This window comes from Myotis nattereri (assembly GCF_964212035.1).
Source record: "Myotis nattereri genome assembly, chromosome: 15".
Lineage (NCBI taxonomy): Eukaryota > Metazoa > Chordata > Mammalia > Chiroptera > Vespertilionidae > Myotis > Myotis nattereri.
This window is the reverse complement of record NC_138090.1, coordinates 44,153,418-44,225,506: the sequence shown is the minus strand read 5'-3', so window position 1 is coordinate 44,225,506 and position 72,089 is coordinate 44,153,418. Positions and strand designations below refer to the sequence as shown.

General features: G+C 42.8%; 1 protein-coding gene across 1 annotated transcript; it reads left to right on the top strand.

Annotated features, from left to right (window-relative positions):
• Window positions 1–13,143: 13,143 nt before the first annotated feature.
• LOC308530613 (cell adhesion molecule CEACAM10-like) lies at window positions 13,144–63,442 on the top strand (the record flags this gene model as incomplete). Its single annotated transcript, XM_081107322.1, has 5 exons — window positions 13,144–13,228; window positions 14,106–14,459; window positions 34,993–35,166; window positions 59,912–60,265; window positions 63,399–63,442. The coding sequence occupies 5 exons, from the start codon at window positions 13,144–13,146 to the stop codon at window positions 63,440–63,442; spliced, it is 1,011 nt and encodes a 336-aa protein (XP_080963448.1).
• Between the last annotated feature and the right edge of the window lie 8,647 nt (window positions 63,443–72,089).

The window sequence follows — 72,089 nt, the reverse complement described above, 5'->3', positions numbered from 1 at the left end:
ATATTTAACCCTTTCAACCATGATCACATGTGTAACTTCTTTACTCATTTATCAAAGAAGACCAACCTACTGCTCACCATCTGCTGACACTGATCTAAGTACTGGGCGTGCAAGTGTGAGACAGAACAGACAAAACCCCAGTCCTCATGGACATGGCATGCTAGGGGGGTAGTCGCCCAGTAACCCACACAGCAACAACAGTAATAATGTGATAGTACGTTAGAATGAAATAAGGGATGAGTGGGGTGTTTTTGATTCTTTCCATTTAAAAATGTTGGAGCAGACCCAGGCATCAGGTACAAACCCAGGAACACTGCATCTCAAGCAGAGCGAATAAGTGGACTCAGACTAGCCCTGCTCCTCCTCTCAGAAAGGTCAGATTTCACCTAAATAAAGGTGCGCTTTGTAATTCAGGTTTGAGAGAGGAATATGCGGGGAAATCTGCACCCCCAAAGTCTGAGGCCGTTGAGGCCAGCTTGATCCACAAGTTTTCAAGGGACCCCACAGGGCTGCTGGCAGAAGGGAACTCTAAAAATCAGCCCAGAGCTGTACTGGGTGTAAAAAGGCAGCCTCATATTTTGCCAGTGTGCCGGCTGCTTAGTGCTAGGGAAGAGAGGACGTGTGGAAGAGACTTTGGGAGAATTTCGCACAGAGCTGGATGGTGGAGGGTTGCGAGCTCACGCACCTACTCTGGCTCTTTTTTCTTTCTTTTCTCCTTAAATCTTTGCTTTTGATTATTAAACCCAATACATAAGATCGTCCAATTTGGGTCATTCACAGAGACTGCAGGGGAAAGTTGTTTTTGTGGAACCTGGGAATCAGAGCAGGAGTAACGATCAAGGAACCAGCTCTGGGGGAGTCAACTCTCCCAAACCAATATTAAGTATGATAGGGAAAACAAAACCTATATACTGGCTAGAGAGGAATTATAGCCTCAGAGGTCAATCCAGAAACACTGGCACCTAGGGATGAACCAGGAACTGACTCTTCTGTAAATACAAATAAAGGCAGTCTGGGAAACAAAGAAATACTGCCTGTTTTAAAATCAGGACTGTGGTTTACAACACGGAGGAACAGTGTATCGCAGGGTACTTCAACACTCTCCTGAATACCTGACAGGACTGATGTGTGCCAAACAGAAGAGTATCGCAAGTGAAGGACCTTCACTACTGCACATTTTTATTTTTTTCACCTTTTACTTAAGAAACTAAATTTTTTTTCATCACCTGATTTGACCTTTTTTAATTTCTACATTTTTATTTTTAACCAGCATTATTACTACTACCATTTTACCTTTTTTAAAAAAGTGTCATTTTATTTTCTCTTTATTTCATTTTGGGATTAGTGTTCTACATTCTATTTTCGTCTTTTCTTTAGCATCATTTTACTCTATCTCAACTTTACCATTATGTCAAAACTCTCTTCCTCACTACCCCCCTTTTAAAAATATATTTTATTGATGATTTTCAGGGAGGAAGGGAGAGGGATAGAGAGCTAGAAACATTGATGAGAGAGAAACATTGATCAGCTGCCTCCTGCACACACCCTAATGGGGATGCACCCGCAACCAAGGTACATGCCCTTGACCGGAATCAAACCTGGGACCCTTCAGTCTACAGGCTGAGCTGTATCCATGAGCCAAACTGGTTAGGGAACTTTTCCCCTTTTGTTGTCCTGTTTCTCCTACCGTATTCTGCTTTAGATTTTTCCTATTCCTTCTTTTTACCCCCTGTTATAATTTCACCCTACTTATATATCTAATTTTCAATCCCCTGCTCAAAGTCCTTATATACATCTCTCTTCTCTTTCTTCACTACCCATTTTTTTTCTCTCTGTCATTTTGTTGTTTGCTTGATTATTGATTGTATTGGGATTTTTCCTGCTTGTTTGTGAGATTGTTTCACTTTTTCTTTTTCTCTTTTTGTTGTTTTGGGTTTTTTTGGTTATTTTTTGCTTCTGTTTTCCCTCGCTTTGCTTGATATTAGGTTTTTTTGTAGCTTGCATTCATCTCTAGGCATCTGTTGCTGGAAGGGAAACTGAGTGTTTACCTGTGATGTGCCTTTTAGGGTATTGATTTTGATATCCTCATTGGGAAAAAAATGGTTTAAGAAACAAGCCTTGGACCTTAACACTAAACTGCCTACAATGTGTGTAGATGGAGGACTAGCTCCAGGAGGAACATTCCCATTTGCTTTGGCATCTCTATGCCAGTGTTCGTTCCTTTTGAAGCCTAAAACCACAACCCTCTTTCCCCCTTAGCTGCAGAATGACATAAGCTGCCACCACCCAATGCTTCCTTTGGTCTCCATTCTTTTTTTTTTTTTTTTTTAATATATTTTATTGATTTTTCACAGAGAGGAAGGGAGAGAGATAGAAAGTTAGAAACATCGATGAGAGAGAAACATTGATCAGCTGCCTCCTGCACATCTCCCACTGGGGATGTGCCCGCAACCCAGGTACATGCCCTTGACCGGAATCGAACCTGGGACCTTTCAGTCCGCAGGCCGACGCTCTATCCACTGAGCCAAACCGGTTTCGGCATGGTCTCCATTCTTATAGCTCCAGAATATATGTTCATACATCAGACTTTGTATATTTTCTCCTGTTTAATCAGTCTGTTAATTTGATTTTTACCACAGAAGAATTTAAAAGATGAGAGGAAGATTAACTTTTGTTCCCATAGCTGGATGTTATGATTTCTAGTTAAAGAATAAATAGAAAATAGAACCTGGCAGGTGTGATAGGAAAGAATGCAGATGCGGCCTGGAGCCAGGAAACTAGTCAGTGAAACAGGTTGCAGGAGTTATTGTGCTCAAGTTAAGAGAAAGATGTTGTCTGCTAAGCACAAGATGGATAGATGTTTTCTGCACTAAATGTAACATAACCAACCCAACCTCAAAACGAGTTGCAGAACTTTGGGTTTCTGCACAAAGGAAGACCTTTAGGCCCCAACGACCAAAAACCCCAGCTGGGATGACGCGAGGGAAAAAAAGTCACATTATGAGTACTTGTAACTGACCAATCCTCAAAACCCATGACTCTGAACCCCGTGTCAAGACATTTGCCCCTTAAATGGCCCTAAATATAAACCACTGTGAGTTCTGATCTTTGAGCACCAGCTGTCCCATTCCCCTTCATTGGGACCTTTGTAATATATACTTTCTTTCCTTTCACTACAACCTGCTGTCAGTTTACTGGCTGTCTAGGTATTAGGAGAACAGATCCCACCTCAGGGTGGACAACAATATGAATAGACTTACAGGCCTGTACCTCCACTGCTCCTGGGTTCAGAACCACTGCCTCAAGCCTTGTTCTGTGAGAACAAAGAGGAGGAAAAGGGGTGAAGGTGGACTCTGAAGGTGAGAGAGGGCTTAGTGAGAGAGGGGAGTGAAAGTCAAGTCTTCTCAAACTCCCTGAGCACCTAATAAAGGCAAATCACTGACAATATCATAATCACTTCTAGCATTACCCTGCCGAGTTGATTTATATGAGCTGAAGGTTTTGTTTCTGTTTTTTCCTATCAACAATCAATTCTCCAATGGGGTGTGCTACAATTTATTTCAGTTCTGATACTAACTATCTGAAGTGGGTGCAGACCAAATAGGTACAATGCTCAGTAACATAACTTTAGACACCATCACAAATGGGGTGCCCAGGTAACTCACATTTTGTCCTGGTTAACTTTAGATTTGGTGGTTCCCATGAACCCTCAGGCTTTATAATTACCTAAAAACCCCCAGACAGTACTCAGGAAACGACTTTACTTACTATTACTGGTTTATTGTAAGTATACAGTTCAGGAATACCTAAATGGAAGATACTGGCAGAGCAAGGCATGGGGAAAGGTGTGAAACTTCCATTTTTTCCCTGAGCGCTCAGCCTTCCAGCATCAATGCAAAGTTTTCTGAACCCCTTGTTTAGCATTTTTATTGGAAGTAATTGGTCATTGGTAATTATTTCTAGCTCTTCTCTCCACCCAATAGGATAAGGAGTTGGGCTGTGTGAATGAAAAAGGGACCACATACTCAACCTCATAAGCTCAGGAAAGGACTCTGTGGGGGCCTTAAAAACTCAGAAATCTGAAGTAACCCCACAGGATGGTCTGAAAATAAAACCTTCTAACTTAAAGTGAGTCATGGTAGGTAGTCCTGTGCTAGGCTCATATCTTTCCTGGCGAAGGTCAGTCTTAACCTTAACTGAGCCCATTCATTGATTTTTTGCTTCTACAATAACATACCTTTGGAATGTCAGGGTGATTTTCTTTTTTCCAAACCCCTCACAACTCCAGAGGAGAGAGCACAAGACCCCTCCATGTTATTGTTATCATGCTAATTGTTTTCTGCTAACTATCTCATACCAACCAATATAAAAGAAGTATGTGATGTTTGGCTTTACTTTTTATGTAATTCCAGAGATTGTCTCTATGCTTTGCTATTTTTTCTTCTACCTCTCTAATCTTTAACCACTGGATTTCATGTCACTCCTTTTCCTTCTATAGATTGCAAAATGTATAGCAGATGTTCTACTGTCTAAATATAACCCTGGAAAATCATTCCATGAACCCCAAGGTCATTTCCTACTTCCTGTAGATCCCTTTTAAAGATTGTAATTGAATTTTACGCAAGAGACACCATCTCAAGAATAGGAATATGTGTTAGTTATGATTTGTATGTTATTCACACTAGGTTGAGGCATTCACTTGAAGGACAGCAACAGTTAAAAATGATAAATTATGATTTGGGAAAATTAACTCCTATTGGGGAATTCCCGATGAGTTAAAGTGACTGAGGGACACATTTCTCTGTTCAAAAAATACAATTCATTTCTCATATTTGGCCTATTCTACTAGTCTTTTATTGTCCCTATAACTCCAGTTTTCTGGATTGGTGTAATATACAAATGACATAATTAAAACAACTAGGTAAATTTTCAGAAGCTTTAAATCTCCCTTGGCCTAAAGCCCTCCTTATGGTTCTTCTCAACCTGCAATCTCCTTTTTGGTAAACACATAGCTTTTTTCTTCATTAAGTGAACACCAGTAACCCCATGTACCTAGATGAAGAGATATATGAATCAACCTTATGAAAAAGGAGACATTCTGCATTATTATGAAGAAGTTATTAACCAGCTTATAGGGACAGATAAATTAGTGGCATGTATTTACAGGACTGCTCTCAGGGCATGAAGACTTCAAAGACCGTGACTTATTTTGTCAATTGGAAAAGACATCAATGAAAGACTCCTCAACATTGCTTGAAGGGACTTTATCAGGTGCCCAACCACAAATGGACATCTGACCTGTCTCTGACACTTGCCTCCACCTATAGTGAAAAAAGACTTTTGAGAATGAGAGGTCACTGAAATTAGAGATCGACAGCTATCCCAAGACACCAACAAGGCCTGTATAACTACAAATTGATTATCTTTACCTGTCTGTGAATACTAGTGATAATAATAATTATACTTGTTCTTTGGACTTTTCTCAAACATTGTCTATATAGCCTGATTTTTAATAATGACTAAAGGTGTATATGATAACTTCTGTATTATTAATAATACTTTTTTATGTTTTCTTTTTTTGAGACAGGATAGTGAGAAGCTAGGAAAATTCCTTGGCAAGTGGAATTAGGCAACTGAGACAGACAGCTGAACAACCTGGCCAAGCAATTTACAGCCAGATGCAGAAGGCCATCAGGGTGGAGAGCCCTGGGTACCTAGTAATGGGCAAAACTGCCCCCAGGGGGGACTTCCCATCCCTGTAATATTGCTGATAATGTGGTTTAGACTGCTTTCCCTGGCACTGATCCATTATTAAGGAACATGACCCTTAAAAGGGACATCTAGGAAAGCTGATGAAAATACTGTTGAGATCTTCCCCTGAGACCTCTGTTAAAGCCGCACCTTCAGAAAGTAAACAAAATTGCTCAAGACAAAGAAGCCAGTGTGTGCCATCCTTGTGGCACCCACACCCACCAAATCTCCTTTTTGAGTGAATTTTCTTTCTTTTAATCTCTATGAGGTACCCATGAATCTTTCAACAAGGGGAGCAATGGGCAGCAGCTGCTTGTCCGGGACTAATTCCATTGACTTGTACCCCAAACTCTTTTACCTGTGAGCTGACAGCAGCCCCACCTAGACTCACTTCATTCCCATGTTGCTAGAGAGCCCAAAAAGTCTTGCCTAGTCTCCCTCCTACTGACTCTATCCTAAGCCTTTCCTTGTTTCACTGTTCCAAGCTTTAAAAAACATACATTCAAAATCACCTGAACTCATGTTGTAAAATCTTTCTTGCACCAAATCAAGAATCCACACACTGCAGGCCGGCCTTAAGCAAATCAGTTCAGGACCTGGCTCCGTTTCTGGTAACATTTTGAAATTTAGAAGGAATGCTATTGCAAAGGAAAAGAATGGGTTGTGTGTGTGTGTGTGTGTGTGTGTGTGTGTTTTAAGAGAAGTTAAAAGTAAGTAGTTTTTCCTAATCAGTAAGTTTTTTGAATACTATTTTTATTGATTTCAGAGAGAGGAAGGGAGAGGGAGATAGAAAGAGAAGCATCAGTGATGAGAGAGAATCATACATAGATTGGCTGCCTTGTGCAAGTCCCCTGCGGGGGAAGGAGCCCAAAGAATAGGCATGTGCCCTGACTGGTAATTGAACTGTGACCTCCTGGTTCATGGGTTGGTGCTCAACCACTCATCCACACTGGCTGGGCAAGTTGGTTATTTTTTTTAAGATTAAAAGCACTTTTATGCTTTTAAAGAAGTTTAAATTTTTTATTGTTTAAGGTATTACATGAGTTTCCTTTTACTCCCATTGACCTCAACCCGCCCACTTCCAACCAGCAGCACATGCCCTCACCACCGCTACTATCAGTGTCCATTGGTTATGCTCATATGCATACATACAAGTCCTTTGGTTGATCTCTTACCCTCTCATCCACCGTCTTCCCTCATCGGTTGGACAGTCTGTTCAATTCTTCTATGTCTCTGGTTCTATTTTTTTCATTAGTTTGTTGTTCTTTATATTCCACAATTGAGTGAGGTCATGTGATATTTATTTTTCTTTGACTGGCTAATTTCACTGAGTATAATGTTCTCAAGTTCAATCCCTGCTGTTGCAAATGGTAAGAATTCCTTCTTTTTTATAGCAGCGTAGTATTCCATCATGTCGATGTACCAATGTTCTCTAATCCACCCGTCTGCTCTTGAGCACTTAGATAGTTTTCAGATCTTAGCTATTGTAAATTGTGCTGTTATGAATATAGGGGTGCATATATCATTTCTGATTGGTGTTTCTGTTTTCTTGGAATATATTCCTAGAAGTGGAATTACTGGGTCAAATGGAGGTTCCATTTTTAATTTTTTGAGGAACTCCATACTGTTTTCCACAGTGGCTGCACCAGTTTGCATTCCCACCAGCAGTGCACAAGGGTTCCTTTTTCTCCACATCCTTGCCAGCACTTGTCATTTGTTGATTTGTTAATGATAGTCATTCTGACAGTGTGAGATGGTACTTCACTGTCATTTTGATTTTCATATCTCGGATGATTAGCAACTTGAGCATGTTTTCATAAGTTGGTTATTTTTGAATGGCAAAAAAACGATAAACCAAGAAGATCATGGGAAGATCTAGAAAGTTAGTCCAAAAGAAATATTGAGAAAGATATTTTTTTTAAGAATGCTAGAACGTGATTATGGGAATAAGCCTACACTTCAACTTATGAAGGATTACTATACTATATTAATTAAAATAGAAGCTTTACAAACAAGGCTTTACAAACTCTCTAATAGCTGCAGAGACATAGGAAATTTACTGATTAAACATTACTGTCTTCCTTGACTTTGGAATGTTTAGATGGTAATTGTAATTTCTGGCATTATTAGAGTCTTGTTTCTGTATATACCTTAAGATTATAACTTCCAATTGCAAAACTAGCAGGAATCAGATCAATAATGAATAGCACTTGAGCATTGCCAATGGGAAACATAGTGGCCATAGAAAATGGGAACCCATTTCCTGGTCAGATTATAATAATTGAAGAGTTGTATAGTTTGTCCTCTAACTATGAGTATATGTCATACTAGATGCAAAAACAGAGAAATGAGACAGAGAGTAAAACTTGGATTATAGGTTAGAAATAATCCAGAATGGTTTTTTTTAGTGAAGTCCCATGGAATCTTCCTGCCTCCTATTTACCTGCTTGTCTCTTTTAAGAAAATTCAGCCTTGACTTCCATCCAATGTTACAGTCTTGACCCATCCCCAGTGGTTGGTTATTCAGCAAGACAAATGCTTACACTAAGGCTTCCTAGGAATGAGCCTTCTTAGCCCTGTGGGAGCACATTATCCAATCAAAATGTTGGTCATTAATGCATCCTTTAGATTGACCTATGACGAAAATATGAACGTGTTGACAAACGGGCCACATACTCAACCTGACAAGCTCAGGGGAGGCCTGGGGTGGGATTTACAAACTCAGAGACCTACAGTAACCACATAGGATGGTGTGAAATGAACATTTTCTAAACAAAAGCTAGCCATGGTGGGTAGTCATGTGTTAGGCCAATCTCTTCCCTAACAAAGGTCAATCTTCAGTTTAACGAAGCCTGTCTACAATAGCATACCTATCGAATGTTTGTGTAATTTCTTTATTTCCAGAGTGCCTACTGCACTGCAGAACCCCTCATTATTATTGTCATTGTGTTGATTGTTAACTGTTAATTATTCTGCACCCACCCATGTAAAATTAGTATGTGTCCACTTGTTTCACTTTTTATCGAATCTCAGAGATTTCCCAACTTTGCTTTCTCCCACCTTCTAATATTTCCCCAATGGGTTTCCTGTAATCCCTTACCCCTTCTGCTTTGATTGTAATGTATAAAATAAGAAGTAAAACTCCCATTCTCTGAAACATTTTCTCAGTCTATTTAGTTTTGGCTTTCCAGCAATTCTCATCAGTTTGGCTCAAATGAACTCATGAAAATTATCTACAGATTTAAACACTTCTTACATTGGCAGCCAAAAATTCCTACACATTTTTCGTACCCTCATGTCTTCAGGGAAATTCCAGCTTCTAAGCAAGGTTTTGTCTTCATGGTGACCTGCCCTTACCTTGCATCTATCCAGGGGCCTGTCAGTTTCTTCATCATCACAAAAGACACTCTTATCAACCCTTATAAATCAGAAAATTCCAAGTATTTTTTGTTGCTCAGTTCTAAGAACCAGGAAATATCACCAAAGATCTTTGTATGATATCACATAGGGAAATTGAAGATGTTTGAGGTGGGATCACTTGCCTAGAGTCCCCCAGCCTGCATGTGGCCTCAGACATGCCATGTATTGGCACATGGCATTTATGTTCCACCCCTTTCCATGTTCCCTCCGATATCAGGAAGACTGAAAGGTTAACTAATCCATTCTCCCACTCCTTCTGATGAGAATACAGATGTGAATTAAACTCAGCCTGAGATGCACGTGTGTGTAATGTGGAAGCTGGAAATGAGATAGGCCTATTATTTCTGTTACTGTGATGACTGATGGGTGACCTCTGGCAGACACAGCTAATTCTTTCTCTGTGGGAGGGGACTTTGCCACGTGACCTTGAAACCCAACTTCCATTGGCAACTCTTCAACTTCCATTTCTCTAGCCCTTTGATAATTTTACAAACACCTAATTCCTTGTGTGAAAGACTTTTCTACACAAATGTTTATGGAATATTTATCTTAGAGCCTGTCTCTCCTTACAAGTTAAACTCCATGAGCACAGGTTCCACGTATTTCCTGCTCTCTGTGGTATACCCATTGCGTAGCCCTGACCGCACACACTACAGATACTAAGTAAACACTCATTAAATGGATGAGGGAAGCCATATAATGGATGCCGGTCGCACTGTGGGACACTTACAGTCAGATCATGTTCCTTATCCACACGAAGACCTTGGTGTCAGCCAGGAAGGAGGCCACAGCCTCTTTTTACAAGGAGATGTCCCAGGGACAGGTGTTTACCCCACTTAACAGTCAGGAAGAGGGACAGGAACCTCCTAACAGTGAAGGGCCAGACCACTGTGATTTCATTGCCAGGAAATCATAGCCCTCCCCAGCCCTCATCCCTTCAGGGCCTGGGAAGCAGCCTATGTTCATCCTTTTATCACAGATCCCTGACATGGCAGACATTCTGAGTTCTCCATCCAAGATAGAGTTTCTACCAAGACAGGAGGGTGCTCACACCCACCTCAAGGAAATTAGGGGATGACTCAACATCCCAAGGTCCCTGGTCTGAATACAGCTGCCTGTGGCCCTGGCTCCCAGCTCCCAGTGTCCTGGGGAATAAGGAGAACTTCCTCAGCAGCATGGGAGAGGAGAACCCAGGATCTGGGGGTGCTCCCATTTCAGAGGGTTAGAGGGCATTTTGTGGATCAACCATCCAGGCCAGCGCCCTCTCCCAAAAGAGCCTCACCAGGTCTGGCTTTGAAAATCTGGAATGGCACATCCTCTTGAAACAGCATATCCACCAGAGGGGACAGCTCCCCAGACACTGGACTCATAATACTCTGGACAAAGGCAGTCCTCTCACTGGGCTCAGCCTGCCCTGGGATTCAGTCAGGAGGCATGAGACACACAGGGACCAAGCCCCGAAAGGCAGGCTCTTAGTCTAGTGTTCAGAGCTCACCTCTGTCCAGGGCTCACATTGAGCTCCTGCCTTCTAGAGCCTGCACAGCATTCCTAGTGTAGTACCTGACATTGCCTGCTAGTCTCCTTTTGCCTTCCAGGCAGCGATATTGAGAAGCAAATACAAAACACAGGACATCCACACTTGAATTGGGCTTTGGCTAAGGAGGTGCAGAAGGAGACCTATTTCCATTCCCTGACTAACAGATTTTACTGGGCCCCTCCGTCATGCCTGCTCTGTCCCTCATGCTCTTTCGAGAAACTGTGATTGAAAAAGGTGCTGTGCAAGAAACCTGATAAGCCCAGGGGACCACATGACAGGCCTGACAAGCTCAGTGACGCACAGTGTGGTCTGATCACAAATGCCTCACTGGGCAGGTGATGGCAGGTAGTCAGGTCGCAGTCCTACAATTTCCTTAGCAAATGTCAGACTTTACCTCAAGAGAGTCCTTTTCCTGTTCTTATGCATCATGGATAACATACCTTTGATATCACATACCTCCAGCAAATTTTCTTGCTAGACCCATTGAAGAGCCGGTGGCACCAGAATACAAGACTACAGAGCGCTCATGTTGCCTGGTTTTCTGCACAGCCTCTGTACCTGCTCTAAATGTTAACTATCTTAGACCCTCCAAAGTAAAAATAATATGTGTTTCTCCATTTTGCTTTTTATTTATTTGTAGAGATCTCCCTGCTATGCTTTCCCTCAGTTTCCCATTGATTTCATGCAACTTTTTTTATCTTCTCCTTTGATTTTAATGTATAAAATAAGCTACAAAACTGCTGTTCTCAGTATTTGAGATCTTGCTTGCAGTCATATGACATCAATTCAGCTGAAATACTCAAAAAATCCTCCACAGGTTTGGACATTTCTGACCTTGACATGGTCTAGGAGCAGCTGCTTTTTTAGGGATCTTTATGGTGCTCCCCAACTCAAAACTGGAATCACACATGGGTAAGGCGAGGTGACTTCAAAAAGTACCCCAGGCAGAGGGCAGAGGCTGCTGGAACAGTCAGGGTGGACAAGGAGAGGATCAACCAACAAAGAGAGGGAGGGTCTCCTTGAAAACATTCCCCAGGGACAAGGGAGCCCACAGCCACCTGGGCTCCCACCACAGTTCTTGCTTCACACCTTACCCTTCACACGTGGAAACTGTAGATCCTTCTGAGACATGTGGTGATGTGATCTCTGTTTCCGGAAACAACGGCCAGGCTGGTGACAACCTGAGATAGAGGGAAGGTCTCCTCCGCTGTCATCACCCAGCTTGATGCCATCTCTCCCCCAGTCCCCTCTGTGGCCTTCCTGCTGGGAGGAAATCCCAACTTCCTAGGGGATTTGAAAACACAGAAAAGACCCGGTGCCCAGCTGTGTTTCTGTGTCACCACCAGAAAAAACCTCCAGTTTGGGGCCTGTTGGGTTCTCTGTGTGGTGCTTATGGACACAGGACCAAGCTGTAGCAGGGGCCAATGCTGGTGGGAGAGGGTCATCCACTCAGGAGGCCATGTGTCTCCATCAGCTTTGCTGTTGCCAGTGGGATCCACAGGCCAGTAAGACCCACCTCACCTGAGAGCTTGTTAGATGGAGAGTCTCTGGTCCACCCCACACCAGCCAAGTCAGAATCTGCATTTTTTAAAAAATATTTTATTGATTGATTTTTTACAGAGAGGAAGGGAGACAGATAGAGAGTTAGAAACATCGATGAGAGAGAAACACTGATAAGCTGCCTCCTGCACATTCCCCACTGGGGATGTGCCCGCAACCAAGGTACATGCCCTTGACCAGAATCGAACCTGTGACCCTTGAGTCCGAAGGCCGATGCTCTATCCACAGAGCCACATCCTTTAGGGCTAGAATCTGCATTTTAACAGGATGTGGAGACTCTCCCTCTGCACAGGAGAGGGGCAGGGCCCCCCACCCTCACATCATAGCGTCTCATCCTGGCATCCATGTTGCTGGGCAGCTGCTGAAGCAGCCTTTCAAAAATGTCACCTGTGCACCCCAAACCTTACAAAGTTAAACAGGAGATCCAGTGCAGAGCCGGGCATCCCTGCGACAATTTTCCTGAGATGGCCCCAGACCACTTGCTCTGAAGGGAAAAGTCAAATGTGCAGTGAAAGGGAGCTGTGGAGAATGACCAGGAACTCAACGCCCAGGCCAGTGCTTTCTGGGCACCTGCCTGTCTGTACCTGTGTAAGTTTGTGTTTGTATATGTTTTTGTTGTCAGAGGCTTCAGCAGTTTACAGGGAATCAAAATACAGAGTAAAGGTAAACTGAAAAGGGCAATATGGTTGGAAAAAATGAGGGGAGGAAGAGGGAGGGTCCTAGCCCTGACTCTTCACTGGCCCACATGACCAGGAGGTTATCTTGTTCCAACAGGAGGCTCAGCACACAGGGAAGAGGGAGAGCACATCCCACCAGTCTGGACAGAGGTGTCTGGGAGCCTTACTGGACCTCGCGCTCTTCTCTCAGAGGTAGGGATGGAGCAGGCAGCAGTCCCCATGGAGTTCCCTGCAGCTTCTGCCCACAGAGGACGTGTCCCCTGGCTGGGGCTCCATCTGGCAGGTAATGAGGGGACAATCTCTGGGAATGTAAGGGAATTGGGGAGTCGGAGAATGGCCAAGATCTCTTGGGGAGGACAGCACTCTGTGAGGGAAGAAAGGGCTTCCCTTTGAACTTGAGTGAAAAGACGGGGTGTAGAGTTAGATGAGAGAGGGGGCTCACCAACAGGAATAGCTCATCATGTAGAAATGATGAGGGGCAGAAAAACCTCAATTGCGGTTCATTTGCTATGTTATTCATCCCTGATTATTAAATTTTGACAACTTACCACAGTCATGACAATTTATTTCAGGTGATACCAGAATCATTTTAACCAGGGGTGCTAAACATTGTCCCCACCACCAGCAACAAATATGGGAAAATACAACATGGGACATGGACAAGTCTGGGGAAACTCATTCATTCACCCACAGGTGTTTGAAGCCTGTTGCAGGCACTGGGGGCACAAGATCACAAAATCTCCAGCCCCCATGCAGCTCACATTATATGGGGAGAAAGGAAACAAGAAGAGATCTACTTGTGACATCTGGTACCCACAAGTGCCCTGAACGTCACAGAGTGGGGACAGGTCAGAGAGTGAAGATAGAGGGTCTTTAGAGGACATGGTCAGGGAAGGTCTTCCAAGAAGGCCACCGAGTGTCAACAGGGATCTGAGGGAAGTAAGGAGGACAGCCACACAGACAGTGGGAAATAGAATTGAAAATAAGAAGCATAGGTTCTGAGGTGCTGAAGCCATGGTGGCCATGTTGCTGACCTTGACCAAGGAGATGCACACACGAACTCACATGAAGACTAAGGCTGAGAGATGAAGAGAAATGCCTCATCTTTCCATCCCAATACATAGATCAAAATACTGATCAAATTCTCTCTTCTCTTCTAGCCTTCCTTTTAACCTTGTGGATCCCGCCCACCACTGCACAATTTGCTATTGTGAGGACCACGGCTAGTGAAGGGCAGGATGTGATTCTACGTCTCCGCAATACGCCTCCAGATGTTACAGGGTTTACTTGGTACAGGGGCATGAATATGAAGTACCAGAATTTCATTGCATCTCTTGCAGGGTATTACAGTGTATATCCAACAGATACCGAATACAGTGGTCGAGCGGAAATAAACCTTGATGGATCCCTGATCATCAGAAATGTCACTGTGTGGGATCGAGGATTCTACATGGTAGTAGCCCTACTTCCAAATTCACAAAGAGAAAGAGGATTTGGATGGCTCATTGTATACCGTGAGTGATTGCTCTCTGACTCTAGGTGTCAGGTGGGGTGAATTCTACTTCACACACAGGACTGCTACCCCTGGAATCTCCTCCATCCCCCTCTTCATCATGTCCCAAGCTGGGTTTGGGAATTTAGTGCAGGACACACACAGTGGAGACAAACATCCTAAGGTCAGAGATTCCATCCCAGATTCCAGCCCCACAGAGATTCACCACAGAGAGAAGGAACAATTTGATGGGAGTGAGTCAGCAGAGGGAGAACAGTCTCAGTCCAGGTCCCTGGGCCCCTTTCCCTGATCATGTCGCTGAGATAGAACCTGCAGGTCTCTGTAAGGACCTGGCCTGTGGGGTTCTCTGGGTTCTTCATAGAGAAACTCAGCTTGGGCAGCCACCCCCCAAGCCCCTGTCACAATGTACTGACTGCAGAGTCCCTGGGGAGCCTGTGTCAGGTTGGGTTTTGCCTTCTGTGAAGGGCTGAGTGAGAGCAACAGTTTCCCATGTGCCAGAGTCACAAGGCTCTTGAGCTGGTTACCAGTTGGGGCTGAGCCCTCCTTCCACTGAGACTGTGTGTGGAGAGCACAACTGGACTAGCTCCCCAGATTATTATCTGACTTTTCTACTGGACTTAGGAGAGTCCAGAGAAACATCAGTGCCCAAGGGAAGTGCAGGAGAAAAGATGTTCCTGGCAGCTGCTCATCTACCAGGGATCAGCACAGGGGATTCTCTCGTGAAGTCCATCAGTAACAGATGCCTCTGATTAGAGCAGTTTTCCTTTCCAATATTTATGTCAAATACTGTGAATATTTTATGATTAGTACATTGTCAGCCTAGCAGTCAAATATTCATTTTTCTTCACTGAGGGGAAGGTGAGGCACAGGTAGATACAGTTCCTAAGCAGAATCACAAAGACCATGAGAAATTCATCTGAGTCACTTGAGGTCTATTTGCAGCCATAGACCCATCTTTTCCTCCAACCTTAGTGGCTTATTACATGTCTTTGGATTGCCTATGTCAATCATTGGTTCATATCCTTCCTTCTTAGGGGTCTTCAGCTCAGAACAGCAGATTTGGTCTGGGTAGTGATGGCACATTTAGAATTAATTACTTTTACCTGTGGAAAAAAATTGCCTCAGAACCATCAGAGTCAGAGCAGATATTTTGAGGAAAGAGCATTGCCCCAGGTCTCAAGCCCACACTCAATCAAACTCTCCCTCTATTTCTTCACAGGGCCAGTAAGTGTGCCCACACTCTCAGCCAGCAACACCGCAGTCACAGAGAATGAGGATGCTGTTGTCATGACTTGCCACACACATGAGAGCTCCCCCAACTGGTTATTCAATTCTATGAGTCTGTGGCTTAGGGAGAGAATGAAGCTAACAAAGGACCGCAGAACCCTCACCATAGACCCTGTCAGGAGAGAGGATGCTGGGAGCTACCAGTGTGAAGTCTCCAACCACTTCAGCTCCGCTGAAAGTGCGCCTGTAGAGTTAGATGTCAAGTACTAGTGATCTTCCTCCCTTCCCCTATGTTATTAAAAAAAAATTAAAATTAAAATGCACCTCTTAGATTTCTTTTGGTGCTTGAAATTGTTTAGAAGACTTGCTTTGAATCAATAAATACTAAAAAATGTGAGCTGGCATTGTCATTACTGTTGACGTAATGTAACATTCCACATTGAACCCCATCTCTGATTGGTTCCATTTGCGCCATCTCCACAATGGAGGGGACACCATGTGCTTCACAGGAGGGGCTGTCATTGTGTGATGACCCACGGGAGTAATCTGACAGGAACATGAGCTCTCTCCCGTTTCCAGGGAGGCCTGTGGAGGGTGCCTGGACACTGGTGATGATGGGAATAGACAAGAGAACACCTATGTGAGATGCAACAGTGACTTTGTCTCCCTGTTTGATTGTCCCGAAAAATTACTAATGCCTTCTGGAGTATTCTTTTGTTTATAGCAATAGACTTATTTGCATGAACTCAGTAGCACTCTGTCCTCTTTTTTGATAAAATAGAATTGGGAATGTTGTTAATGCAACCATGGCTTAGCAAATGTCCTAGTTCAAACTGATGCCCACAGAATCATAAACTACCTCACCTATTATGGAGCTGTTTTTGACCAGTTTAAGACTCATAATCTGTTTGCGAGGAGGCATCACCCAAACCTAGAGACTGCAGGTGAAGTGTGAGGGTGAGGCCCTATAACCTCAAGAGTTTGTTAAATCCTCTATCTGAGGTTTCATTGAAAAACCAGCATCAGAGCAAACTATAAGGTGAATGTCATCCCTCTGCACTTAGGTCATTAATCAGGGCAAATTGAATGACACCAGGCATATATGTGATAGGACTAAAATACACTTCTTCCTTGGAGCTGATGATTGATCAAAGGGAAGGGGACTGTAGAGAGAAATGTAATGTCTGGATGGAAAACTCCAGAAGCACAGCCTTCTTGGAGATCAGATGCCATCTGTGTTCAGTCTCTCAACTCTTTGGCATCTATTAATAAATGGCTAGGAACTTGCACTTCTTTATTAATTGCAGCAACTGATGGCAATGCAAACTGGGACTTGGCTGAAAGGTTTTAGTTGTGTTTGCCTACACTGTACAGAAAGTAGCTGTGTTATAAACTAGAGTCCTAATTATTCCCTCAGAGTCTTTAATTTTTCTTCCTGACTAGGACTCTTATCTCTATTTTTTTATTTTAGAGAATTTCCTTTACAAATGTAACTGCAATTTGTAATTGCAGATTCTTTCTATCCTTTCAAAATATACCTAAGTCTCCTTAAAAGCTTCTTGCCTCCCGGCTGGAGTGGTTCAGTGGTTTTGCATGAACCCACGAACCAGGAAGTCATGGTTTAATTCCCAGTCAAGGCACATGCCTGGGTTTCAGGCTTTATCCCCAGTAGGGGTGGGCAGCAAGCAGACAATCAATGATTCTCTTCATCATTGATGTTTCTATTTCTCTCCCCTTCTTCCTTCTTCTCTCTGAAATCAAGAAAATTATATTTTTAAAAACACAACTTCTTGCCAGTGATATGATTCATAGAAAATCTGCCTAGAGTGTTTGGGTGCATTCTGCTAAAATTTAATTCTTCTGTTTTCTGTTTTTCAGTCTCTGAGGAAGTGGAGGAGCTTAACTTGGGTGGGGACATTTAAAACCAAGATGTAAAAAATCCTGCTTAACCTCACCAGTGTGGCCAAGTTGGTTGGCAGTTTCTCCCAAACACTTAAAGTTTGCATGTTCAATCCTAGGTCAAGGCATTTTGGGAAGGCAACTAATTATTTTCTCTCGGCTCTCTCTCTCTCTCTCTCATCAATAAAAACTTATCCATGAATGAGGTTTAATTGTAGCAATAATGAAAACCCTCCTGTCAGGATTTCATGAGTTTAATTTATCTCTTGTGTCAATCCAATTAGCAAACACAGATGCCTATGATTCATTCTCCTGTTCTTAAAATCTCTGCAGCCTTTTATTTCAAAGGTGTTGAGGTCAGTCTCACTGCCCTGCTGAGTGACCATCAAAAGTGTTCTCATTCTGTATTCATTTTCACTGCACCTTCGAAGAACAATATCACAGGGAATTCAACAAATATTCAGTGATAGAAGAACAACTCCAGTAAACATGCACGTCCCTGTGATGTCAGCCACCTGCAGGCCTACACTGGACGACCCTGTTGCCAGCCCTCCATGACCCAGAGCTCAGGCCAGACATCAGGGTCTTCATTGTTTGTCTCTTTTTTGTACTTGCTTTGCAATCTCAATATGCCTGGCCTTATAGAGTCAACAGGCAGAACCTGGGAAATGGAAATAAATCCCTCCTCTGGTTGTGTTTTTTTTTCCGGCTCATTGTGGCCTCTAGGGTATTTGGTGGAATATTTTGGAGACATGGCCACAGTTGGATTGTGGATAAGTAGAAGGGAGCATAGGAAGGGGACTTGGAAGTTTGGAGTTTGTTCAGAGTCAGGATGGGAAATTGTAAAGCTTGGGAGATTTAGGGGTGAGAGGCTTTTTATGACGTCAAAGGCACCTAGGTGGGTAATGTAGGAAGGCTCTCTATGTGTGAGTGTAGGTTGGGCTGAGGAACTCGAGAAGGGTTGACCTACCTGGTGAGAAAGCAGCCACTGGAGCTAGTGCAGTGGTATTGAGGTGCCATTTCCCCAGATCTAGATGCATGTGAGGGGTGAGAGACAGGGTTCAGAGGAAGAATAAGGTTGAAGGCTTAGATTAGTGCCCTGACATTGGGACAAGTGGGGCACCAGATGTACAGGCTGACTGGATAGATGGTACAGAAAACTGGGGAAAAGAAAGAGAAGGAGAGAGAATTCAGATTGGTGGTTTTGAGGGTTAGGGGCTGGGGAATGGGAGCAACCTCTCATTGGGTACATAGTTTTATTTGGGGTTATGAAAATGTTTTAGTACTAGGTAACATGGTGGCTGAACAACATTGTGGCTATACTGCCAGTGAAATGTTCACTTTAAAAGGATTAATATCTTGTTACAAGAATTTCGCCTCATAAAAAATTATTATGCTTACTGAAAGAAGCCATACCAAAAGGAGAACATAAGATATAATTACATGTATATAAAATTCTAAAAATTGCAAAATAATCTATGAAGAAAAACAGGATGAGTGATTGCCTGATGACTGTGTTGTGGGGTTCACAAAGAGGGACTACAAAAGCACATGAGAAACTTCGGCGTGACAGGGAGTGTGTATTTATGTATATGTGGTTTATCGCCTGTCACCTATACCACAGTCAAGCTGTAATCAAGGCTTGATGTCATGAATTGCATGTGTAGTTTGGGAGGGAAGAACACCTTTATTCTGTTATTGTTGTTCCCAGGAGGGCAGACCCTGGATGTGCAATAATGACAACAGCTGGCCTTAGTCGAGCACACATTGTGTACTGGGCCATTCAGGTCTATTAGCTCATTTAATCACCCAAATGAGTCAATTTAATTCAGTTACTTCCCTCGACTTTTCCACCTCCTGCCCTTTGCATCTGCTGTGCAATCTGCCTGGACTTCTAACTCCTGCCGCTCCATTAGCTCTAGGTTAGCCGGGGCCCTTGCCATATTAGATGCCACTCTTTAGGAAAGTCTCCATGGTCCCTCAGTCTAGGTCAGAATCTCAGTTAGGTGAGGTAATAACGCTCCATATTTCACCCCTTCAACCATGATCACATGTGTAACTTCTTTACTCGCTTATTAAAGAGCAACCTACTGCTCACCATCGGCTGACACTCCACTAAGCACCGGGGGTGCAGGTGTGAGACAGAACCGACAAAATCCAAGTCCTCATGGACATGGTCAACTGGTGGGGGACTCTCCCAGAAACCCACACAGCAACAACAGTAATAATATGACAGTACGTTAGAGTGAAATAAGGGATGTGTGGGGTGTTTTTATTTCTTTCCATTTAAAATGTTTGGACAGCCAAAAGGAGGCAAGCTGGTTGGAACAGACAGAGCTGTAAATGAGAGGAAAAGGAATCAGAGAGAGGAGCCATAGCCAGAAATCTGGTTTCCCTCTGAGTGACCTGAGGATCCTGTAGAGGGCTCAGAGCCCCAGTGAGCATGAGTGATCTGTGTTTAGTGAAGGCCTCCAAAATTTAGCCTTTCTGAAGTTCCTATTTGGGATATTGATTTCAAGCTTTTAAGAAACAAATCTCAGAAAGAACTTATGACCCCTCCCCACCTCCATCACCCCACGCCATTCCTGCCATAGTTTCAGACAGAAAAACTTGCTTAAGAAAGAATCAGGATGTTCACCTTAGCCTATATTCCTCAGCACCTGTGTGGCTGCTGGGTGGAGGGCAGGGAGCCCAGTAGGAGGCAAGTGTAGTCATCCATGTGACAGCTGAGGGTGGTCAGACAAGCATGGGAAGAAGGGGTCAGATTCTGTATTTGTTGAAAGCATGGATTCAAGAGGATTTGCTGAAAGATTGGATGTATGGTGTGGGAGACAGAGAAAGAGATTCAGGAAAATTCTGGAGGAGCACATTGAGGTCAGAAGTTTGGCAGGGATCAAGGATCTTAGGGCATCGTGAAGTGCCTTTCAGATGTTAGTTTTTAAATAAAGAGTTGGACCTCAGCAATAATGTCCAGTTTGTTGCCCTCATCCACTCTCGTGCCTCTAGGGCGGTGGTTCTCAATCTGTGGGAGTGACCCCTTTGGTGGTCAAAGGACCCTTTCACAGGGGTCACCTAAGACCATTAGAAAACACATATTTTCCCTGGTCTTAGGAACTGAGACACTGCTCCTCTATCCGTCTGAAGGAAGGTTAGCCCACATGTAAATATGCCCACATATGAGTACTGGGCGTGATGACATCATTGAGCCAACCCCATCACATACACATGGTAGAAATACAGGTATATGTGACAGGGTTGGCGCCATAATGTACTCATGCAGACCAGCTACACATGTGTTGAGAGCAGCTACTGTGTAGAAAGCAGTAGTATTGGAGGTAAAACGACACTTCATGAATTATGAATACTGGGTAAATGTAAAATCATGTACTGTAAAATCATCAACTACTGCACAAAAAAATCTGTACCATGGGAACAATCTGGATGCTGATCTTTCTTTTTATATTCAGCTGTGGTTAATGTGAATACTGCCCCCTTGTGATAGTAACAGTTATGTAAAAAACAAAAACAAAAACACAGAGAATGGTAAATCATAGGAAACTTTAATGCACTGTATTGACTGAAATATGCCATGTATCATCTTTTGTATTATTAAAGCTATTATTACATATTATTTTCATTAGCAAACCATCCCATGACAATGGTTCGTGTAGAAAAGAACGTTAAGAAAAGAAAATATATTGAGAATTTTTTACAGTATGGTTTTACCTCAATAATTACAGCAGGAATTGGGAAACTGTGATGTGTTATTTGTTGTGAAGTTATATCAGCTGAATCTATGAATCTGAACAAACTAAAACACCATTTTGATAGCAAGCATCCGAGCTTTGCCAGCAAGGATACCAACTATTTTAGAAGCAAAGCTGACGGACTCAAGAAAGCCAGACTTGACACTGGTGGCAAGTACCACAAACAAAACGTAGCAGCCATTGAAGCTTCATATTTGATGGCACTCATAATCGCCAGAGCTATGACACCTTACACCATTACTGAGGATTTACTGTGGCCAGCGGCCAAAGACATTGTTCAAGATATGCTCACAGGCAAATTTGTTACGAAATTGAGTGCAATTTCCTCATCTAACAACATTGTCCGCAGAAGAATAGATGATATGTCTGCTGATATGCTTGATCAGGCAATCCAGGAAATTAAATCTGCTCCACTTCCAATATTTAGTATCCAGCTTGATGAGTCTACAGACATTGAAAACTGTTCACAATTACTGGTTTACGTGAGGTATATTAATGATGGCGACTTTAAAGATGAGTTTCTTTTTTGAAAACCTCTTCAAATGACAACTACTGCACGTGATGTATTTGACACAGTTGGTTCAATTCTGAAAGAGCATAAAATCTCTTGGGAAAAGGTTTGTGGTGTTTGCACAGATGGTATTCCAGCTATACTAGGGTGTCGATCTGAATTTCAACATTTGGTACTGAATGAGTCACCAAAAGTCATCAGAACTCATGGTATCATTCATCAGCAAATATTAGCAACAAAGACATGCCACAAGAATTACAAGAAGTAATGAAAAGCGTCACAAGTTGTGTCAATTTTGTAAAGGCGAGCACTTTAAGTAGTCGACTGTTTTCGCAACTGTGCAACCAGTTGGATGCACCAAACAATGCTCTGCTATTTCACACTGAAATGAGATGGTTGTCGAAAGGAAGTTTTTTAATTAGAAAGCAAGACCGCAGTTCGAAGCACGATTCAGTGATAAAAGTGAACTGCAGAAAATAGCTTACTTGGTTGACATCTTTGCCATCTTGAACGAGTTAAATTTATCACTGCAAGTACCAAAAGCAACATGCCTCTATTTGTCTGAAAAGATCCGAACACTTCAAATGAAACTTCAGCTTTGGCAAAAAAAATTGGATGAAAATAAAATTTACATGTTGCCTACCTTATCTGCTTTCTTTGAGGAACATGACATTGAACCAAACTAAGGGATTATGATCATAATTTCTGTGAAAGAGCACTTGCACATGTTTGCAGACGAAATTTCATCGTACATTCCAAATCTACCTGACACCCCATTTGCACTTGCCAGAAGCCCATTCACAGTCAAAGTTGAAGATGTTCCTGAGATAGCACAAGAGGAGTTCATTGAACTTATAAACAACAATACAGGGAGAAGTGATTTCTCTACAATGCCAGTTACAAAATTCTGGATCAAGTGTTTGCAGTCATATCCTGCTCTGAGACTGTGTTGTGCCTTTTCTTCCATTTCCAGCCACATATCTTTGTGAAACAGGATTTTCCAGGTTGTTGGTTATCAAGTCTAAATACAGAAGTAGACTTGTTATGGAAGATGATCTTTGCTGTGGTCTTGCAAAGTCTGCTTGAAGAATTTCTGATAGAGAGAAAAAAAACTGAGGAGGTTTACAGGGACGGGTTGGTGCCTTGACCAGGAGCAGATAAGGGTGAGCAGGTGAAACGGGTAACATACAGCCCAAATAAGCAGAGGAGATTCAGCTGAGAGACAGTCTGCAGCCAGGAAAGACAGAGAACTCCTAGAAAAAGGGAACGGTTAGAGTTTGAGGCTGAAACCTCTCAGGGTGCACAGGCTCAGCCATGGCAACTGCACCATCTTGAGTGGCTGTTACCGGCACCCAGAGATTGGCTACTAACCCGGAAGCAAGGGCTCTCAAGCAGCTAGATTATGTGATCTAAGAGGAGCCCTGCTTCTCCCCACAGAAAGGTTAGACTTCCCCTAAAGGTGCGGTTTGCAATTTACGTTAGAGAATGGAATGCGGGGGCTTGGGAGGTTCACTCTACGCCCCACAAAGTCCGCGGCGGTTGGGGCCAGCGTGACCCACGAGTGTGGAAGGGCTCCCCCAGGGCTCCTGGCAGAAGGGAACACTGTAAAGAAGCCCACAATTGGACTGGATTCAAATGGGCAGCCTCAGATTCTGCCAGTCTGCTGGCTACTTGGTGCCAGGGGCCAGAGAGCATGCACAGAGACTCCACGCAGATCTGGAAGGTGGAGCCCTGTTCACACAGCTTCCCAAGCTCTTGATTTTACACTTCCTCTGAAATCCGTGCGTTTGATTGTTGAACCCAGTGCATTGGATTACTCAGTTGAGGTCAGTTGCAGAGCCTGTAAGGGAAGGTTGTTTTGGGGGAGCCTGGGAAACAGAGCAGGGAGTGATGACTGGAGAACCAGCTCTGGGCAGAGGACTTTCCCAAGCCAGTATCAGGTACAATAGAGAACACCTTGTCAGAGAGGACTTATAGCCTCAGAGGTCAATCCCAACACACTGCCACCCAGAGGCAGAGCCACGAACTGACTCTTCTGTAAATACAGATAAAGGCTGTCTGGGAAACCAATACGGCCTCCCTTAAAATCAGGACTGTGGATTACAACACGGAGTTAACAGTGTATCAGAGGGAAATTCAACATTATCCTGAATGCCTGGTGTGCCAAAAAGACGAGTAGAAGATCTGAAGCACCTTTATTACAGAACATTTTTAATTATTATTTTTATTATTTTTTCAGCTTTTAACTAAGAAACCATTTTTTTCCTTTTTTCATCACCTGATTTTACTCTTTTAATTAGTACATTTTTACTTTTAACCAGTATTATTACTGCTACAAATTTACCATTTTTTATAGTGTCATTATATTTTCTCTTTATTTTATTTTGGGACTAGTGTTCCCCATTCTATTTTCATCATTCTTCTTTACCACAGTTTTCCCTCTGTGATAAAACCCTCTTCCCCACTTTTCCCCTATTGCTGTCCTGTTTCTCTTACCTTATTCCTGCTTTAGATTTTCCCTATACTTTTTACTCCCTATCTAAATTTCACCCTACTTATCTATCCTATTTCCAATCACCTGCTCTAAATCCTTATACACCTCTCCCTTATCTTTCTTCAGTATCCAATTTTTTTTTCTTCTTTTCTCTATTGTTTTGTTGTTGTTCGCTAAATTGTTGAGTATATTGGGTTTTTTTAAAGGATTGCTTGTGAGGTTGTTCTGCTTTTTCTTTTTATTTTTCTGTTTCCCACCCCCACCCCCCACCCCCCACCCCCCGGTTATGTTTGTGCTTCTATTTCCCATGACTCTATTGAAATTATTGGTTGTTTGTAGTTTGTAATCATCTCCCTTTTCTCTCTTATTTTTTTTCCTTTGTTTTCTCTTCTATCTTTTTCTCTTCTTTCTTCCTTATCGTGCAACTCTCTTAGCTCGGGTGGCCCCCTTTATTTGGGGTTATTAATACCGCAAATACATTTGTGTTCAGTGCCTGGTACGTTGTGCCTTGTTGTGTTGTATTTTGTGCCTTTAAATCAATGCAGCAGATCCAAGAAACAGCAGCCTCCTGATCACCACACGCTCTCTCTGAGGAACAGTTGCTGTGTGTGAAGCCTCCCACCACCAGCCAGAAGAGCCACCACAGCTATGAACAGCACCTATCAGAGGGCCTGCTAACAATGGAGGAGCAGCTGCTACCACAACCGCCCAAGGAGCAACCACAGCCCGAGGAGCCCCTGCCACCCAGGGAGCAGCCATTGAAGGACTCAATATCTGTATTTGTCGGTGATATCAAACATGGGTAGAAAAAGAAACCCCCAAAGGAAAGAAAAAGAGGACTCGCAAGAAAAGCAGCTAAGTGATACAGAGGCATGCAACATGACAGAAAAAGAATTCAGAATAAGGGTCCTAGAGTGGATAAACCAGATGGAGGAAAAAATCAACAACATAAACAAGAAGCAAGTAGAAACAGATGAAAAAATCAACAACTTAAGTAAGGCCCAAGAAGAAATGAAGAGCGATAAAGCTGTAATAAAAAACACCATTGAAAGTATCAACAGTAGACTAGGAGAAGCGGAGGACCAAATTAGTGAATTTTCAGACGCTTTTAATCTCCCTTGGCCTAAAGCCCACCTTATGGTTATTCTCAACCTGAAATCTCCTTTTTTGGTAAACACATAGCTTTTCTCTTCATTAAGGAAACACCAGTAACCCCATGTACCCAGTTGAAGGGACATATGAATAAACTTTATGAAAATAGAGACATTCTGCATTATTATTAAGATCTTATTAACCAGTTTATAGGGACAGATACATTAGTGACATTTATTTACAGGAGTGCTCTCAGCGCATGAATACTTCAAAGACCGTGACTTATTTTGTCAACTGGAAAAGACATCAATGAAAGACTCCCCAACATTGTTTGAAGGGACTTTATCAGGTGCCCAACCACAAATGGACATCTGCCCTGTCTCTGAAACTTGCCTCCACCTATATTGAAGAAAGACTTTTGAGAATGAGAGTTCACTGACAACAGAGATCAATAACTATCCCAAGACACCGACAAGGCCTATATAACTACAAATTGATTATCTTTACTTGTCTGTGAATACTAGTGATAATAATAGTTACACTTGTTCTTTGGACTTTTCTCAAACATTGTATATATAGCCCGGTTTTTAATAATGACTAAAGGTGTATATGATAACTTTTGTATTATTAATAATACTTTTTTATGATTTCTCTTTTTGATACAGGATAGTAAGGAACTAGAAAAATTCCTTGGCAAGTGGAATTAGCCAACTGAGACAGACAGCTGAACAAACTGGCCAAGCAATTTACAAGCAGATGCAGAAGGCCATCAGGGTGGAGAGCTCTGGGTGCCTAGTAATGGGCAAAACTGCCCCCAGGGAGGCCTTCCCTTCCATGTAATATTGCTGATAATGAGGTTTAGACTGCCTTCCCTGGCACTCACCGATTATTAGAGAACATGACCCTTAAAAGGGACATCTGGGAAAGCTGATGAAAATGCTGTTGAGATCTTCCCCTGAGACCTCCACTGAATCCGCACCTTTGGAAAGTAAATAAAATCGCTCAAGAGAAAGAAGCCAGTGTGTGCCCTCCTCGTGGCACCCCCACCCCCCAAATCTCGTAGTTGAGTGAATTTTCTTTCTTTTAATCTCTATGAGGTCCCCATGAATCTTGCAACCAGGGGAGCAATGGGCAGTAGCGTCTTGTCCGGGACTAATTCCATTGACGTGTCCCCCAAACTCTTTTACCTGTGAGCTGACAGCAGCCCCACCTAGACTCACTTCATTCTCATGTTGCTAGAGAGCCCAAACATCCCTGCCTAGTCTCTCTCCTACTGTCTCTATCCTAAGCCTTTCCTTGTTTCACTGTTACAAGATTTGAAAACATACTTTTGAAATCACCTGAACTCATGTTGTGAAAGCTTTCTTGCACCAAGTCAAGAACCCACACACTGCAGGCCAGCCTTAAGCAAATCTGTTAAGGACCTAGCTCCCTTTCTGGTAGCGTTTTGAAATTTATAAGGAATGCTATTGCAAAGGAAAGGAATGGAATGTGTGTGTTTGTTTTTTAAGAGAATTTAAAAGAAAGTAGTTTTTCCTAATCAGTAGGTTTTTTGAATAAATATTTTTATTGATTTCAGAGAGAGGAAGGGAGAGGAAGATAGAAAGAGAAGCATCAATAATGAGAGAGAATCATACATAGATTGGCTGCCATGTGCAAGTCCCCTGCGGGGGAAGGAGCCCAAAGAATAGCCATGTGCCCTGACTGGGAATTGAACTGTGACCTCTGGTTCATGGGTTGGTGCTCAACCACTCATCCACACTGGCTGGACAAGTTGGTTATATATTTTTTAAGATTAAAAGCACTTTTATGCTTTTAAAGAAATTTAAATTTTTAATTGTTTAAAGTATTACATGGGTTTTCTTTTACTCCCATTGTACCCCCCCACCCCCCCACCGCTTGCACCCTCTATCACATGCCCTCACCACCTCTACTGTCAGTGTTCATTGGTTATGCTCATATGCATACATACAAGTTCTTTGGTTGATCTCTTACCCTCTCTTCCAGCGTCTTCCCTCATCGGGTGGAAAGTCTGTTCGATGCTTCTATGTCGCTGGTTCTATTTTTGTTCATTAATTTGTTGTCCATTATATTCCGCAAATGAGTGAGGTCATGTGATATTTATTTTTCTCTGACTAGCTTATTTCACTGAGCATGTTCTCAAGTTCCATCCCTGCTGTTGCAAATGGTAAGAACTCCTTCTTTTTTACATCAGCGTAGTATTCCATCATGTAGATGTACCAATGTTCTCTAATCCACTCGTCTGCTCTTGAGCACTTAGATAGTTTTCAGATCTTAGCTATTGTAAATTGTGCTGTTATGAATATAGATGTGCATATATATACTTTCTGATAGGTGTTTCTGTTTTCCTGGAATATATTCCTTGAAATGGAATTACTGGGTCAAATGGAAGTTCCATTTTTAATTTTTTGAGGAACTCCATACTGTTTTCCACAGTGGCTGCACCAGTTTGCATTCCCACCAGCAGTGCACGAGGCTTTCTTTTTCTCCACATCTTTGCCAACACTTGTAATTTGTTGATTTGTTGATGATAGTCATTCTGACAGTGTGAGATGGTACTTCACTGTCATTTTAATCTGCACATCTTGGATGATTAGCGACTTGAGCATGTTTTCATAATTTGGTTATTCTTGAATGACTAAATAGCGATAAACCAAGAAGATCCTGGGAAGATCTAGAAAGTTAGGTGAAAAGAAATATTGAGAAAGTTATTTTTCTTTTAAAAATGCTAGAATGTGATTATGAGAATAAGCTTACACTTCAACCTATCAAGGATTACTAAACTATATTAATTAAAATATAAGCTTTACAAACAAGGCCCTCTATAATAGCTGCTGAGACATAGGAAATTTACTGATTAAACATTACTGTCTTCCGTGATTATGGAATGTTTAGATGGTAATTGTAATTTATAGCATTGTGTTCTTAGAGTCTTGTTTTTGTATATACCTTAAGATTATAGCTTCCAATAGCAAAACTAGCAGGAATCAGATCAATAATGAATAGCACTTGAGCATTTCCAATGGGAAACATAGGGAACATAGAAAATGGGAACCCATCTCCTGATCAGATTATAATAATTGAAGAGTTGTACAGTTTGTCCTCAAAGTATGAGTATATGTCATACTAGATGCAAAACATAGAGAATGAGACAGAGAGTAAAACTTGGATTATAGGTTAGAAATAATCTAGAGAAATTTATTTTTAGTGAAGTCCCATGGAACCTTCCTGCCTCCCATGTACCTGCTTTTCACTTTTAAGAAAATTCAGCCTTGACTTCCATCCAATGTTACAGTCTTGACCCATCCCCAATGGTTGGTTGTTCAGCAAGACAAATGCTTTCACTAAGACTTCCTAGGAATGAGCCTTCTTAGCCCTGTGGGAGCACATTATCCAATCAAAATGTTGGTCACTAATGAATCCTTTAGATTGACTTATGACGAAAATATGAACGTGTTAACCAACAGGCCACATACTCAACCTGACAAACTCAGGGGAGGCCTGCGGGGGGATTTACAAACTCAGAGACCTACAGTAACCACATAGGATGGTCTGAAATGAACATTTTCTAAACAAAAACTAGCCATGGTGGGTAGTCATGTGTTAGGCCCATCTCTTCCCTAACAAAGGTCAATCTTCAGTTTAATAGAGCCTGTCTACAGTAGCATACCTATGGAATGTTTGTGTAATTTCTTTATTTCCAGCCTTCCTACTGCACTGCAGAACCCCTCATTATTATTGTCATCGTGTTAATTGTTAACTGTTAACTATTCTGGACCCACCCATATAAAATTACTGTGTGTCTACTTGTTTTACTTTTTATCAAATCTCAGAGATTTCCCCACTTTGCTTTCTCCCACCTTCTAATATTTCACCAATGGATTTCCTGTAACCCCTTACGACTTCTGCTTTGATTGTAATGTTTCAAATAAGAAGTAAAACTCCCATTCTCTGAAACATTTTCTCAGTCTATTGAGTTTTGGCTTTCCAGCAATTCTCATCAGTTTGGCTCAAATGAACTCATGAAAATTATCTACAGATTTAAACACTTCTTACATTGGCAGCCAAAAATTCCTACACATTTTATGTACCCTCATCTCTTCAGGAAAATTCCAGCTTCTAAGCAAGGTTTTGTCTTTATGGTGACCTGCCCTTACCTTGCATCTATCCAGAGGCCTCTCAGAGTTTCTTCATCATCACAAAACATACTTTTATCAACAGTTATAAATCAGAAAATTCCAAGTATTTTTGTTTCTAAGTTCTAAGAACCAGGAAATAACACCAATTATCTTTGTGTGATATCACATAGGAGAACTGAAGATTTTTGAGGTGGGATCACTTGCCTAGAGTCCCACAGTCTGCATGTGGGCTCAGACATGCCATGTATTGACACATGAAATTTATGTTCCAACCCTTTCCATGTTCCCTCTGATATCAGATATACTGAAAGGTTAAATACTCCATTCCCCCACTCCTTGTGATTGAGAATCCAGATGTGAATTAAACTCAGCCTCTGAGATGCACTTGTGTGTAATTTGGAAGCTGGAAAGGAGATGGGCTCATTATTTCTGTTACTGTGATGACTGATGGGTGGCCTCTTGCAGACGCAGCTAAGTCTTTGCCTGTGGGAGGGGGCTGTGCCAGCGTGACCTTGAAACCCAACTTCAATTGGCACTATTCAACTTCCATTTTTCTAGCCCTTTGATAATTTTATAATCACCTAATTCTTTGTGTGAGAGCCTTTTCTACACAAATGTTTATGGAAGATTTATCTTAGAGCCTGTCTATCCTTACAAGTTCAATTCCATGAGCGCAATTCCCACGTATTTCCTGCTGTCTGTGGTGTTCCCAGGGCCCAGCCCTGACCACACACAACACAGATACTCAGTAAACACTCATTATGTGGATGAGGGAAGCCATATAATGGAAGCAGGTCACTGTGTGTGGCCCTTGCAGTCAGATCATGTTCCTTATCCACACGAAGGCCTTGGTGACAGCCCGGGAGGAGGCCACAGCCCCTTTTTACAAGGGGATATTCGAGGGCCTGGTGTTTACACCATTTATAGTCAGAAAGCAGGATAAGAACCTCCTAACAGTTAAGGACCAGACCACTCTGATTTCATTGCCAGGAAGTCACAGCCCTCCCCAACCCTCATATCTTCTGGGCCTGGAAAGCAGCCCATATTCTTCCTTTTATCACAGATCCCTGAGCCTGCAGACATTATGAATTTTCCATACAAGATAGAGTTTCTACCAAGACATTAGGGTGCTCACACCCACCTCAAGGGAATTAGGGGATGACTCCCCATCCCCAAGGTCTATGGTCTGTATACAGCTGCCTGTGGCCCCTAAGGACATCTCACCATCCCACGGTGTCCTGGGAAACAAGGGGAACTTCCTCAGCAGGATGGGAAAGGAGGACCCAGGATCTGGGGTTGCTTTCATCTGAAAGGAGCTGAGGGTAGCATGGGGAGCTCTCCTCCCCTAACAGAGGAACTCACAGAGTCCCCTGGTTGAAATTCCATGTGGAGCTGCTCCAGAACCTGGGCCCTGTGGGGAGGCCAAGAGCAGATGACAGACAGGGACACAGGGGAGTGGATGCAACATCCCATTGCTGTGATGAGAAACAGAGGGCATTTTGCAGATCAACCATCCAGGCCTGCACCATCTCCCAAAAGAGACTTACCAGGCCCTGGCTTTGAAAACTTGGAACGGCACATCCTCCTGAAACAGCATATCCACCAGAGGGACTGCTCCCCAGACACTGGACTCATAATACTCTGGACAAAGCCAGTGCTCTCACTGGGCTCAGCCTGCCCTGGGATGCAGTCAGGAGGCATGAGGCACACAGGGACCAAGCCCCGGATGGCTGGCTCTTAGTCTAGCATTCAGAGCTCACTTCTGTCCAGGGCTCACAGTGACCTCCTGTCTTCTGGAGCCTGGACAGCATTCCTAGTGCAGTACCTGACATTGCCTGCAGGTCTCCTTTTGCCTTACAGGGGGCAATATTGAGAAGCAAATACAAAACACAGGAAATCCACACTTGAACTGGGCTTTGCCTAAGGAGGTGCAGAAGACCTATTTCCATTCCCTGACTAACAGATTTTACTGGGCCTCTCTGTCATGCCTGCGGTGTCCCACCTGCTCTTTCCAGAAACTGTGATTGAAAAAGGTGCTGTGCAAGGAACCTGATAAGCCCAGGGGACCACATGACAGGCCTGACAAGCTCAGTGACGCACAGTGTGGTCTGATCACAAATGCCTCACTGGGCAGATGATGGCAGGTAGTCATGTCTCCGGCCTACAACTTCCTTAGCAAATGTCAGACTTTACCTCAAGTGAGCCCTTTCCCTGTTCTTAAGCATCATGGATAACATACCTTTGATATCACATACCTCTAGAAAATTTTCTTTGCTAGACCCATTGAAGAGGCTGTGGTACCAGAATACAAGACCACAGAGCGCTCATGTTGCCTGGTTATCTGCACAACCTCTGTGCCTGCTGTAAATGTTAACTATCCTGCACCCTCCAAAGTAAAAATAATATGTGTTTCTCCATTTTGCTTTTTATTTATTTCTAAAGATCTCCCTGCTATGCTTCCCCTCACTTTCCCATAGATTTCATGCAAACTTTTTCATCTTCTTTGATTTTAATGTATAAAATAAGCTACAAAACTGCTGTTCTCCTCAGTGTTTGAGATCTTGCTTACAGTCATATAACATCAATTCAGCTGAAATACTCATAAAAATCCTCCACAGGTCTGGACATTTCTGACCGTGACAGGGTCTTGGAGCAGCTCCTTCTTCCAGGATATCTATGCTGCTCCCCAACTCATAACTGGAATCACATATGTATAAGTCGAAGTGACCTCAAAAAAGTCCCCCAGACAGAGGACAGAGGCTGCCCGAACAGTCAGGGAGGACATGGAGTGGGTCAACCAAGAAAGAGTGGAAGGGTCTCCTTGAAAACGTTCCCCAAGGACCACGGAGCCCACAGCCACCTGGGCTCCCACCACAGTCCTTGCTTCACACCTTACCCTTCACACCTGGAAACTGCAGATCCATCTGAGACATGTGGTGATGTGGTCTCTGTCTCTGGAAACAATGGCCAGGCTGGTGACAACCTGAGATAGAGGGAACATCTCCTCTGCTGTCATCACCCAGCTTGACCCCATCTCACGCCCAGTCCCCTCTGTGGCCTTCCTGCTGGGAGGAAATCCCAACTTCCCAGGGGATTTGAAAACACAGAAAAGACCCGGTGCCCAGCTTTGTTTCTGTGTCACCACCAGAAAAAATCTCCAGTTTGGGGACTGTGGGGCTCTCTGTGTGGTGTTTATGGACACAAGACCAAGCTGTAGCAGGGGCCAATGGTGGAGTGAGAGGGTCATCCTCTCAGGAGGCCATGTGCCTCCATCAGCCTTGCTTTTGCAAGTGGGATCCACAGGCCAGTAAGATCCACCTCACCTGAGAGCTTGTTAGATGCAGAGTCTCTGATTCACAGCACACCTGCCGAGGAAGAATCTGCCTTTTTAAAAAATAGTTTATTGATTGATTTTTTACAGAGAGGTTTGGCAGACGGATAGAGAGTTAGAAACATCCATGAGAGAGAAACACTGATCAGCTGCCTCCTACACACTCCCCACTGGGGATGTGCCCGCAACCAAGGTACAAGCCCTTGACCAGAATCGAACCTGTGACCCTTGAGTCAGCAGACCGACGCTCTATCCACTGAGCGAAATCCTTTAGGGCTAGAATCTCCATTTTAACAGGATGTGGAGACCCTCCCTCTGCACAGGAGAGGGGCAGGGCCCCCCACCCTCACATCATAGGGTCTCATCCTGGCATCCATGTTGCTGGGCAGCTGCTGAAGCAGTGTTTTCAAAATGTCACCTGTGCATCCCAATCCTTTCAAAGTTTCACAGGAGAACCAATGCAGAGCCTGGGCATCCCTGCGAAATTTTCCTAAGGTGGCCCCAGATATCCTGCACTGAAGGGAAAACTCAAATGTGCAATGACAGGGAGCTGTAAAAAATGACAAGGAACTGGACGCCCCAGGCCAGTGCTCTCTGGGCACCTGTCTGTGCATGTGTAAGTTTGTGTTTTTATGTGTGTGTGTTGTCAGAGGCTTCAGTAGTTTCCAGGGAATCAAAATACAGAGTAAAGGTAAACTGAAAAAGGCAACAGGGTTGGAAAAAATGAGGGGAAGAAGAGGGAGGATCTTGGGCCCTGACCCCTCCCTGGCCCACATGACCAGGGAAGTTATCTTGTCCCAGCAGGAGTCTCAGCACACAGGAGGAGGGACAGCACATCCTACCTGTCTGGACAGAGGTTTCTGGGAGCCTTACTGGATCTCCCGCTCATCTCTCAGAGAAAGAGATGGAGCAGGAAGCAGTCTCCTTGGAGTTCCCTGCAGCTTCTGCCCACAGAGGACGTGTCCCCTGGCTGGGGCTCCTTCTGACTGGTAAGGAGGGGACGATCCCTGGGAATGGAAGGGAAGTTGGGCGGCGGGGAATGGTCAAGGTCTCTTGGGGAGGACAGCACTCTGTGAGGGAAGAAAGGGCTTCCCTTTGGACCTGATTGAAAGGACCGGGGTGCAGAGTCAGATGAGAGAGGGGCTCAGCAACAGGAATATCTCATCATGTGGAAGTGTTGTGAGGTAAGAGGCATGAAAACCTCAATTGCGGTTCATTTGTTAAGTTATTCATCCCTGAGTATTAAATTTTGACAACTTACCACAGTCATGACAATTTATTTCAGGTGATACCAGAATCATTTTAACCAGTAGTGTTAAACATTGTCCCCACCACCAGCTAAAAATATGGGAAAATACAACATGGGACGTGGACAAGACTGGGGACACTCATTCATTCACACACAGGTGTTTGCAGCCTATTGAAGGCACTGGGGGCACAAGATCACAAAATTCCCAGACCCCATGCAGCTCACATTATATGGGGAGAAAGGAAACAAGAAGAGATCTACTTTGACATCTGGTACCCACAAGTGCCCTGAAGGTCACAGAGTGGGGACAGATCAGAGATTGAAGATAGAGGGTCTTTAGAGGACGTGGTCAGGGAAGGTCTTCCAAGAAAGCCACCGAGTCTCAACAGGGATCTGAGGGAAGTAAGGAGGACAGCCACACAGACAGTTGGTAAATAGAATTGAAAACAAGAAGCATAGGTTCTGAGGTGCTGAAGCCATGGTGGCCATGTTGCTGACCTTGACCATGGGGATGCACACATGAACTCATATGAAGACTAAGGCTGAGAGATGAAGAGAAATGCTTCATCTCTCCATCCCAATACATAGATCAAAATACTGATCAAATTCTCTCTTCCCTTCTAGCCTTCTTCTTAACCTTGTGGATCCCGCCCACCACTGCACAATTTGCTATTGTCTCGACCATTGCTCTTGAAGGGCAGGATGTGATTCTACGTCTCCGCAATACGCCTCCCGATGTTACAGGGTTTATGTGGTATAGGGACATAGAGATGAAGTACCATAATTTCATTGTGTCTCTTGCAGGATATTACAGTGTATATCTAACAGATACCGAATACATTGGTCGAGCGGAAATAAACCTTGATGGATCCCTGATCATAAAAAATGTCACTGTGTGGGACCAAGGAATCTACATGGTAGTAGCTGTACTTCCAAATTCACTAAGAGATATAGGATTTGGATGGCTCAAAGTATACCGTGAGTGATTGCTCTCTGTCTCTAGGTGTCAGGTGGGGTGAATTCTACTTCACTCACAGGACTGCCAGCCCTGGACTCTCCTCCATCCCCCTCTTCATCGTGTCCCAAGTTGGGTTTGGGAATTTAGTGCAGGACACAGACAGTGGAGACAAACATCCTAAGGTCAGAGTTTCCTTTCCAGATTCCAGCCCAACAATCATACACCACAGAGAGAAGGAACAATTTGATGGGAGTGAGTCAGCAGAGGGGGAACAGCCTCAGTCCAGTTCCCTGGGCCCCTTTCCCTAATCATGTCCCTGAGATAGAACATGCAGGCCTCTGTAAGGACCTGGCTTGTGGGGCTCTCTGGGTTCCTCAAAGAGAAACTCAGCTTGGGAAGCCACTCTCCAGGCCCCTGTCACAATGTCCTGACTGCAGAGTCCCTGGGGAGCCTGTGTCAGGTTGGGTTTTGCCTTCTGTGAAGGGCTGAGTGAGAGCAACAGTTTCCCATGTACCAGAGTCACAAGGCTCTTGAGCTGGTCACCAGTTGGGGCTGAACCCTCCTTTACCTGAGACTGTGTGTGGAGAGCACAACTGGACTAGCTCCCCAGATTATTATCTGACTTTTCTACTGGATTTAGGAGAGTCCAGAGAAACATCAGTGCGCAAGGGAAGAGCTGGAGAAAAGATGTTCCTGGCAGCTGCTCATCTACCAGGGATCAGCTCAGGGGATTCTCTCGTGAAGTCCATCAGTAACAGATGCCTCTGATTAGAGCAGTTTTCCTTTCCAATATTTATTTCAAATACTGTGAATATATTATGATTAGTACATTGTCAGCCCGGCAGTCAAATATTAATTTTTCATCACTGAGGGGAAGGTGAGGCACAGGTAGATACAGTTCCTAAGTAGAATCACAAAGACCATGAGAAATTCATCTGAGTCACTTGAGGTCTATTTGGAGCCATAGACCCATCTTTTCCTCCAATCCTAGTGGCTTATTCCATGTCTTTGGATTCCCTAGGTCAATCATTCGTTCATATCCTTTCTTCTTAGGGGTCTTCAGCTCAGAGCAGTAGATTTGGTCTAGGGAGTGATGGCAACTTTAGAATTAATTAATTTTAAATTTGGAGCCAAATTACCCCAGAACCAAAACAGGCAGGTCTGATATTTTGAGGAAAGAGCATTGCCCCAGGTCTCAAGCCCACACTCAATCATACTCTCCCTCTATTTCTTCACAGGGCAAGTAAGTGTGCCCACACTTTTAGCCAGCAACACCACAGTCACAGAGAATGAGGATGCTGTTGTCATGACTTGCCACACACATGGGAGCTCCCCCAACTGGTTATTCAATTCCAAGACTCTGTGGCTTAGGGAGAGAATGAAGCTAACAAAGGACAGCAGAACCCTCACCATAGACCCTGTCAGGAGAGAGGATGCTGGGAAATACCAGTGTGAAGTCTCCAACCCCTTCAGCTCCGCTGAAAGTGTGCCTGTTGAGTTAGATGTCAAGTACTAGTGATCTTCCTCCCTTACCCTATGTTATTAAAAAAACAAAAATTAAAATTAAAATGCACCTATTAGATTTCTTGTGGTGGATGACATTGCTTAGAAGACTTGCTTTGAATCAATAAGTCCTAAAAAATGTGAGCTGGCATTGTCATTATTGTTGACATAATGTAACATTCCACATTGGACCCCATCTCTGGTTGGTTCCATTTGCGCCATCTCCACACTGGAGGGGACACCATGTGCTTCACAGGAGGGGTAGTCATTGTGTTATCACACTCGGGGATAAGCTGGCAGGAACATGAGCTCTCTCCCATTTCCAAGGAGGCCTGTGTAGGGTGCCTGGACACTGGTGATGATGGGAATAGACAAGAGAACACCTATGTGAGATGCAACAGTGACTTTGTCTCCTGTTTGATTGTCCAAAAAATTACTAATGCCTTCTGGAGTATTCTTTTGTTTATACCAATGGACTTATTTGCATGAATTTAGTAGCACTCTGTCCTTTTTGTTGATAGAATAGAATTGGGAATGTTGTTAATGCAACCATGGCTTAGCAAATGTCATAGTTCAAACTGATGCCCACAGAATTATAAACTACGTCATGTTTTATGGAGCTATTTTTACCTGTTGAAGACTCATAATCTGTTTGAGAGGAGGGCATCACCCAAACCTAGAGACTGCAGGTGAAGTGTGAGGGTGAGGCCCTATAACCTCAAGAGGCTGTTAAATCCTCTATCTGAAGTTTCATTGAAAAACCAGCATCAGAGCAAACTATAAGGTGAATGTCATTCCTCTGCACTTAGGTCATTGATCAGGGCAAATTGAATGACACCAGGCATATATTTGGTAGGACCAAAATAATCTTATTCCTTGGAGCTGACGATTGATCAAAGGGAAGGTGACTGTAGAGAGGAATGTAATGTCTGCATGGAAAATTCCAGAAGCACAGCATACTGGGAGATAAGATGCCATCTGTGTTCAGTCTCTCAACTCTTTGGCATCTATTAATAAATGGCTAGGAACTTGCACTTCTTTATTAATTGCAGCAACTGATGGCAATGCAAACTGGGACTTGGCTGAAAGGTTTTAGTTCTGTTTGCCTACACTGTGCAGAAAGTAGCTGTGTTATAAAGAACAATCCTAATTATTCCCTCAGAGTCTTTAATTTTTCTACCTGACTAGGACTCTTATCTCTATTATTTTTTAGAGCATTTCTTTTAAAAATGTAACTGCAATTTGTAATTGCAGATTCTTTCTATCCTTTCAAAATATACTTAAGTCTCCTTAAAAGCTTCTTGCCTCCCGGCTGGAGTGGTTCAGTGGTTTTGCATGAAGCCAAGAAACAGGAGGTCATGGTTTAATTCCCAGTCAAGGCACATGTCTGGGTTTCAGTCTTGATCCAAAGTAGGGGCGGGGAGGAAGCAGACAATCAATGATTCTCTTCATCATTGATGTTTCTATTTCTCTCCCCTTCTTCCTTCTTCTCTCTGAAATCAAGAAATGTCTATTTTAAAAAACACAACTTCTTGCCAGTGATATGATTTCAAGAAAATCTGCCTAGAGGGTTTGGGTGCATTCTGCTAAAATTAAATTCTCCTGTTTTCTGTGTTTCAGTCTCTGAGGAAGGGGAGGAGCTTAACTTGGGTGGGGACATTTAAAACCAAGATGTAAAAAATCCTGCTTAACCTCACCAGTGTGGCCAAGTTGGTTGGCAGTTTCTCCCAAACACTTAAAGTTTGCATGTTCAATCCTCGGTCAAGGCATTTTGGGAGGCAATTAATTATTTTCTCTTCTCTCTCTCTCTCTCTCTCTCTCTCTCTCTCTCTCTCTCTTTCTCTCTCTCTCTCTCTCTATCTCTCTCATCAATAAAAACTTTTCCATGAATGAGGTTTAAATGTAACATTAATTAAAACCATCCTGTCAGGATTTCATGAGTTTAATATATCTCTTGTGTCAATCCAATTTGCAAACACGGATGCCTATGATTCCTTCTCCTGTTCTTAAAATCTCTGCAGCCTTTTATTTGAAAGGTGTTGAGGTCCGTCTCATTGCCCTGCTGAGTGACCATCAAAAGTGTTCTCATTCTATATTCATTTTCACTGCACCTTCGAAGAACAATATCACAGAGAATTAAACAAATATTCAGTGACAAAGTACAACTCCAGTAAACATGCACGTACCTGTGATGTCAGCCACCTGCAGGCCTACACTGGATGACCCTATTTCCAGCCCTCCATGACCCAGAGCTCAGGCCAGACTTCTGAGGCCTTCAGGGTCCTCATTCTTTGTCTCTTTTTGGTACTTGGTTTGCAATCTCGATATGCCTAGCCTTAGAGAGTTAACAGGCAGAACCTGGGAAATGGAAATAAATCCCTCCTCTGGTTGTGTTTTGTTTCCTGCTCATTGTGGCCTCTAGGGTATTTGGTGGAATATTTTGGAGACCTGACCACAGTTGGATTGTTGATAAGCATAAGGGAGCATAGGAAGGGGACTTGGAAGGTTGGACTTTGTTCAGAGTCAGGATGGGAAATTGTAAAGCTTGGGAGATTTAGGGGTGAAAGGCTTTTTATGACTTCAAAGGCACCTAGGGGTGTAATGTAGGAAGGCTCTCTATGTGTGAGTGTAGGTTGGGCTGAGGAACTCGAGAAGGGTTGACCTACCTGGTGAGAAAGCAGCTACTGGAGCCAGTGCAGAGGTATTGGGGTGCCATTCCCCCAGAGCTAGATGGATGTGAGGGGGATGAAACCGGGTTCAGAGGAAGAATAAGGTCTTGAAGGATTAGATTGGTGCCCTGACATTGGGACAAGTGGGGCACCAGATTTACAGGTTGACAGGATAGATGGTACATAAAACTGGGGACGGGAAAAAGAAGGATACAGAATTCAGATTGGTGGTTTTGAGGGATAGGGGCTGGGAATGGGAGCAACCTCTCATTTGGTACAAAGTTTTATTTGGGGAATTAAAATGTTTTAGTATTAGGTAACATGGTGGCTGAACAACATTGTGGCTATACTGCCAGTGAAATGTTCACTTTGAAAGGATTAATATCTTGTTATAAGAATTTCACCTCATAAAAAATTATTATGCTTACTGAAAGAAGCCATACCAAAAGGAGAACATACGATATAATTACATGTATATAACATTCTAGAAATTGCAAAATAATTTATCAAGAAATACAGGATGAGTGATTTCCTGATGACTGTGAGGTCGGACTGCAAAGAGAGGGAATACAAAAGCACATGAGAAACTTCTGTGTGACAGGGAATGTGTATTTAGATATATTGGTTTATCGCCTGTCACCTATAACACAGTCAAGCTGTAATCAAGGCTTGATGTCATGAATTCCTTGTGTAGTTTGGGAGGGAAGAATTCCTTTATTCTGTTATTGTTCACACGAGGGCAGACCTTGGATGTGCAATAATGACAACAGCTGGCCTTTCTGAAACACACACTGTGTACTGGGCCATAGAGGTCTATTAGCTCATTTAATCACCCAAATGAGTCAGTTTAACTCATTTACTTCCCTCGAATTTCCCACCTCCTGGCCTTTGCATCTGCTGTGCCCTCTGCTTGGACCTCTTACTCCTGCCCCTCCATCAGCTCTATGTTAGCTGGGGCCCTTGCTCTATTAGATGCCACTCTTCAGGAAAGTCTCCCTGGTCCATCAGTCTAGGTTAGAATCTCATTTGCTGAGGTAATGATGCTCCATATTTCACCCTTTTCAAATATGAACACATCTGTAACTTCTTTACTCACGTATCAAAGAAGATCAACCTACTGCTCACCATCTACTGACACCTTTCTAAGCACTGGGGATGCAGGTGTGAGACAGAACAGACAAAATCCCAGACCTCATGGACATGGCATGCTGGTGGGGGAGTCGCCCAGTAACCCACACAGCAACAACAGTAATAATGTGATAGTACTTTAGCATGAAATAAGGGATGTGTGGGGTGCTTTTATTTCTTTCCATTTAAAATGTTTGGACAGCCAAGTAGGCAAGCTCGTTGGAACAGATAGAACTGGAGATGAGAGGAGATGGAATCAGAGAGTGGAGCCATAGTCAGATATCTCGTTTCCCTCTGAGTGACCTGAGGAGCCTGTAGAGGGCTCAGAGCCCCAGTGAGCATGAGTGTCCTGTGTTTAGTGAAGGCCTTACTAACATTTATGTAAAAAAAAAAAAAAAGAGACAGGGAATGGTAAATCATAGGAAACTTTAATGCACTGTATTGACTGAACTATGCCATGTATCATCTTTCGTATTATTAAAGCTATTATTATATATTGTTTTCATTAGCAAACCATCCCATGACCATGGTTCGTGTAGAGAAGAACGTTAAGAAAAGAAAATATAGTGAGGATTTTTTACAGAATGGCTTTACCTCAGTAATTACAGCAGGAATTGAGAAACAGTGATGCGTTATTTTCCGTGAAGATCTATCAGCCGAATCTATGAATCCGAACAAACTAAATCACTATTTTGAAAGCGAGGATTTGAGCTTTGCCAGCAAGTATACCAACTATTTTAGAAGCAAAGCTGATGGACTCAAGAAAGCCAGACTTGACACTGGTGGCAAGTACCACAAACAAAAGGTAGCAGCCATTGAAGCTTCATATTTGATGGCACTCAAAATTTCCAGAGCAATGAAACCTCACACCATTACTGAGGATTTACTGTTGCCAGCGGCCAAAGACATTGTTCGAATTATGAGCAAAGACGAATTTGTTATGCAATTGAGTGTGATTTCCTTATCTAACGACACTGTCCACAGAAGAATAGATGACATGTCTGCTGATATTCTTGATCAGGCCATCCAGGAAATTAAATCTGCTAGACTTCCAATATTTACTATCCAGCTTGATGAGTCTACAGACGTTACAAACTGTTCAGTTACTTGTTACCTTGAGGTATATTAATAAAGGCGACTTTAAAGTTGAGTTTCTTATTTGCAAACCTCTTGAAATTACAACTACTGCACGTGATGTATTTGACACAGTTGGTTCATTTCTGAAAGAGCATAAAATCTCTTGGGAAAAGGTTTGTGGTGTTTACAAAATGGTGTTCCAGCTATACTAGGATGTCGATTTGCATTTCAACACTTGGTACAGAATGAGTCACCAAAAGTTATCGGAACTAACGGTATGATTCATCGGCAAATATTAGCAACAAAGACACTGCCACAAGAATTACAAGAAGTAATGAAAAGCGTCACAAGTTGTGTCAATTTTGTAAAGGCAAGCACTTTAAATAGTCGACTGTTTTTGCAATTGTGCAAGCAGTTGGATGCACCAAACAATGCTCTGCTATTTCACACTGAAGTGAGATGGTTGTCGAAAGGAAGTTTTTTAATCAGAAAGCAAGACCGCAGTTCGAAGCACTTTTCGGTGATAAAAGTGAACTGCAGAAAATAGCTTACTTGGTTGACATCTTTGCCATCTTGAATGACTTAAATTTATCACTGCAAGTACCAAAAGCAACATGCCTCTATTTGTCTGAAAAGATCCGAACACTTCAAATGAAACTTCAGCTTTGGCAAAAAAAAATTGGATGAAAATAGAATTTACATGTTGCCTACCTTATCTGCTTTCTTTGAGGAACATGACATTGAACCACATAAAAGGATTTCGATTATAATTTCTGTGAAGGAACACTTGCACATGTTTGCAGACGAAATTTCATCGTACATTCCAAATCTACCTGACACCCCATTTGCACTTGCCAGAAGCCCATTCACAGTCAAAGTTGAAGATGTTCCTGAGACAGCACAAGAGGAGTTCATTGAACTTACTAACAACAATGCAGCGAGAACTGATTTCTCTACATTGCCAGTTACAAAATTCTGGATCAACTGTTTGCAGTCATATCTTGCTCTGTCTGAGACTGTGTTGCGCCATTTCTTCCATTTCCAGCAACATATCTTTATGAAACAGTGTTTTCCAGCTTGTTGGTTATCAAGTCTAAATACAGAAATAGATTTGTTGTGGAAGATGATCTTTGTTGTGCTCTTGCAAAGACTGCCCGAAGAATTTCTGATAGAGAGAAAAAAAACTGCGGAGGTTTAGAGGGACGTGTTGGTGCCTTGTCCCGGAGCAGATACGGAAGAGCAGCTGAAACGGGTAACATACAGCCCAAAAAGCAGAGGAGATTCAGCTGAGAGACAGTCTGCAGCCAGGAAAGACAGAGAACTCCTAGAAAAAGGGAACGGTTAGAGTTTGAGGTTGAAACCTCTCCGGGTGCACAGGATCAGCCATGGAGACTGCACCATCTTGAGTGGCGGTTACCGGTATCCAGAGATTGGCTACTAACCCGGAAGCAACGGCTTTCAAGCAGCTAGACTATGTGAACTAAGAGGAGCCCTGCTTCTTCCCACAGAAAGGTTAAACTTCCCCCAAATGTGCCGTTTGCAATTTAGGTTAGAGAATGGAACGCGTGGGGGGGGGGGGGGCGGGGGTGAACTCCGCGCACCACAAAGTCTGCGGCCGTTGGGGCCAGCGTGACCCACGAGTGTGGAAGGGTTCCCCCAGGGCTCATGGCAGAAGGGAACACTGTAAATATGCCCACAATTGGACTGGATGTAAATGGGCAGCCTCAGATTCTGCCAGTCTGCTGGCTACTTGGTGCCAGGGGCCAGAGAGCATGCACAGAGACTCCGCGCAGATTTAGGAGGTGGAGCCCTGTTCACACAGCTTCACAGGCTGTTGTTTTTACACTTCCTCTGAAATCTGTGCGTTTGATTGTTGAACCCAGTTCATGGGACTACCCAGTTGGGGTCAGTCGCAGAGAACACCTTGTCAGAGAGGACTTATAGCCTCAGAGGTCAATCCCGACACACTGCCACCTAGAGGCTGAGCAACGAACTGACTCTTCTGTAAATAGAGATAAAGGCTGTTTGGGAAACCAATACGGCTTGTCTTAAAATCAGGACTGTGGCTTACAACACGGAGTAACAGTGTATCAGAGGGAAATCCAACATTCTCCTGAATCCATGGCATGCCAAAAAGAAGAGTAGAAGATCTGAAGCACCTTCATTACTGCACTTTTTTTATTATTATTTTTATTATTTTTTCACCTTTTAACTAAGAAACCATTTTTTTCCTTTTTTTATCACCTGATTTTACTCTTGTAATTACTACATTTTTATTTTTAACCAGTATTATTATTGCTACCATTTTACCATTTTTTATAGTGTCATTTTATTTTCTCTTTATTTTATTTTGGGACTAGTGTTCTCCAATCTATTTTCATCGTTCCTTTAGCATCATTTTTCTTTACCTCATTTTGCTTCTGTGCTGAAACCCTCTTCCCCAGTTTTCCCCTTTTGCTGTCCTGGTTATCTTACCTTATTCCTGCTTTAGATTTTCCCTATTCTTTTTACCCCCTGTCTCAATTTCACCCAACTTATTTATCCTATTTCCAATCACCTGCTCTAAATCCTTATACACCTCTCCCTTATCTTTCTTCACTATCCAAATTTCTTTTCTTCTTTTCTCTATTGTTTTGTTGTTGTTTGCTTGATTGTTGAGTATATTGGGGGTTTTTTAAGGATTATTTGTAAGGTTGTTCTGCTTTTCCTTTTTATTTTTCTGTTTCCCACACCCACCCCCCAACCCCCACCGCCCGGTTATTTTTGTGCTTCTGGTTTCCCTTGCCTCGCTTGATATTCTTGGTTATTTGTAGTTTGTATTCATCTCCAGGGATCCGTTGGTGGAAATATTTGGGATTAGTGGCGGTTTTATGGGGTTTTCTCCTCATATGAATAGTCTCCTCCCCTCTTCTACTTCATTCTCTTTTCACTCTTACTTTTTTTTCCCCTTCTGTTTTCTCTTCTATCTTTTTCTCTTCTTTCTTCCTTATCGTGCAACTCTCTTAGCTCGGGTGGCCCCCTTTATTTGGGGTTATTAATACCGTAAATACATTTGTGTCCAGTGCCTGGTACGTTGTGCCTTGTTGTGTTGTATTTTGTGCCTTTAAATCAATGCAGCAGATCCAAGAAACAGCAGCGTCCTGATCACCACACGCTCTCTCTGAGGAACAGTTCCTGTGTGTGAAGCCTCCCACCACCAGCCAGAAGAGCCACCGCAGCTGTGAACAGCACCCATCAGAGGACCTGCTAACAATGGAGGAGCAGCTGCTACCACAACCGCACAAGGAGCAACCACAGCCCGAGGAGCCACTGCCACCCAGGGAGCAGCCACTGAACGCCTCAATACCTATATTTGTCAGTGAGATCACACATGGGTAGACAAAGAAACCCCCAACGGAAAGAAAAAGAGGACTCTACAGAAAAGCAGCTAAGTGATACAGAGGCATGCAACACGACAGACAAAGAATTCAGAATAAGGGTCCTAGAGTGCATAAACCAGATGGAGGAAAAAATCAACAACATATACAAGAAGCAAGAAGAAACATATGAAAAAATCAACAATTTAAGTAAGACCCAAGAGGAAATGAAGAGCGATATAGCTGCAAAAAAAAAAAACAACAACAAAAAAAACCCACCATTGAAAGTATCAACAGTAGACTAGGAGAAGCAGAGGACCGAATTAGTGAATTTTCAGACGCTTTTAATCTCCCTTGGCCTAAAGCCCTCCTTATGGTTCTTCTCAACCTGGAATCTCCCTTTTTGGTAAACACATAGCTTTTCTCTTCATTAAATAAACATCAGTAACCCCATGTACCTAGATGAAGGGACATATGAATCAATTTTATGAAAAAGGAGACATTATGCATTATTATTAAGAACTTATTAACCAACTTATAGGGACAGATACATTAGTGACATTTATTTACAGGAGTGATCTCATTGCATGAAGACTTCAAAGACTGTGACTTATTTTGTCAACTGGAAAAGACATCAATGAAAGACTCCCCAACATTGTTTGAAGGGACTTTATCAGGTGCCCAACCACAAATGGACATCTGCCCTGTCTCTGACACTTGCCTCCACCTATATTGAACAAAGACTTTTGAGAATGAGAGTTCACTGACAACAGAGATCGACAACTATCCCAAGACACCGACAAGCCGTATATAACTACAAATTGATTATCTTTACTTCTCTGTGAATACTAGTGATAATAATAGTTACACTTGCTCTTTGGACTTTTCTCAAACATTGTATATATAGCCCGGTTTTTAATAATGACTAAAGGTGTATATGATAACTTTTGTATTATTAATAATACTTTTTTATGATTTCTCTTTTTGAGACAGGATAGTAAGAAACTAGGAAAATTCCTTGGCAAGTGGAATTAGCCAACTGAGACAGACAGCTGAACAAACTGGCCAAGCAATTTACAAGCAGATGCAGAAGGCCATCAGGGTGGAGAGCTCTGGGTGCCTAGTAATGGGCAAAACTGCCCCCAGGGAGGCCTTCCCTTCCATGTTATATTGCTGATAATGAGGTCTGGACTGCCTTCCCTGGCACTGACCTGTTATTAGAGAACATGACCCTTAAAAGGACATCTGGGAAAGCTGATGAAAATGCTGTTGAGATCTTCCCCTGAGACCTCCACTAAATCTGCACCTTTGGAAAGTAAATAAAATCGCTCAAGACAAAGAAGCCAGTGTGTGCCCTCCTCGTGGCACCTCCACACCCCAAATCTCCTAGTTGTGTGAATTTTCTTTCTTTTAATCTCTATGAGGTCCCCATGAATCTTGCAATCAGGGGAGCAATGGGCAGTAGTGTCTTGTCCGGGACTAATTCCATTGGCGTGTCCCCCAAACTCTTTTACCTGTGAGCTGACAGCACCCCACCTAGACTCACTTCATTCCCATGTTGCTAGAGAGCCCTACAGTCCTGCCTATTCTCCCTCCTACTGTCTCTACCCTAAGCCTTTCCTTGTTTCTCTGTTCCAAGCTTTAAAAAACATACTTTCAAAATCACCTGAACTCATTTTGTAAAATCTTTCTTGCACCAAATCAAGAACCCACACACTGCAGGCCAGCCCTAAGCAAATCAGTTCAGGGCCTGGCTCCATTTCTGTTAACATTTTGAAATTTAGAAGGGATGCTATTGCAAAGGAAAGGGATGGGTTGTTGTTGTTTTTTTTTGTTGTTGTTTTTTTTTTTGTTTTTTTGTTTTTTTTTTAAGAGAATTTAAAAGTAAGTAGTTTTTCCTAATCAGTAGGTTTTTTGGATAAATATTTTTATTGATTTCAGAGAGAGGAAGGGAGAGGGAGATAGAGAGAGAAGCATCAATGATGAGATAGAATCATACATAGATTGGCTGCCTTGTGCAAGTCCCCTGCGGGGGAATGAGCCCAAAGAATAGGCATGTGCCCTGACTGGGAATTGAACTGTGACCTCCTGGTTCATGGGTTGGTGCTCAACCACTCATCCACACTGGCTGGGCAAGTTGGTTATTTATTTATTTTTTTAAGATTAAAAGCACTTTTATGCTTTTAAAGAAATCTAATTTTTTTATTGTTTAATGTATTACATGAGTTTCCTTTTAGTCCCATTGTCCCCGCGCTCCCTCCGTTGGCTGCTTCAACCAATCAGCACATGCCCTCACCACCTCTACTGTCAGTGTCCATTGGTTATGCTCATAAGCATACATAAAAGTTCTTTGGTTGATCTCTTACCCTCTCATCCACCGTCTTCCCTCATCGGTTGGACAAAATGTTCGATGTTTCTATGTCTCTGGTTCTATTTTTGTTTATTACTTTGTTGTTCATTATCTTCCGCAAATGAGTGAGGTCATTTGATATTTATTTTTCTCTGACTGGATTATTTCACTGAGCATAATGTTCTCCAGTTCCATCCCTGCTGTTGCAAATGGTAAGAATTCCTCCTTTTTTACAGCAGCGTAGTATTCCATCATGTACATGTACCAATGTTCTCTAATCCAGTTGTCTGCTCTTGAGCACTTAAGTAGTTTTCAGATCTTAGCTATTCTAAATAGTGTTGTTATTAATATAGGGGTGCATATATCCTTTCTCATAGGTGTTTCTTTTTCCTTGAATATATTCCTAGAAGTGGAATTACTGGGTCAAATGGAAGTTCCATTTTTAATTTTTTGAGGAACTCCATACTGTTTTCCACAGTGGCTGCACCAGCTTGCATTCCCACCAGCAGTGCACGAGGGTTTGTTTTTCTCCACATCCTTGCCAACACTTGTCATTTGTTGATTTGTTGATGATAGTCATTCTGACAGTGTGAGATGGTACTTCACTGTCATTTTAATTTGCATATCTTGCATGATTAGGGACTTGTGCATGTTTTCATACATTGGTTATTTTTGAATGACTAAAAAGCGATAAACCAAGAAGATCATGGGAAGATCTAGAGAGTTAGTCGAAAAGATATATTGAGAAAGATATTTTTCTTTTAAGAATGCTAGAACGTATTTATGGGAATAAGCTTACACTTAAAGCTATCAAGGATTACTAAACTATATTAATTAAAATCAAAGCTTATAAACAAGGCCCTCCATAATAGCTGCTGAGACATAAGAAATTTACTGATTAAACATTACTGTCTTCCTTGACTTTGGAATGTTTAGATGGTAATTTTAATTTATAGCATTGTGTTCTTAGAGTCTTGTTTTTGTATATACCTTAAGATTATAGCTTCCAATTGTAAAACTAGCAGGAATCAGATCAATAATGAATAGCAGCTGAGCATTTCCAATGGGAAACATAGTGACCATAGAAAATGGGAACCCATCTCCTGCTCAGATTATAATAATTGAAGAGTTGTATAGTTTGCCCTCAAACTATGAGTATATGTCATACTAGATACAAAACATAGAGAACGAGACAGAGAGTAAAACTTGGATTATAGGTTAGAAATAATTCAGAGTGATTTTTTTTAGTGAAGTCCCATGGAACCTTCCTGCCTCCCATGTACCTGCTTTTCACTTTTAAGAAAATTCAGCCTTGACTTCCATCCAATGTTACAGTCTTGACCCATCCCCAGTGGTTGGTTGTTCAGCAAGACAAATGCTTACACTAAGACTTCCTAGCAATGAGCCTTCTTTGCATTGTGGGAGCACATTATCCAATCAAAACGTTGGTCATTAAAGCTTCCTTTAGATTCACTTACGACCAAAATTTGAAAGTGTTAACATAAACGGGCCATATTCTCAACCTGAGAAGCTCAGGGAGGCCTGTGGTGGGGTTTACAAACTCAGAGACCTACAGTAACCACATAGGATGGTCTGAAATGAACATTTTCTAAACAAAAGCTAGCCATGGTGGGTAGGCATATGTTAGGCCAATCTCTTCCCTAACAAAGGCCAATCTTCAATTTAACGGAGCCTATGGAATGTTTGTGTAATATCTTTATTTCCAGACTTCCTACTGCACTGCAGAACCCCTCATTATTATTGTCATCGTGTTGTTAACTGTTAACTATTCTGCACCCACCCATATAAAATTACTGTGTGTCTACTTGTTTTACTTTTTATCAAATCTCAGAGATTTCCCCACTTTGCTTTCTTCCACCTTCTAATATTTCACCAATGGATTTCATGTAACCCCTTACACCTTCTGTTTTGAGTGTAATGTATAAAATAAGAAGTAAAACTCCCATTCCCTGAACATTTTCTCAGTCTATTGAGTTTTGGCTTTCCAGCAATTCTCATCAGTTTGGCTCAAATGAACTCATAAAAATTATCTACAGATTTAAACACTTCTTACATTGGTAGCCAAAAATTCCTACACATTTAATGTACCCTAATCTCTTCAGGAAAATTCCAGCTTCTAAGCAAGGTTTTGTCTTAATGTGACCTGCCCTTTCCTTGCATCTATCCAGGCGCCTGTCAGTTTCTTCATCATCACAAAAAACACTTTTATCAACACTTATAAATCAGAAAATTCAAAGTAATTTTGTTGCTACGTTCTAAGAACCAGGAAATAACAGCAATTATCTTTGTGTGATATCACATAGTGAAACTGAAGATTTTTGAGGTCGGATCACCTGCCTAGAGTCCCACAGTCTGCATGTGGGCTCAGACATGCCATGTATTGACACATGAAATTTATGTTCCAACCCTTTCCATGTTCCCTCTGATATCAGATATACTGAAAGGTTAAATACTCCATTCACTCACTCCTTGTGATTGAGAATCTAGATGTGAATTAAACTCAGCCTCAGAGATGCTCTTGTGTCTAATTTGGAATCTGGAAAGGAGATGGGCTCATTATTTCTGTTACTGTAATGACTGATGTGTGGCCTCTGGCAGACACAGCTAAGTCTTTGCCTCTGGGATGGGGCTGTGCCAGCGTGACCTTGAAACCCAACTTCCATTGGCAACTCTTCAACTTCCATTTTTCTAGCCCTTTGATAATTTTACAAGCATCTAATTCTTTGTGTGAAAGCCTTTTCTACACAAATGTTTATGGAAGATTTATCTTAGAGCCTGTCTCTCCTTACAAGTTAAACTCCATGAGCGCAGGGCCCACGTATTTCATGCTCTCTGTGGTGTTTCCAGGGCCCAGCCCTGACCACACACAACACAGATACACAGTAAACACTCATTAAGTGGATTAGGGAAGCCATATAATGGAAGCAGGTCACCCTGGGTGACACTTGAGGTGAGATCATGTTCTTTATCCACACGAAGGCCTTGGTGTCATTCTGGGAGGAGGCCACAGCCCCTTTTTACAAGGGGATATCCCAGGGCCAGGTGATTAAACCATTTATAGTAAGGAAGCGGGATAGGAACCTCCTAACTGTTAGGGTCCAGGCAACTCTGATTTCATTGCCAGGAAATCACAGCCCTCCACAACCCTCATATCTTCAGGGCATGGAAAGCAGCCCATATTCTTCCTTTTATCACAGATCCCTGACCTTGCAGACATGAATTCTCCATACAAGATAGAGTTTCTACCAAGACAGGAGGGTGCACACACCCACCTCAAGGAAATTAGGGGATGACTCCCCATCCCCAAGGTCCCTGGTCGGTATACAGCTGCCTGTGGCCCCTAAGGATATCTCACCATCCCATGGTGTCCAGGGAAACAAGGGGAACTTTCTCAGCAGGATGGGCAAGGAGGACCCAGGATTTGGGGTTGCTTTCATCTCAAAGGAGCTGAAGGTACCACAGGGAGCTCTCCTCTCCTAACAGAGGAACTCACAGAGTCCCCTGGTTGACACTCCATGTAGAGCTGCTCTAGAACCGGGGCCCTGTGGGGAGGCCTAGAGCACATGACAGGCAGGGACACAGGGGAATGAATGCAACATACCAATGCTGTGATGGGAAACACAGAGGGCATTTTCACGATCAACCATTCAGGCCAGCACCCTCTCCCAAAAGAGCGCTCACCAGACCCTGGCTTTGAAAACCTGGAACAGAACATCCTCCTGAAACAGCATATCCACCAGAGGGGACAGCTCTCTGGACACTGGACTCATAATACAGTGGACAAAACCAGTCCTCTTACTGGGCCCAGCCTGCTCTGGGTTGCAGTCAGGAGGCATGAGACACAAAGGGACCAAGCCCCGGATGGCTGGCTCTTAGTCTAGTGATCAGAGCTCACCTCTGTCCAGGGGTCACAGTGAGCTCCCACCTTCTGGAGCCTGGTCAGCATTCCTAGTCCAGTACCTGACATTGCCTGCAGGTCTCCTTTTGCCTTCTAGGGGTCATATTGAGAAGCACCTACAAAACACAGGAAATCCACACCTTAACTGGGCTTTGGCTAAGGAGGTGCAGAAGGAGACCTATTTCCATTCCCTGACTAAAAGATTTTTCTGGTTCCCTCCATCATGCCTGTCCTGTCCCACCTACTCTTTCCAGAAACTGTGAATGAAAAAGCAGCTGTGCAAGGAACCTGATAAGCCCAGGGGTCCCCATGGCAGGCATGACAATCTCAGTGACACACAGTGTTGTCTGATCACTAATGCCTAACTGGGCAGGTGATGGCAGGTAGTCATGTCTCCGGCCTACAGCTTCCTTAGCAAATGTCAGACTTTACCTTAAGTGAGCCCTTTCCCTGTTCTTATGCATCATGGATAACATACCTTTGACATCACATACCTCCAGCAAATTTTCTTTGCTAGACTCATTGAGGGCAGAGTCTGTGGCACCGGAATACAAGACCACAGAGCACTCTCATGTTGCCTGGTTCCCTGCACAGCCTCTGTACCTGCTGTAAATGTTAACTATCCTGGACACTCCAAAGTAAAAATAATATGTGTTTCTCCATTTTGCTTTTTATTTATTTCTAGAGATGTCCCTGCTATCCTTTCCCTCACTTTCCAATGGATTTCATTCAACTTTTTCATCTTCTCCTTTGATTATAATGTGAACAATAAGCTACAAAGTGCTATTCTTCTTAGGATTTGAGATCTTGCTTGCAGTCATATGACATCAATTCAGCTGAAATACTCATAACAATCCTTCACAGGTTTGGACATTTTTCACCTGACAGGATCTGGGGCAGCTGCTTTTTCAAGGATCTTTATGCTGCTTACCAACTCATAACTGGAATCACACATGGGTAAGGTGAGGTGTCCTCAACAAAGTTCCCCAGGCAGAGGACAGAGGCTGCCAGAACAGTCAGGGAGTACATGGAGTGGGTCTACCAACAAGGAGAGGGAGGATCTTCTTAGTTTGGAAACATTCCCTAAGGTCCACAGAGCCCACAGCCTCCTGGGCTCCCACCACAGTTCTTGCTTCACACCTTACCCTTCACACCTGGAAACTGCAGGTCCTTCTGAAACCCTTGGTGATGGGGTCTCTGTCTCTGGAAACAATGGCCAGGCTGGTGACAACCTGAGATAGAGGGAGGGTCCCCTCTGCACTCATCACCCAGCTTGATACCTTCTCACAGCCAGTCACCTCTTTGGCCTTCCTGCTGTGTGGAAACCCCATCTTCCCAGCACATTTGAGAACACAGGGAAGACCTAGTGCCCAGCTGTGTTTCTGTGTCACAAACAGAAATAATCCCCAGTTTGGGTCCTGTGGGGTTATTTGTGTGGTGCTGACAGGCCCAAGGCCACGATGCAGCAGGGTCCAATGTTGGGGTGAGAGGGTCACAATCTCTGGGGACACATGCCTCCATCTGCGTTACTGTTGCAATTGGGCTCCACACGCCATTAAGGTCCACCTTCCCTGAGAGCTGCTCAGATGCAGTGTCTCTGGTCCACTGTACACCTGGCGAGTCAGAATCTGCATTTTAACACGATGCGGAGACCCTCCCTGTGCACAGGAGAGGGGCAGGGCCCCCCATCCTCACTTCAAAGGGTCTCATCCTGGCATCCATGTAGATGGGCATCTGCTGAAGTAGCCTTTCTAAAATGTCACCTGGGCATCCTAATCCTTAAAAACTTTTCACAGCAGATCCAATGCAGAGCCAGGGTGAGATCATTGTGACAATTTTTTGAGGTGGCCCTAGAATTCTTTTGCTGAAGGAAAATGTCAAATGTACACTGACAGGGAGCTGTGAAGAATGACCAGGAACTGGACGCCTCAGGCCAGTGCTTTTCTGGGCTCGTGTCTGTGCATGTGGAAGTTTGTGTTTGTATGTGTGTGTGTGTTGTGAGAGGCTTCAGCAGTTTCCATGGAACCAAAATACAGAGGAAAAGTAAACTTAAAGGGGCAACAGGGTTGGCAAAAATGAGGGGAGGGAGACGGAGGGTCCTGGGCCCTGACCCAGCTCTGGCCCACATGACCAGGGAGGTTATCTTGCCCCAGCAGGAGGCTCAGCACACAGGCAGGAGGGACAGCACATCCCACCAGTCTGGACAGAGGTGCCTGGGAGCCTTACTGGACATCGAGCTCTTGTCTCAGAGGGAGGGACAGAGCAGGCAGCAGTCACCATGGAGTTCCCTGCAACTCCTGCCCAGAGAGGACTTGTCCCCTTCCTGGGGCTCCTACTGGCTGGTAAGGAGGGGACAATCCGTGGGAATGGAAGGGAGGTTGGGAGTCAGAGACTGGCCAAGATTTCCTGGGGAGGACAGCGCTCTGGGAGGGGAGGAAGGGCTTCCCTTTGGACCTGAGTGATAGGACAGGGGTGCAGAGAAGGATGATAGGAGGGCTCAGCTGCAGGAAAATCTCATGATGTGAAAGTGGTGAGAGGGCCAGGAAAACCTCAATTGCTGTTCATGTTCTGTTATTCATCACTGAGTATTAAATTTTGACAACTGACCACAGTCATGAAAATTTATTTCAGGTGATACCAGAAACATTTTAACCAGGAGTGCTAAACATTGTCCCCAACACCAACTACAAATATGGGAAAATACAACATGAGACGTGGTCAAGCCCGGAACACTCATTCATGCACCCACAGGTGTTTACAGCCTATTGCAGGCACTGTCGGCACAAGATCACAAAATCCTTGCCCACATGCAGCTCACATTATACAGAGAGAAAAGAGATGAGAAGAGATCTATTTGTGATATCAGGTACTCACAAGTGCCCTGAAGGGTACAGAGCGGGGACAGGTCAGAGAGTAAAGATAGAGGGTCTTTAGAGGACGTGGTCAAGGAAGGTTTTCAAAGAAGGCGGACTTTGGAAGATGGCGGCGATATAGGCAGATGAGTCCCAGGTCGTCTCCCGGAGCAGATGGAGTAAGCAGCTGAAACTTATAACACCCACCCCAAATTGGCGAAACTACTCAGCTGGTGAGACGGTTTGCAGCCGGGAAGGGCAGAACTCCCCTGGAAAGTGCCTGGTACGTGGTGCCTTGTTGTGTTGTATTTTGTGCCTTTAAATCAACGCAGCAGATCCAAGCTACAGCAGCCTCCGGAGCACCACACCCTCTGTCTGAGGAACAGCAGCTGTACATGAAACCTCCCCCCACCAGCCAGAAGAGCCACCACAGCTGTGAACAGCACCCACCAAAGGAGCTGCTGCCAACTGAGGAGCAGCTGCTACCGCAACTGCCCGAAGAGCAACCACAGCCCAAGGAGTCACTACCACCGATGGAGCAGCCACTGAACGACTGAACATATAGATATGTCAGTGAGATCAAACATGGGTAGACAAAGAAACCCCCAAAGGAAGGAAAAAGTGGACTCGCCAGAAAAGCAGCTAAGTGATACAGAGGCATGCAACATGACAGAAATAGATTCAGAATAAGGGTCCTAGAGTGCATAAACCGGATGGAGGAAAAAATCGACAACCTCTGCAAGAAGCAAGAAGAAACAGATGAAAAAATCAACAACTTAAGTAAGACCCAAGAAGAAATGAAGGGTGATATAGCTGCAATAAAAAACACCATTGAAAGTATCAACAGTAGATTAGGAGAAGCGGAAGACCGAATTAGTGAATTAGAAGACAAGGAAGTAAAACACACCCAAACTGTACATCAATTGGAGAAAAAAATTAAAAGACAGGAGGAGAGTCTAAGGGAGCTTTGGGACAACATGAAACGAAACAACATACGAATAATAGGGTTGCCAGAACAACAGAAAGAGGAACAAGGTTTAGAAAACCTATTCGAAGAAATAATAACAGAAAATTTCCCTGAGGTGGGGAAGAAAAAAGTCACACAAGCCCAGAGAGTCCCAAGCAAGGTGAACCTGAAAAGACCCATACCAAGACACATCATTATTACCATGGCAAATGTTCAGGACAAAGACAGAATCTTACAGGCTGCAAGAGAGAAACGGAAAGTTACATACAAGGGATCTCCCATTAGATTATCAAATGATTTCTCAACAGAAACACATCAGGACAGAAAAGAATGGACAGAAATTTACAAAGTGATGCAAAGCAAAGGACTGAATCCAAGAATACTCTATCCAGCAAGGCTATCATTCAAAATTGAAGGGGAAATAAGAAGCTTCACAGACTAAAAAAGGCTAAGGGTGTTTATCACCACCAAGCCAGCAATGCAAGAAATGCTAAAGGGACTGGTGTAAAAAGAAGAAATAAAAAGCTCAGAAAGAAAACAGCCACACACAAAAAGAAATGGCTACAAACAAATACCTTTCAATAATAGCTTTAAATGTAAACGGGCTAAATGCTCCAACCAAAAGACATCAAGTGGCTGAATGGATAAAAAAACATGACCCATACATCTGCTGTCTACAAGAGACCCACCTCATTAGAAGGGACTCACACAGACTGAAAGTGAAAGGATGGAAAAATATCTTTCAGGCAAATGGAAAGGAAAAGAAAGCTGGGGTAGCAATACTTATATCGGACAAAATAGACCTCAAAGTGAAGGCCATAATAAGAGATAAGGAGGGCCACTTCATAATACTAAAGGGATCAATACAACAAGAAGATATAACTCTGGTAAACATATATGCACCCAATGCAGGGGCACCCAAATTCATAAAAAAACTCCTGGAAGATACCAAAGGAGAGATCGACAACAATACAATCATCATAGGGGACTTTAATACACCACTGACATCACTGGATAAGTCCTCTAGACAAAAACTCAGCAAAGAAACAGCAATCCTAAATGACTCACTAGATCAGATGGACTTAATAGACATCTTCAGAACACTTCACCCCAAAGCTACGGAATATACATTCCACTCTGATGCTCATGGGACATATTCAAAAATAGACCACATATTGGGTCACAAGCAAAGTCTTCCCAAATTCAAGAAGATTGAAATCATAAAAAGCATCTTCTCAGACCACGATGGCATAATATTAGAAATGAACTACAATAAAAACAACCCCAAATACTCAAACACTTGGAAGCTGAATAGTATGTTATTAAATATTGATTGGGTTAACAGTGAGATCAAAGAAGAAATCAAAAACATCCTGGAAACTAATGACAATGAAAACACAACAATCCAAAACCTATGGGACACAATGAAAGCAGTCCTGAGAGGGAAGTTTATAGGTCTACAGGCCTATCTCAAAAAACAAAACAAAACAAAAATGGTAGTAAATCATCTAACTCTACAACTCAAAGAATTAGAAAGACAGCAACAAGAAAAACCCAGAGTGAGTGGAAGGAAGGAGATAATAAAGATTAGAGCAGAAATAAATGACATAGAGACCAAAAACACAATACAGAAAATCAATGAAACCAAGAGCTAGTTCTTTGAAAGGATAAACAAAATTGACAAACCTCTAGCCAGACTCACCAAGAAGCAAAGAGAGCGGACCCAAATAAACAAAATCAGAAACGATAGAGATGAAATAACAACAGACTGCAAAGAAATACAAATGATTGATAAAAAATACTATGGATAGCTCTACTCCAACAAACTAGACAACCTGGAGGAAATGGACAATACAACATTCCAAAACTCAATCAGGAAGAATCTAAAAATCTCTATAAGCCAATAAATATGGAAGAAATTGAAGCAGTCATCAAAAAGCTTCCAGAAAATAAAAGCCCAGGACCAGACGCTTCACAGGGGAGTTTTACCAAACATTCAAGGAAGAACTAAAACCTATCCTCCTCAGACTACTACAAAAAATTCATGAGGAGGGAACATTCCCAAGCTCATTCTATGAAGCCAGCATCACCCTAATACCAAAACCAGGTAAAGACAACACAATGAAGGAGAATTATAGGCCAATATCCCTCATGAACATAGATGCCAAAATCCTCAACAAAATCTTAGCAAATCAGATCCAGCAGTACATCAGAAAGATCATACACCATGACCAAGTAGGATTTATCCCAGGGATGCAAGGATGGTACAATATCCGCAAATCAATAAACATGATACATCACATAAACAAATTGAAAGAAAAAAACCACATGGTCATATCAATTGATGCAGAAAAAGCATTTGACAAAATTCAACACCCATTTTTGATAAAAACTCTCAGCAAGGCAGGAGTAGAAGGATCATACCTCAACATAATAAAAGCCATATATGACAGGACTACAGCCAACATCATACTCAATGGACAAAAACTAACACCATTTCCCCTAAGAACAGGAACAAGACAGGGATGCCCACTCTCACCACTCCTGTTCAACATAGTACTGGAAGTGTTAGCCATTGCAATTAAACAAGAAGAAGAAATAAAAGGCATCCAAATTTGAAAAGAGGAAGTAAAACTGTCCTTATTTGCAGACGACATGATATTATACATACAAAACACTAGAGACTCCATCAAAAAGCTAGTAGACTTAATACATGAATTTGGCAATGTGGCAGGATACAAAATTAACCCCCAGAAATCTGAGGCATTTCTATACACCAATAGTGAACTTTCAGAAAGAGAGATTATAAAAACAATCCCATTCACCATCGCACCAAAAAAATTAAGCTACCTAGGAATAAACTTAACTAAAGAGGTAAAAGACCTCTACTCAGAAAACTACAGGATGTTGAAAAAAGAGATAGAGGAAGACATAAACAGATGGAAGAACATACCGTGTTCATGGATTGGTAGAATCAACATCATTAAAATGTCCGTACTACTCAAAGCAATCTATAAATTCAACGCACTTCCCATTAAAATACCAACGGCATACTTCAGAGATCTAGAACGAACTCTCCAAAAATTCATCTGGAATAAAAAAAGACCCCGAATAGCTGCAGCAATCCTGAGAAAGAACAAAGTAGGTGGGATCTCAATACCAGATATCAAGATGTATTACAAAGCCACTGTTCTCAAAACTGCCTGGTACTGGCCCAAGAACAGGCATATAGATCAATTGAAGAAAATAGAGAGCCCAGAAATTGGCCCGAACCAATATGCTCAATTAATATTTCACAAAGGAGGCAAGAACATACAATGGAGCCAAGATAGTCTCTTCAATAAATGGTGTTGGGAAAATTGGACAGATACATGCAAGAAAATGAAACTAGACCACCAACTTACACCATACACAAAAATAAACTCAAAATGGATAAAGGACTTAAATGTACTACAGGAAACCATAAAAATTCTAGAAGAATCCAAAGGCAACAAAATCTCAGACATATGCCGAAGCAATTTCTTCACTGATACAGCTCCTAGGGCACTTGAAACTAAAGAGAAAATGAACAAATGGGACTACATCAAAATCAAAAGCTTCTGCACAGCAAAAGAAACCATCAACAAAACAACAAGAAAACCCACTGCATGGGAAAACATATATGCCAATGTCATATCTGATAAGGGCCTAATCTCCAAAATTTATAGGGAACTCATACAACTTAACAAGAGGAAGATAAACAATCCAATCAAAAAATGGGCAAAGGACCTAAATAGACACCTTTCAAAAGAGGACATTCAGAAAGCCAAGAGACATATGAAAACATGCTCAAAGTCACTAATCATCCAAGAGATGCAAATCAAAACAACAATGAGGTACCATCTCACACCTGTCAGATTGGCTATCATCAACAAATCAACAAACGACAAGTGCTGGAGAGGATGTGGAGAAAAAGGAACACTCGTGCACTGCTGGTGGGAATGCAGACTGGTGCAGCCACTATGGAAGACAGTATGGAGTTTCCTCAAAAAACTACAAATGAAACTCCCATTTGACCCTGTGATCCCACTTCTAGGAATATATCCTAAGAAACCAGAAACACCAATCAGAAAGGATATATGCACCCCTATGTTCATAGCAGCACAATTAACCATAGCTAAGATCTGGAAACAGCCTAAGTGTCCATCAGTAGATGAATGGATTAGAAAACTGTGGTATATCTACACGATGGAATATTATGCTGCTGTAAAAAAGAAGGAACTCTTACCATTTGCAACGGCATGGATGGAACTGGAGAGCATTATGCTAAGTGAAATAAGCCAGTCAATGAAGGAAAAATACCACATGATCTCACTCATTCATGGATAATAGAGACCATTATAAACTTTTGAACAATAATAGATACAGAGGCAGAGCAGCCTCAAACAGATTGTCAAACTGCTGCGGAAAGGCCGGGGAGGGTTGGGGGGTAGGAGGGAGGGGGTAAGAGATCAACCGAAGGACTTGTATGCATGCATATAAGCATAACCAATGGACATAAGACACTGGGGGGTGGGGGAGGCCATGGGACTGTCGAGGGTGGGGAAAAAAAGGGACACATATGTAATACCCTTTGTAATACTGTAAGCAAGAAAAATAAAAAACAAAAATAAATAAATAAAACAAAACAAAACAAAACAAACAAAAAAAGAAGGCCCCTGAGTGTCAACAGGGATCTGATGGCAGTGAGGAGGACAGCCACACAGACAGCTGGGAAAGAGTATTCAAACCAAAAAGTATAGGTTCCGAGGTGTTGAAGCCATGGTGGCCATGTTGCTGATCTTGACCAAGGAGATGCACACACGACCTCACACGCAACCACGGCTGAGAGATGAAGAGAAATGCCTCATTTCTCCATCCCAATACACAGATGAAATAGTGACCAATTTCTCTCTTCCCTTCTAGTCTTCGTCTTAACTTTCTGGATCCCGCCCACCACTGCGCGATTTGAGATTGTCATTACCAGTGCTCTTGAAGGGCAAGATGTGATTCTACGTACCAAAAATAGGCCTCCAGGTGTTTCAGGCTTTGTTTGGTACAGGGGAATAGAGATGAACTACTATACTCTTATTGCATCTCTTACATTGCATTCAAGGCGATCTCTAAGAGGGCCGGAATACAGTGGTCGAGAGACAGTAAACCTTGATGGATCCCTGACCATAAGAAAAGTCAATGTGTGGGACCTAGGAATCTACATCGCAGTAGCCGTCCTTCATAATTCACAAAAAGAAATTGGATTTGGACGGCTCAATGTATACTGTGAGTTATTGCTCTCTGACCTCTAGGTCTCAGGTGTGGTGAATTCTACTACACATACAGAACTGCCACCTTTGGACTCTCCTCCATTCCCCTCTGCATCATGTCCCAAGCTGGGTTTGGGCATTTAGTGCAGGACACACAGTGGAAACAAACTTCCTAAGGTCAGAGTTCCCTTCCCAGATTTCAGCCCCACAGACATTCACCACAGAGAGAAGGACCAGTTTGATGGGAGTGAGTCAGCTGAGAGAGACCCTTGTAAGTCCAGGTCCCTGGGCCCCTTTCCCTGAACATGTGCCTGAGATAGACCCTGCAGGAATCTTTAAGGACCTGGCCTGAGGGGCTCCCTGGGTTCATCACAGAGAATCCTAGTTTGGGCAGCCCCTCTCCAGCCTCTGTCACAATGTCCTGACTCCAAAGGCCCTGGGGAGCGTGTGTCCAGTTGGGTTTTGCCTCCGGAAATGGGCTGAGTGAGAACAACAGTATTCCATATGCCAGATTCACAAGGCTCCTGACCTGGTCTCTAGTTGGGGCTCAACCCTAAGAGCCACGTCTGGGAAGAGATGGAACCTAGTCCTTCACCTGAGACAGTGTGAGGAGAGCAAAACTAGATGAGCTTCCCAGATTCTTAGCTGGCTGTTCTGGGAGACTTAGGAGTGTCCAGAGATAGGTCAACATCCCAAGGGAGGAGCAGGAGAAAAGATGCTCCTGGCAGCTGCTCATCCACCAGGGAGCAGCCCAGGGGATTCTCTCTTGGAGTCCGTCAATAACAGAATCCTCTTATTTGAGCAGTTTTCCTTCCCAATATTTATGTCAGATACTGTGAGTATTTTCTCATTAGTACATTGTCAGCCTGACAGTCAAATATTAATTTTCCTTCACTGAGGAGAAAGTGAGGCACAGGGAAATACAGTCCCTAAGCAGAAACACGAAGACCATGAGAAATTGATCTGAGTCACTTGAGGTCTATCTGCAGCCATAGCCCCATCTTTTCCTCCAATCCCAGTGGCCTTATTAGATGTCTTTGGATCCCTAGATCAATCATTGGTTCGTTTCCTTCCTTCTTAGGGGTCTTCAGCTCAGAGGGGTAGATTTGGTCTGGGGAGTGATTGCAAATTTAGAATAAATAAATTTTTACTGTGGAACAAAATTACCCTCAGAACTATCAGAGTCAAAGCTAAGATCTTTGAGGAAGGAGCATGCCCCAGGTCTCAAGCTCACACTCAATCATTCTCTCCCTCTATTTCTTCACAGGGCCAGTGAGTGTGCCCACACTCCTAGCCAGCAACACCACAGTCATAGAGAATGAGGATGCTGTGTCATGACCTGCTACACAGATGAGAGCTCCACCAACTGGTTATTCAATGCTAGGAGTCTGAGGCTCAGGGAGAGGATGAAGCTGTCCCAGGACCACAGACCCTTACCATAGACCCTGTCAGGAGAGAGGATGCTGTTACCAGTGTAAAGTCTCTAACCCCGTCAGCTCCACTGAAAGTGCACCTGTAGGGTTAGATGTCAAATACTACTGATCCTCCTCCCCGCCACTATGTTCTTAAACTAAAAAAAAATAAAAGTAAAAATAACAATGTACCTATTAGATTTCTTGTGGTGGTGGAAATTGCTTAGAAGACTTGCTTTGAATCAATAAATACTAAAAACTGTGAGCTGGCATTGCCATTATTGTTGGCATTGGTAACATTCCACATTGGACCCCATCTCTGGTTGGTCCCATTTGCACCATCTCCACAATGGAGGGGACACCATGTGCTTCACAGGAGGGGCAGTCATTGTGTGATGACTGGCACGAGTAAGAGATAAACTCACAGGAACATGAGCTCTTTTCCATTTCCAGGGAGTCCTTTGGAGGGTACCTGGACACTTGTGACGATGGGAATAGACAAGAGAACACCTATGAGATGCAACAGTGACTTTGTCTCCCTGTTTGACTTCTCCCAAAAAATTACTAATGCCTTCTGGAGTATTCTTATGTTTATAGCAATAGACTTATTTGCATAAATTCAGTAGCACTCTGTCCTCTTTTTTGATAGAATAGAATTGGAAACGTAGGTAACGCAACCAAGGCATAGCAAATATCCTAGTTCAAACTGATGCCCACAGAATTATAAATGACCTTACCTTTATGGAGCTAATTTTGACCTGATGAAGACTTGTAATCTGTTTGAGAGGAGGGCATTACCCAAAGCTAGAGAGACTGCAGGTGAAGTGTGAGGATGAGGCCGCCTATCCTCAAGGGGCTGTTAAATCTCCCATCTCAGGTTTCATAGAAAAACCTGTATCAGAGCAAACTATAAGGTGAACATCAGTTCCTCTGCACTTAGTTCCCTACGCAGAAACCAGCCATGTTGGAAGATGGAGAATGCTCTTCTTCCTTGGAGATGATGTTTGATCAAAGGGAAGGTGACTGTAGAGAGAAAAGTCTCCTTGTAAAACTCCAGAAGCACAGCCTTCTGGGAGATCAGATGCCATCTCTGTTCAGTCTCTCAACTATTTTGCATCTATTTATAAATGGCTGGGAACTTGCACTTCTTTATCAATTGCAGGAACTGATGGCGATGCAAACTGTGTGCTGGCTGAGAGGAATTAGTTCTGTTTCCCTCTGCTGTGCAGAAAGCAGTTGTGTTATGAACCAAAGGCGTCATTATTGCCTCAGAGTCTCTAACCTTTTTCCTGACTATAGGCCTCTTACCTCGATTATTTTTTAGAACATCTCCTTTAGAAATGTAACTGCAATATGTAATTGCAGATTCTTTCTCTGTCCTTTTGAAATTTACCTCTAAGTCTCCTTAAAAGCTTCTTGCCGCCCATCTGGAGTGGCTCAGTTGTTGAGCATCAAGCCAAGAACCAGGAGATCATGGTTCATTTCCCAGTCAGGGCACAGGCCTGAGTTTCAGGCTTGAAATCTTGTAGGGTTGTGCAGGAAGCAGCCAATCAATGATTCTCTTTCGTCATTGATGTTTCTATGTCTCTCCCCTTCTTCCTTCCTCTCTCTGAACCCAATAAAAGCATATTTTAAAAAAACACAACTTCTTTCCAGTGATATGATTCATAGAATATCTGCCTAGAAGGTTTGGGTCCATTCTGTTAAAATTTAATTCTCCTGTTTTCTTTGTTTCAGTCGTTGAGGAAGAGTGGGAGCTTAACTTGGATGGGGACATTTAACACCAAGATGTAAAAAATCCTGCTTACCCTCACCAGTGTGGCTAAGTTGGTTGGCACTTTGTCCCAAACACCTAAAGCTTGCATGTTCAATCCTTGGTCAATGAATTTATGGGAGGAAACTGGTTATTTTCTCTCTCACATCTCTCTCTCTCTCTCTCTCTCTCTCTCTCTCTCTCTCTCTCTCTCTCTCTCATCAATAAAAACTTATTCAGGAGTTAGGTTTAAATGTAACAATAATGAAAACCCTCCCATCAGGATTTCAGGAGTTTTATTTATCTTTTGTGTCAATCCAGTTAGCAAATACAGATGCCTATGATTCCTTCTCCTGTTCTTAAAATCTCCACAGCCTTTTATTTCAGTGGTGCTGAGGTCAGTCTCACTGCCCTATTGCATGGTCTTGAATAAGGACTCTCTTGCCTCTCTAATTTGTCTGGCTCAAGTTTTACTTTGACATCATCTACCTGTAATTAGCTGAACCTGTCATCTTACAGTGTCAATCCTTATTATATTTTCAGATTTTCCCATTTCTTTCCTTATGTGGCTACAATCCTCCAAATAAATGTTTCCCACATTTCTTCCTCTCTTCTGAAGTGGGGTTCACAACAGGAGATGGCCTGACTTCCCATATCTTTCCCAGGTTGCCTCTGAGTGGCCTTTGTACCAGATCTGAGAAGATGCGGCCTAACCATCAAAAGTGTTCTCATTCTATATTCATTTTCACTGCACCTCCGAAGAACAATATCACAGAGAATTAAGCAAATATTCAGTGATAAAAGAACAACTCCATAAACATGCACGTCCCTGTGACGTCAGCCACCTGCAGGCCTACACTGGACGATCCTGTTTCCAGCCCTACATGACCCAGACCTCAGGTCAGACATCAGGGTTTGCATTCGTTGTCTCTTTTTGTTGCTGCTTTGCAAACTCCATGTGCCTGGCCTTAGAGCGTCAATAACCAGAACCTGGGAAATGGAAATAAATCTCTCCTCTGGATCTGTTTTGCTTCCTGCTCATTGAGGCCTCCAGGGTATTTGGTGGAAAGTTTTGCAGAACTGGCCAATGTTGGGTTGTGGGTAAGCAGAAGGGAGCATAGGAAGTGGTCATGGAGAGATGGGGTTTGTTCAGAGTCATGATGGGAAATTATACAGCTTGGGAGGTTTGAGGGTGTGAGGCATTTTATGAGTTCAATGGCACCTAGGGTTGTACGGTACGAAGCCTCTCTATGTGTGGGTTATGGTTCGGTGAAGGATCATGAGAGGGGCTGACGTACTTGTTGAGAAAGTAGCCACTGGAGCTAGTGCAGTGGTATTGGGGTGCCATTTCCACAGAGCTGGATGGATGTGAGGGATGAGAAACTGGGTTCAGAGGAAGAATAAAGTCTTGAAGGCTTAGATTAGTGCCCTGACATTGGGACATATGGGGCACCAGATGTACAGGCTGACAAGGTAGATGGTACAGAGAACAGGGGACAAGAAAGAGAAGGAGACAGAACACAGATTGGTGGTTTTGAGGGATAGGGGCTGGGGGATGGGAGTAACCTTTCATTGGGTGCAGAGTTTTAATTGGGGGATGAAAATGTTTTAGTACTAGGTAACATGGTGGCTGAACAACATTGTGGCTATACTGCCAGTGAAATGTTCACGTTAAAAGGATTAATATCTGGTTATAAGAATTTCACCTCAGAAAAATCATTATGCTTACTGAAAGAAGCCATACCAAAAGGAGAGCATAGGATGTAATTCAATGTATATAACATTCTGAAAAATGCAAAATAATCTATCAAGAAAGGCAGGCTGAGTGATTGCCTGATGACTGTGGGGTGGGGAGCAGAGAGAGGGACTACAAAAGCACATGAGAAACTTTTGGGTGACAGGGAGTGTGTATGCGTGTCAGCACTAACCGGATTGTACACTTTACATATGTGTGGTTTATGGCCTGTCACTTATACTACAGTCAAGCTGTCATCAAGGCTTGATGTCATGAGTTGATTGTGTAGTTTTGGAGGGAGGAACCCCTTTATTCTGTTATTGTTGTTCTCAGGTGGGCAGACCATGGATGTGCAATAATGACAACAGCTGGCCTTTCTCCAGCACAAACTGTGTACTGGGCACTTCAGGTCTATTAGCTCATTTAATCACCCAAATGAGTCAGTTTAACTCGTTTACTTTCCTCAACTTTCCCACCTCTGGGCCTTTGCACCTGCTGTGCTCTCTGCCTGGACCTCTTACTCCTGCCCCACATCAGCTCTAGCTTAGCCTGGGCTCTTTCTCTATTAGATGCCGCTCCTCAGGAAAGTCTTCCCTGGTCCCTCAGTCTAGGTCAGAATCCCAGTTATGTGAGGTAATGACGCTCCATATTTCACCCTTTCAACCATGATCACAAGTGTAACTTCTTTATTCATTTATCAAAGAAGACCGACCCACTGCTCACCATCTGCTGACACTGCTCTAAGCACTGGGGGTGCAGGTGTGAGACAGAACAGACAAAATCCCAGTCCTCATGGACATGGCATGCTAGTGGGGGAGGGAGTCGCCCAGTAACCCACACAGCAACAACAGTAATAATGTGATAGTACGTTAGAGTGAAATAAGGGATGTGTGGGGTGTTTTTATTTCTTTCCATTTAAAACATTTGGACAGCCAAAAGGAGACATGCTGGTTGGAACAGACAGAGCTGGATATGAGAGGAGATGGAGTCATAGAGGGCGGGGCCATAGCCAAAAGTCTGGCTTCCCTCTGAGTGACCTGCGGAGCCTCTGGAGGGCTGAGAGCTGTAGTGGGCGTGAGAGATCTGTGTTTAGTGATGGCATCCAAAATTTAGCCCACACATTCCCGGCATTGATTCAGACAGAAAAACTTGCTCAGGAAAGGAATCAGGATGTTCACCTTAGCGTACATTTCTCAGCACCAGTGTGGCTGCTGGGTGGAGGGCAGGGAGCCCAGTGAGGAGGCAAGTGCAGTCATCCAGGTGACAGGTGAGGGTGGTCAGACAAGTGTGGGAGGAAGGGGTCAGTTCTGTATTTGTTGAAAACATGGACTTAAGAGGATTTCCTGAAAGATTGGATGTGAGGTTTGGGGGACAGTGAAATAGATTCAGGAAAGTTCTTGAGGAGCACATTGATGTCAGAAGTTTGGCGGGGATCAAGGATCTTAGGGCATCTTGAAATGCCTTTTAGATATTAGCTGCGAAATAAATAGTTGGACATCAGCAATAATGTCCAGTTTGTCCCTCTCATCCACTCTCATGCCCCTAGGGCCCTGGATAGTGACTGGTAGGTACATAGTAGGAGTCCATTACACATCTCCAGATCGACAAATGAATAATCACATCCTAAATGCAGAGATGCCATAAAGTTACCATTACTGCAGGGACCAATATGAACCCATTTGCCTTTGTAGGTCACATCAGGACCTTTCTCCAGCATTCATGCTGTAGGCATTTTGGAACTAAATTAAGTTAAACATGAAAGTGCATGGGTGATATTGAAGCCTAGCTGACAACCCTCTGCGTGGTTCCTGCCCCCAATTCCTCAACAATAGAGACGTAACTGGAGTCCTTCAGGCAGGCAAGAAGCTCACATACTAGTCGAAATTAGGGACATGTACAAACAGAACAAAGGAACAGTTTAAGCAGTGAGTAGTGATGGCATAAACACTAATGTGAAACGTGAGTCAGGGTCTCTGGAAACTTAGTTCTTCCTGAACAGATATGGATGATGTGAGTGTGTCAAGTTGCTCTCCAGGAATGAAGACATATTTTATTAGCAGATTCCAATGTATCTTTTAGTTTTTTTTCCAATGAGAAGTCTAAAGTGGGCACATATGGACTGAAAGAGCAATGTTTCAGTATTTTAATATTTTTTTTTTGTTTTGGTGAAGTGTTAGGTACTCAATGAGTAGGTAACTAGGATTGAACTTTTAGTTAGACTTTTAAAACTTACTAAGAGTCGTGGCTCTGCTGTTTAGGGAAGCCAAGTGTTTACCCCAGATATGCCTTTTAGGGTATTGATATTGATATCCTTAATGGAAAAGAAAAGGTTTAAGAAATAAGTCTTGGACCTTCCCACTAAACTGCTTAGAATGTGTTTAGATGGAGGGCCAGCTCCAGGAGGGACATTCTCATTTGCTTTGGCATCTCCATGCCAATGTTCCTGCCTTTTGAAGCCTCAAATCACAACCCTCTTTCCCCCTTAGCTTCAGAATGACATACAAGCCTCCACTACCCAATGCTTCCTTTGGTCTCTATTCTTATAGCCCCAGAATATTCATTCTTATAACAGACTTTGTACATTGTCTCCTGTTAATCTGTCTGTTCATTTGACTTTTAGCCCAGATAGAAGAATTTAAAATATGAGAGGAAGAATACCCTTTGTTCCCATAGCTGGATGTTATGATTTCTAGTTAAAGGATAAATAGAAAATAGAACCTGCAGGTCTGATAGGAAAGAATGGAGATGGAGCCTGGAGCATGGAAACTAGTCAGTGAAACAGGTTGCAGGAGATATCTTGCTCAAGATAAGACAAAGATGTTGTCTGCTAAGCACAAGATTGATAGATGTTCTCTGCTCTTAGGGTAACATCAGTGACTCAACGCCAAAATGGCTTGCAGAACATTGGGTTGTCTGCACGAAGGAAGACTTCTAGGCCCCAATAACCAAAGACCCCAGCCGGGATGGTGCCAGGGAGAAATAAGTCACATTATGAGTACTTATAACTAACCAATCCTCAAAGCCCATGACTCAGAACCTCAAGTCATGATTTTTTCCTCTTAAAAGACCCTAAATATAAACCACTGAACATTCTGGTCTTTGAGCATCAGCTGCCTCATTCCCCTTCATTGGTACCTTTGTAACATATACTTTCTTTCCTTTTACTGCAACCTGGTGTCAGTTTACTGGCTGTCTAGGCATTAGGAGAACAGACCCCACCTCAGGGTGTACAACAATATGAATAGACTTACAGGCTTGTACCTCCACTGCTCCTGGGATCAAAAACACTGCCTCAGGCCTCATTCTGTGAGAACAGAGTGCAGTAAATGGGGTGAAGGTGGACTGTGAAGGTGATAGAAGGCTTAGTGGGAGAAGAGAGTGAAAGTAAAGTCTTCTCAAACTCCCTGAGCACCTAATACAGGCAGGTCACTGACAGTATCATAAACATTTCTACCATCACCCTGCCGGGTAGTTTAAGGATTTGTTTTTTTTTTTTTTTTTCCCATCAACAACCAATTCTCCAATGGGGTGTCCTACAATTCATTTCAGTTCTGACACTAACTACCTGAAGTGGTTGTATACCCCATAGGTTCAAGGCTGAGTAACATAAACTGCCCCTCTTCAGATGCCATCACAAATGGGGTGCGCAGGTAACTCATTTTTGTCTGGCTAACTCCAAATTTGGAGGTTCCCAGTTTCAGATTATAATTATCCAAAAAGAACTCACAGAACTCAGGAAAGGGCTTTACTTACTGTTACAGGTTTATTGTAAAGTATACAATTCTGAGGCGCTCAAATGAAGGTATGGGGTGAGGTATGAAACTTCCATATCTCCCCTGAGCTCCCAGCCTTCCAGCATTAACCCAAAGATTTCAGAACCCCATGTTTAGGTATTTTATTGGAAGTATCTTTATGTTGGCATAATTGATTAAATAATTGGCCATTTGTAATTATCTCTAGCTCCTCTCTCCTCCCAAGAGGTTAAAGGTTTGGGCTGTATGAATGAAAAAGGGGCTACATACTCAAACTGATGAGCTCAGGAAAGGTCTGTGTGGGGGGCTTTACATACTTAGAAACCTGAAGTAACCCCATAGGATGGTCTGAAAATAAAACCTTCTAAGTTAAAGTGAGTCATGGTGGGTAGTCATGTGTTAGGTTGGTATCTTTCCTGACAAAGGTAAGACTTTACCTTAACTGAGCCCATCCATTGACTTTTTACATTTACAATAACATAGCTTTGGAATATCAGGGTAATTTTCTTTTTTCCAAACCCCTCACAATTTCAGAGCAGAAACCACAAAACCCTTCATTGTTATTTTTATCATGTTAATTGTTTACTGCTAAGTATTCCTGTACAACCAATACAAAAGAAGTATGTGTCTATTACCTTTTATGGAATCCCAGAGACTCTCCATATGCCTTGCTGTGTTTTCTATCACCTCTCTAATGTACGACCAATGGATTTCATGTCACTCCTTACGTTTTCTCTCTTTATGGTAATTTATAAAATAAGGTGCAAAACTGCCATTCTCTGGAGCATTTTCTCAATCCCTTCAGATTTTTCTTCTAGTTAATTGTTATCAGTTTTGCCTTAAAAACCCAGAATAATAATTCTCCACAAGTTTAAACATTTCTTATGTTGACAATTATTTGGGGTAGTGTGTCAGAATTTTAGAGAAGCCCTCCAAGGACTCAGACCTGTGCTATGTAACAGCTGTGGTCCATTGTACCACATGGCTCCTCTAGGTGAGCTTGAGTCAGTTTTTCTTGCAATTCCCGACCTTCCAGTTTTAAGCAAAGAGGCCTACATTTATTTGAGGGTTTTTAAAAAGTCCTTTAAAAAATTTATCTGACGTGTGATCAAGGATTAAAGGTTGAAAGAACCCAAACAAAATATAACAGTTGACAACCCAGGACAAGAGAAAAATGGGTGGTTACTTTTAATTTTTTAATATGTTCTTATTGATTTTAGAGAGAGGTAAAGGGAGAGGGAAAGATAGAAACATCAATGCATCCACGTGGATTGGCTACTTCTTGCATGCTATGCCCCCTGCTGGGGATCGAGTCTGAAACCTGGGCATGTGCCCTGACTGGGAATCCAACCGGGACTCTTTGTACATGGCTCAACACTCAATCACTGAGCCTCACTGCGGCGTGGTGATTGGTTTTTAATATCGACTTTCAATTGGAATTGATTTGTGGGAGTCAGAACAAAAAAAATTTTAAAAAAATATGTTTTATTGAATTTTTACAGAGAGGAAGGGAGAGCGATAGAGTCAGAAACATCGATGAGAGAGAAACATCAATCAGCTGCCTCCAGCACACTCCCCACTAGGTACATGCCTAAAACCAAGGTACATGCTCTTGACCAGAATCAAATCTGGGACCCTTTAGTCCACAGGCCAATGCTTGAGCCAAACCGGTTAGGCCAGAACAAAACATTTTGCCTGATAAATGACAGCCTGAAATCATTCAGTTCCAAAGATGAGGGGCACTTCCTTTCTCCAGCTTGAATCTCTAGTATTCTTTTATTTTAAACTATATTTTATTGATTTTTTTTACAGAGTGGTAGGGAGAGAGATAGAGTTAGAAACATAGATGAGAGAGCAACATCGATCAGCTGCCCCCTGCACACCTCCTACTGGGGATGTGCCCGCATCCAAGGTACATGCCCTTGACTGGAATCGAACCTGGGACCTTTCAGTCTGCAGGCCGACGCTCTATCCACTGAGCCAAACTGGATAGGGCTCTAGTATTCTTAAGTGAATAAGAATCTCTGTGTAGGTGTCAGAGGGAATCCTTCATGATGTGCAGTAATTCCGTAGGGAATTTCAACTCAGCTGTAATTAAAGAATTGACTCGTATTAGGATGCACACCTAAAGGTCGGTTATCTAGTGCTCTGAGTCCTATGGCTGTATTAGGTTGTGAGGGAGCGAAACTGAGACACATAAAAAGGTTTATGTGACTTGGAAGGTTACAGCCCCTTATAGCTCATCCCATAAGCAGCATGCTTTAACCCATAACACAATATCTCTAGACATTTGTTCAGACTGCATTTGTCCAAAGAAAATTAAAATTAATCATACATACAAGGTTGAAAATTTCCAGCCCTCGGCCCCCATTAATACTCTACACATATACAGGTAATAGGAAGTCTTTACTCACAAGTGTTATAGATATAAGAAGATTTAACTGAAAGTGGTATCTACTTATGATGGCCAAAATGGAACCTTTTGGATTCTTAATTGATATTTTGCATGCGGAAGTAAAAAAATTTGGGTCTAAAATTAAACTGAATGGAAGAGAAGCTTATCTTTACTGGAAAGGAGAAGATTTTATTTATTTATTCATTTTAAAATATATTATTATTTATTTCAAAGAGGAAAGGAGGGAGAGGGAGAGGGAGAGGGAGAGGGAGAGAGAGAGAGAGAGAGAGAGAGAGAGAGAGAGAGAGAGAGAGAGAGAGAAATATCAATGATGAGAAAGAATCCTCAGTTGGTTGCCTCTGGCACGCCCCACACTGGGGATCAAGCCTGCAACCTGGGCATGTGTCCTTGAGCAGAATCACACCTGGGACCCTTCAGTCCGCAGGCCAATGATCTATCCACTGAGCCAAACCAGCAAGGGTGGAAATGAGAACCTTTTAGAAGGAGCATGGATAAATGCTCTTTTTGTAAAGAAGTTAATAGCAAATTTAGAGACTGTCTCAAACTAAAGACGGCTTCTGAAGCTAATAAATGCCAATACCCCATTTCCATCTCTTTTACAGCTCCTCCACAATATCCTTTGCTCTCTGAGTTTCAGAGTCTGGATTTTCTCTCCCCTTTTTTTCTTTTTTGGTTCTATCTCCACTATATTGCTTCCACTACCACTCCCTACAAAATAAGAGAAAATGAGAATAGAAAGTCAGACAAAGATAATCCAGGAATTTTAGCACCT